General features: G+C 48.4%; 2 protein-coding genes across 2 annotated transcripts; both read right to left on the reverse strand.

Annotated features, from left to right (window-relative positions):
* Nucleotides 1-22,605: 22,605 nt before the first annotated feature.
* On the reverse strand, nucleotides 22,606-31,380 carry LOC136639204 (vomeronasal type-2 receptor 26-like). The gene is made up of 7 exons (XM_066613207.1): nucleotides 31,160-31,380; nucleotides 29,358-29,649; nucleotides 28,832-29,099; nucleotides 28,290-28,489; nucleotides 25,768-25,998; nucleotides 24,770-24,896; nucleotides 22,606-23,516 (listed from the first exon to the last, which is right to left on the reverse strand). Exons 1-7 carry the CDS (start codon nucleotides 31,378-31,380, stop codon nucleotides 22,606-22,608), a joined length of 2,250 nt encoding a protein of 749 aa, XP_066469304.1.
* A 6,663-nt stretch (nucleotides 31,381-38,043) lies between these two features.
* On the reverse strand, nucleotides 38,044-52,597 carry LOC136639205 (vomeronasal type-2 receptor 26-like). Its single transcript, XM_066613208.1, has 8 exons — nucleotides 52,374-52,597; nucleotides 50,896-51,187; nucleotides 50,443-50,638; nucleotides 49,832-50,031; nucleotides 47,290-47,520; nucleotides 46,259-46,385; nucleotides 45,090-45,785; nucleotides 38,044-38,234 (listed from the first exon to the last, which is right to left on the reverse strand). Exons 1-8 carry the CDS (start codon nucleotides 52,595-52,597, stop codon nucleotides 38,044-38,046), a joined length of 2,157 nt encoding a protein of 718 aa, XP_066469305.1.
* Between the last annotated feature and the right edge of the window lie 18,637 nt (nucleotides 52,598-71,234).

Here is a 71,234-nt window from a genome sequence, read left to right on the forward strand (position 1 = left end):
CGTTTTTTTCTTTCCATCAAATGTGGATACTTCACTACAGAGAGGTGTGCAATTGCACACCAGGCTCTCCCAGAACACAGACTCACTGGCATGCACTGCAAGCCCTAAATCCCATCAGTAACCAGGTTAGGTACAAAGATGCATCCAGCACAGGAAGAGAGGAAACCAGTGCCATCACCCACCTAGCAACATGGCTCACCAACACTGATACTTCCCACCTAAGATCACGGACAAGATCAGTCTGGAAAAACTACAGGAAGGGACTTTGACTTTGGAGGGAAAACCAGAAGAGATGCAGCCACTCGCAAGGCAGGCAGGGGCTACAACAGTCTGCATTCCAGGGTAAAGACAAGACAGATCTTACTGCAGCACTGCAAACAACTATGAGATTCATTCAGGTTCAGTCAGCAGAGGAGGGTGTCATGAATATGTACAGTTTAGACCTAGTAGCATTGCAAAGCCTGAACCAAGGTAACCTAGCAACACAGAGGCGCTTGCATTCCTAGCTGCAAGGAACCTACAACCCACGGAAGGTGACAAGGTGGCACTTCCGTAGACTGCCAGGAACCCACCAGAGTGGAATGCAACTGTAGACCTCCAATGGGAAGGGGAAACCAAGGGGATAGCTTTGCAAATTGCTTTTAGCCCCACTGAGGGAAGACTCTGTCCTCAAGGGTTTCTGATTGGACAGTTTAAAATGAGTACAGAGTCACCCCATCCTAGTAGCCTGTGAAGTATCTGCAAAAGAAGCTGACCCAGGTGAGAACCAGAACAAAAGAGTCAGCCAGTTAGCTTTGCCGTTCCACTAACACGTTTTTCAGAAGCTCCCACACCCCCATCATCTGCTGCCCTTGCAACTTCCTGCAACCCAGGTACTCAACAAAGTAAAAATCCCGTTACCATGTTGGTTCATTGTCTATTGGGAACAAAAGTTCAGAATTTTGCCATGCCGTTCAGCAAGCTACCAAAATCCTCTTTGTGGACTAGTAACTTGAGGACTGAGACTTTAAGTAAAAAAATGCTCAGTGTCTACAAGGGATATAGTTAAGCCTAGAGGGTCTCAGTTTCCTTGGACTGAGACACTGGTTCTTACAGGGTGGTGGCAATACTACCGAACAGGGATCTTTGAGGGCTCTAGGGTTCAGACCCAACAACTCTGAGCACCCCAAAACCCTGGGAGTGAGACCAAGTATAGACACTGGCGTACATTCAAGATTAAACTGAGTAAGTCATAGACACATGACAGCGCAGAAAGGAAAAATTCTTACCCGAACCGAGCAGATCATAGTTTAAAATAGCTGCAACAGAGAGCTTACGCAACCAGTCTGGGAGACTGCCGAACAATTGGTGAACGCCCAGACAGACAGTTTCAGCTTAACCTTTGCTTAGAACACATGCAAGAAAAACTTTTTCAACATTTAAACTGAAAAAAAAAACCCAGGACTTTCTAAAATCCTAAAAACATACATTTATAAACCAGGGAAATTAACTCAGATTTCCCCCGCCTGGCCAGGCTGAAAACCAGAGTGACTCCACTCACTGTTCAAAAAAAAACTCACTGCCGTTAACCTAGCTGACTTTACCATTCAACTAGAAACACTAATTGCAACAAGAGGAATCAGAGAAGTTTATATAACCTATTTAGAAGGCACATGAGATAGACAACTTAGAACAAAGACAAACAGGCAGCATAAAATAATAAGTTCATTGCTTACTAACGTTTGCATAGCAATTACCAATTCCTGTGAGGGAAGAACTTTGACAGAGAGCATCTCATAATACTGCAGCATGTATTATTTTAACTTTATCACTCTCATTCTCACACCTCACAGACATGTCCATGGACTTCAAACACTCAATCACTCACTTTATACACATCCACACCTATAAATAGCATATTTCACATTACACATGCTTATAATTTACAGCTCTAATGTACATGCAAAATAATTAAACATTTCATACTTTAGACTTCTTCCATTCTGAGGTTTCCAACACTGAAAGCACACTCACAATACAATCTTACCTCTCTTCTCTTCAGATGCCATGGTCCTTCAGGCACTAACTTCTGTTAGATCTCATTGTTGGATCAACAATGGGCACATTGTCCCTTTTAATTTCCTCTTAACTTTCCGCGTATTTGCTCCTCCTAAATTCTTACTTTGCCCCATATTCTTTTAAACCAGCCCACAAAGCACACAGTACTCCCAAAATCACACAGCTCTGTTATAACTATTAAATCACTCTGGCTTAAACAACACAGCCTTAGACAGGAAGCAGATTCACTGACTATTTTAGGAGAACTGCCCAGCTGCTATACTTTTCATTACAGAAACTACTTTAGTAACAAAGCATCACTTTGATATTTACAAATTTAGAAGCTTTTTTTATTCTTTCTCTGTCTCTAAAAACAGTGAGCACCATAAAGTTCACTTACTAACTTTCCCACAGGTATGTCTACCACACACAAGGGTCCAGACAATATCTTACCTGTTACACCGCAGTTCTGGCCACCCAGAACTGGAACCTGCCTTACCCAGACAGTAAAATCACCGGGGATACACACAATTGTCCCCAAGGGCCCTTATTTACCCAACAAGGTTTACCTAAGGCACCAAACTAGGAAACCTGCTCCTACTGTACCCTGTACTTACCTTGTTGTATGAGGTCCACACCCTGCAGCAACTCCACTGCAGTAACCTCTAACCTCTGGTTGACCAGACAGACAGACACTTAGACAAACACTTAAACAAATACTTGCCTGCTTGCACTGCTCACACCAGTAGACATCATGTGCAATCAGGGGAGAAATCATCAGAACCTGTATCCCACGTCTTTTCCAATTTAAGTTGCTTGATTTTTGTTTTGTTTTTTCTTTCTAACTGCTTAGCAGAGAACAACCAGAGTCCCATCTGGGTGAGCCAACTGATAGAGAGATTTCTGGGATTCGGTCTCTGAGTCAATGCTAAGCAGACACTTGGACTCCTTTAAAAGCATATAGAAAATTTATTTACATGCTATTTACAGATTAGAAATAGATTACGATGGATACAGGTTCAAAGTTACCCCATGGTGGATCATTGACTTCTCAGAGAACCACACCCAAAACTCCTTTACTTGTACTCTGTCACAAACAATTGACCCATGTGATATTGCATGTCATTTCCCTCTCCTTATTTGGCATACTGGTGCATGGTTCCAGCTCTAACTGGGAAGTCTGTTAGCCATAAGAACATAAGAACAGCCCCACTGGATCAGGCCATAGGCCCATCTAGTCCAGCTTCCTGTATCTCACAGCGGCCCACCAAATGCCCCAGGGAGCACACCAGATAACAAGAGACCTCATCCTGGTGCTCTCCCCTACATCTGGCATTCTGACTTAACCCATTCCTAAAATCAGGAGGTTGCGCATACACATCATGGCTTGTACCCCATAATGGATTTTTCCTCCAGAAACTTGTCCAATCCCCTTTGTTCGCCATGTATGGAGAAGTCTCTGGCCTGCAACTTTGATTACATAAGACCCTGGGATGTTCCTTTTGGGAAAGCTATGACTCACATGTTTTTTTCTCTGCAGGCCATCTTGACATAATGACTTTTCCTATCCTGGTTTTAACAGAAAACTAGTCAAAACTTTGGCTCCTAATTTCGGGTGTTTTTCTTATCTGAGAGAAGTTAGGTTAACCCTTAAAATATCTATCACGATGACAAGGGACAGCCAGCCAGCCAGGGAGACAGGCTGCAGCACCCAGGTACTGGCTTGGCAGAGGATGGGGGGGGGAAGGAAGCTGGCTGGTGCAGCCCCTGCATCTGAGACAGCCTAGGCATGTCTACTCAGAAGTAAGTCTCATTGTGCTCAATGGGGCTTGCTCCTGGGAAATGGTCCATAGCCTTGCAGCCTGAGAGCCCTAGCCTATGCATGTCTACTCAGAAGTAAGTCTCATTGTGCTCAATGGGGCTGGCTCCTGGGAAAGGGTGCATAAACTTGCAGCCTGAGAGCCCAATCCTAGGCATGTCTACTCAGAAGTAAGTTCATTTTTAGGGGGGAAGCACATAAAAATATTTTATTTCTCCTATAAAAAATGGTTTATAAAGAAATAAATAAATAAAAGATTAAAGTTGTGAATTCCTGCACCTTTTTCTCTTTCTTTCTTTCTTTCTTTCTTTCTTTCTTTCTTTCTTTCTTTCTTTCTTTCTTTCTTTCTTTCTTTTTTTTTTAACAAAAAAAGCACTGGTTGTAGCTGTGGTCACCCTGCACTGGCAGAGGGTTGGACTTGATGATCTGGAAGGTCCCAACTCTGATTTCCATGATTCTCCATGTGACATCCTGTGATGACTCTTCACATGATGTTGAACATTGCTTCTGGTATGACTTCACACAGAAAGCATTGAAAACCAGAATATGTTGAACAGGCATGTTCTCTATTGAAGCCAGTAGACTAAACCGGTCGAAGCTGAATCACGTTCAGTTCCAGAAATGGGTACATTTAGGCAGTGTGTACAATGCTGTAATTTAAAGGTGCAATTTTAATGACTTGGGGGGGGCAGTGATGTGGGGCGGGGCAGTGATACATCACCACACCCACTCCTCAGGATCACTGCCCCACCCACCGCATGGGAGAAGGTCCATTATGGGGGGAGACCAGCTGGCCTCCCACACCGGATGATGCAAACCCTAGTGACGCCACTGCCTCCTACCCGCTTCCGCCCTGTTACAGATGGACGGGGGCAGCAGGGGAGCGAGTAAAGAGAACTCCAACACACACGCACCCCTCAGCAGCAGCCCCGTTTTTTCCGCAGCAGGCGTTTTAAAGAGGGCAACTCGACTTAAGTCCATGAGAGTCACTAAAGGGTGACTCGGAGGCTTGGAACGTGCCCCTTTATGAGACTATTTTGCAGGGGCGGGGCGGTGACTCATCGACTCGACTTGAGTCAAGCCGCACTGGGTTTTCCCATCCCTGCAGTCCGTACCTTAGAAAATCCGTGTGACACTGAAAAGTGTCACTCTGGTGGAAGGGCAGAAAGTAGGCCTCTGCACGATGCCGTCTGGGGCCTGGCGGTTTCTATGCTGTGGGAAAGCAGCTCATTCGCGTGCTGAGAAAAGACTTTGTGATCTGGAGTTGGGAATGGCTGTGCAGTGGCCTCACTGGGGGGTGCAGGCTGAAGCAGGTGATGTGCATGGGGGGTAGCACCACTAGGCACCAAAACCTTTTAAATTTTGGTATTTTCTGATAATGCCATCATTATTATGATTACTATATTAATATATGGTAATTTCTATTACGATTAATTATTATACATATTGGTGTACATACATACATACATACAATATATATATTGTATTATTATGGAATAATACCATAACTGTAAAATCCTGGAAGAAAATCCTGGAAAATCCCCCAAAAAGAGCCATTGTTCATCCTCGACGATTTCAATGCTAGAGTTGGTGCTGATCACAGTTCGTGGCTCACTTGCTTAGGCCAGTTCGGCACTGGGAAGACGAACGAAAAGGGCCAACGCCTGCTGGAATTTTGCTGTCATCAAGGCCTCTGCGTCAGCAACAGCTTCTTCAACACGAAGCCCCAACATACAGACTCTTGAAGACACCCAAGATCAAAGCACTGGCACCAGCTCGACCTGATTCTCACCAGACGCTCCAGCCTTCTCAGCGTCAAGATCACACGCAGTTATCAGGGTTCCCTGCTCCCTGGTGTGTAGCAGAGTGAAACTGTATCACACAAAAAAGGAAGGAAGATCTCACATTGATATCAGCAAGACCCGGGATCAGAGAAAAGTGGAGGAATTTGCATGAGCGCTTGAGGAATCTCTTCCAGGCCCGGCCGATGCAGATGCACCCAACAGATGGGAACATTTCAAGAATGCCGTTTACAACACCGCCTTGTCCATATTCGGCAAGAAGACCAACAAGACGGCAGACTGGTTTGAAGCCCACTCTGAGGAGTTGACACCAGTCATTGAGGAAAAGAGAGTTCTAGCAGCATACAAGGCCTGTCCCAGTGAGCGCAACCTGCAGGTCTTCCAAGCTGCTTGCAGCAAAGTCCAGCAGACTGCCAGGAGGTGTGCTAATGACTACTGGCTCCAGCTCTGTTCCCACATGCAGATAGCAGCTGACATGGGCAACATCAAGGGGATGTATGATGGTATCAAGCAGGCCCTAGGTCCAACAGAGAAGAAAACTGCCCCTCTGAATTCTGCCGCAGGCGAGGTCATCCAGGGTAGGGCGCAGCAGGTGGGATGCTGGGTGCAGCACTACTCTGAGCTATATTCCAGAGAAAACGTAGTGACTGAGGAAGCACTGAACAACATTCAGTGCCTGCTTGTGTTGGAGGAGCTTGACAGTGAACCAACCATAGCAGAACTTCACATGGCACCTGGAGTCCCTCGCCTCTGGCAAGGCACCTGGGAAAGACAGCATCCCTGCTGAAGTCCTAAAGTGCTGCAAAGAGATCATCGCCACTGAGCTGCATGAAATCCTCTGTCTCTGCTGGAGAGAAGGTGGAGTACCTCAGGACATGAGGGATGCAAACATCGTCACGCTGTACAAGAACAAAGGCAACTCTTCTGCCCAGCTCTGAAGAGCTTCCAATTTCTGATAACGCCCCACAAGGTTTGTCCTTTGACCCCTTACAAACAATGAAGCCATCTGCAAAATCTGATTCTTTCAACTGTAATATAAGCTCCCAGCTTACGGACCAGTTGCCTCAACTGGATTTGGATGAGGTCAAGCTGACTAGGGAGGCCCTGGAGGCATTCAGAATCTTACCTCATCAGGAACAACGACAGACTGTGCAGAAAGTGGAAATGCTCTGGAAGGAGCTGTCGGATATAATGCAGACCACACATCGCCTTACTTCATGTGAGAGCACATCTTCTCCACGGGACTTGTTGCGTGAAAATCCCCTTTTTCCCTTCCAAGTTGTGTTTTTATATCTAGTTATGTATCTTGGACTATACAGACCAAGCAAGCAGGCCACTCCTCCCCCAGCACATGTTTCTAAGGGCCATGGCCAAGCTACAAGCACATGAATTACACAACCCCCAATTCCTTGCAGGTCAATGTAGAACCTAATCACTGTGTCTTCTGATTATGCAAAACAAGCATGCACCTATGGAGGAGGAAGTCTATTGTTCTTTTGTTGTAGCTTTAACACTCTTAAGCACCTTATGCAAATTGCCTCCCTCCCCCAGAGTCAAACTTTGCTGATAGCGGAGTTCTGGACCCTTCCACCTTTTCTTTACATACTCCAAGTGTTACTGAGCATGCCCACAGCTCTGGGATACTTCCGGTCAGTTTGGATTGACTTCCAGGTCAAAGACAACTCTTAAGAGAGAACTCAGTGCATATGCGGTCTCTCTCTGATTGCTCTCTTGCAAGAGTGGTCCTGCGGGACTCTTCCTCCAGCTCCCCCCCACAGGTAAATATATTGTGAGTCTAAACTTCCCCCCCTTCTTCCCTACCTATTCTTCCCTTCTCCCCCCATCTTTAGTCAGCAACTGGGTTTAGCAGATTAAGGAACCCCTAAAATACCTTCCTACACCCTAACCATTTCTGTTTCTTTTTTCGGATGCACTCAAATACATAGCACATGCATCCACCACGAGTTAGGTACACCAGACAAGTATATACTTATCGATTCTCCATGTGTATTATGTTACCTTTGTGTGTTTTTGCAATAAAAATATAATCCTTTGATTGAAAGTTACCTTCCTCCCAGTCTCCTCATTAAGCTAAACAAGGGATTTCTTTGCTCTACGCTGTCTTGTATCCAGCCTATGGTCCCAAAAGTTTCCAGAAGGCTAATATAAATAATTCCCCTAAACAAAACAGCCTTTTTGGTAACAGACCCTCCAATGGTTTCCTCAGACAAAGACCCTTTCTTAAGGGCAACCTATCAGACTGAGATGCATCAGGAGTCCCCAGTCAGGGGAAGCATGCCTTACTCCCTCTCTCTTGGGGGCTCTCCCTCTACAGTGCCTCCTCCAGTTGGCTCAGCCTGGGCTTCTGAGTGTGAGAAACAGCCCCTTAACCATCTACTCCCTCCACCAAAAGAGGCCATTGATAGTGAACACTGCTGTCTAGATGATAAAATGGAGGGTGTGGTGATGGAGATGCCTAATACATCTATTCAAATTAAACAGCAACCTGCCTCTACTGTTTTAGAGGAACCCATGGCACAACTCTCCCAGCTTTCAACAGTGGATATCCAACCAAGTCAACAACCATTGATCCATCTTGTTCCTGATGGAACCCCAGCCATAGCAGCAACAGGCAATGCTCTAGAAGAGACAAATCTGCCGGATGGATTGGAAACCAAGCTAAGATTGCCGGAGACCATTTTGCTTGAGCCAGAGCTACAACCACAAGCACGCAGAGGGGCTCAGAAATTCAAATTCCCTTAATTCCATCAGACTGACTGCTTCCACATCGACTCCCTGAAGCCCTCCAAGGTCAACTGAAAATCCTGTCTTGGAATATCGCTGGCTGGTCAGCAAAGTCATGGGAGAAAGTGCTAGATGAAATCCTAAGGGATAGAGATGTTATATTGCTACAGGAAACTTGGGCTACCTTACCCATTGAGTTTGAAGGGTGCTCCGTAACATCACTACCAGCGCGGAAGAGTGCAGCAAAAGGTCATCCTGCTGGCGGTCTCGCCATATTAGTGAAACCAGTTTTTAAGCATGAGTTGCTGTTTATGGCCGATAGCTATTGTAAAATCTAGGCAATTAAGCTGAGGCTGCCACATCAAAGCCTTATGGTCATAAATGTGTACATGCCACCTGTCAATGACAAAGCGGCAACCGAAAAGCAGTGGGTATATTTTAGTGGCATGTTTAATGAATTGACTGGCAAATTTCCTTCTCTAAAACCAATAATTTCTGCGGATTTTAACGCCAGGGTGGGACAAAATAACGACATCTTCCATCAAATCTTAGATCTGCCTACTGATATGACCTTATCAGAGATTTGTTTCTCTGAAAGGCAGTCAAAAGACAGAACAATTAATGCGGCTGGGCTTCTTTTGGCTAAATTCTGCATTACCAATGGCCTCACTTGGTTAAATGGCCTAGATTATCTGGAGGATAAAGGAGAGTATACCCATATTTCAACTAGAGGTATGAGTGTTATTGATTACATTCTGGTTCCCTTTTATTTTCTCCCAAAGATAGTGAATTTTAGAGTTGGATACCCACAGTCTAGTGACCATTTACCCTTAATATGTGATCTGGCCTACTTCTCAGATTGCCTCCACAATTCCCACTCTCAGGTGGAGGACGGTCACCCTGACACAATTAAAAGAATTAAATGGGATGCAGCCACTAAAGAGTCCTTTTGCACACTACTACAAACTGAGGACATGTTCCAGTTGTCTGCTCTGGATCCAGATAACCAACTAGGGATTGTGACCTTATTCGAGGTTTTAATATCAACTCTCCAGAACAAACTGGGCTGGATAGCTCTACCTCAAAGAACAGAAGGTGGGAGAAAGAACTCTGCCAAGCTTGAGCAGACTTGCTTGACACTGAAGTTCGCTGTACGCAGTGCTTACAATAAATTTCGAGTAACTAATAGTAGATTAAAATTACTACAAAATTTTAAGCTGTCTGCCCAACTCAAGGAAGCTATTAAAACTTGAGCGAGATGGTCACGTTTAATTAAATCTGTGAGATCTAAAAACGCCAAGATTTTTTGGCAAATTATATCAGGCTGTTTCTATAAAAACTCATTTGGTTTCACAGCAATTCCAGCTAAAATGTGGGAAGCACATTTTAAATCAATCTTCTTCGATGAATCCAAACCTGTCTCCATTGTTAATATGCCACTCCCGTTAGAGCTCCCTGATTGGCCTGCAGTCTCAGTGGATGAAGTTCTTTCACTCATTAAGCAGTTAAAGCTGCGTAAAGCAGCGGGACCAGACTCAATTCCTCCTGATATTTATAAAGAAGCACCAGAGTGGTGGGCCCCAATAATTGCAGAACTTTTCACTAGAATTGATAAATTTGGGGTACTTCCGGACACTTGGACTAGATCTATCTTGGTTCCCATCTTTAAAAAAGGGGATAAAAAACTTCCCCCCAGCTACAGGCCAATCAGCCTTTTAGACCTGGCAGGGAAAATGTATGCTTCCCATCTACTTAAGAAACTTTCTGCCTGGATCTCGGACCAGAACATCATAGGCCCAGAGCAAGCGGGTTTTAGGCCAAATAAGTCTTCAATTGATCAGTGTGTGGTATTATCAAACCTAATCTTCAAACAAAGGACTCAAAATAAAGCCCGACTATATGTGGCCTTTTTAGATTTAAAGTCGGCCTTTGATTCCATAGATAGAGATAGACTCTGGGATAAACTTGAGAAGATGGGAGTGGACAAAAGGCTATTAATATTAAGTCGTGCACTTCATTTAAACACCTCATGCCAAGTGAAATTATCTCCGAGGGGCGGCCTCTCGGCCCCAATTCCAATCAACAAGGGGGTCAAGCAGGGGTGTGTTCTTGCTCCCATCCTGTTCAATCTCTTCATTAATGATCTGGCTCCCTATCTAGCAAACTTTGTTACGCATTCCCCCAAATTAGGTTCAGTGGATATCCCTCTCCTGTTCTGTTCTGAAACCTTTATTGGCATGTCAACACGGTTTGCAATTAAAATATACAATTGACACAGCAATTTGCATTAAAAAAACTGGACAATTAAAAGCAGGATATCAAGTTATTTAAATTCTGACAATGTTACTTTAAGAATCTCAGATAAATAACCAGCCACAGCTGCAGTCAGAGAAACACAAACATCACTCATGAACTTGGAAAGAGTAATATCAGAAGGGGTAAGATCAGAGGAAATCCAAGAAGTAAGGTAATGATTACGAATATCAAGGTGTACTGGACAAAAAAAGAGAATGTGAGACAAAAAATCAGGAGACTCGTGACAGAAGGGACAGAGCCTTTTCTCCTGTGGAATATTAAAAAAGCGGCCAGAATGGACTGCCAAAGGAAAAATGTTAAAACGAGCTAACATAAAGGCTCGACTATGTAACGGGTTGGTTAATGTATAGAAATAATTAGGGGCATGATCGAAAGATGGGGCCAAACCAAAAGAAAGAGGAGAACAAGTAGGATTAAGGTTATTACTTAGATAATTGAATTCGGATGATAAAAGCTTGCCTTTTATCAATGAATATGCTTTAGAAAGACTCATATCTGCCAGGGATTCTAATGGAAGATCAAGAGAAGCAAGTTTGTTGTCTATCAAATGAAACCAAGAAAAAAAATAAGAGTCTCTTAACAAATCGTATAAAAGGGACCCAGAATGAGAATTTAAACACAGTTTAAGCCAAAATTTAAAAGTAACCAGGCTGTGGTTGTTGGAAGATGTATACCTAATTCTAAAATAATTGTGGAAACACGAATTGAATTTGGGATCCCTAGAATTCTATGAAAAAAAATGCTGCAATCTGATCGATATCCTTGTTGATTACTTTAATCCATATTGGGGCACCGTAAAACAAATGGGAGAGAATTTTAGACTAAAAAACCTGAATAGCAGCAGGGACATACTGGTTACCTTCATTATAAAAAAATTTTGAAATTGCTTTGAGTTGGGGAGAGAGAGACAAAGTGATAGCTTTCTTATGAAAAGACCAGGAGAGTTTATAATGAACTATAAGACCCAAATATTTATAAGACTGGACTTGTTTGTATATATTAGGGCCTATCGTCCATGTTATAGGAGACCAAGTGCGAGAAAATACCATAATTTGGGTCTTGTTTGAATTAATTGTTAGATCATTTAGTTTACAATACTTCTGAAATGTAGCTAAGATGCAGCGAAGTCCAGATTTAGTTAGAGATAATAATACTGCATCATCTGCATATAAAAGAGTAGAAACAGGGACCCCATTTAAAACTGGAGTAGAATGAATAGAAGAAGAAAGAAAAGAAGGTAAATCAGATAAAAATAAATTAAATAATAAAGGAGCAAGGATACATCCTTGACGGACACCATTGTGAATAGGGAATCTGTCAGTGAGAGTATTGGAATTTGGTATCCTAACCTGCCAAAAATTCTGGGAGTGTAATTGACGGAGCAGAAATAACAAACGCAGGTCTATTCCCCATTTAAGTAATTTGGACCATAGAAGGGCTCTATTTACAGAATCAAAGGCCCCTTGGAGATCAACAAATGCAGCATATAGATTAGCTTTATTGTAAATAAAATACTTCTTTCTGAAACCTTTATTGGCATATCAAACGATTAACAATTGTACTTTACAATTGACATGACAATTTGCATAACACTCAACAATTTAAACAAGATACTAGAATTATTTAAATTCTAACAGCGTTACTTTAAGGATCTCGGATAAATAACCAGCAACAGCTGCAGTTAGGGAATCACAAACATCACTCATAAACTTGGAGAGAATAATATCAGAGGGGATAAGGTCAGAAGGGATCCAAGAATCAAGGTAATGATTCCGAATATCAAAGTGTGCTGGGCAAAGAAAGAGTATATGAAACAAAAAATCAGGAGTCTCATGACAAAAGAGACAGAGCCTTTTCTCCCGTGGAATGTTAAAAAAACGGCCAGAATGAACTGCCGACGGGAAAATATTGAGGCGAGCTAACATAAAGGCTCGTCTATGTAACGGATTGGTTAATGTATAAAAATAAATAGATGCATGATTAAAGGATGGGGCCAAACCAAGGGAAAGAGGGGAACGAACAGAATTGAGACTATTACTTAGATAATTGAATTCAAGTGCTAAGAGCTTGTCTTTTATCAATGAATATGCTCTTGGAAGACTCATATCTGCCAGGGATTCTAATGAGAGGTCGAGAGAAGCAAGTTTATTTTCTATCAACTGAAACCAAGAAGAAAAATAAGAATCTCTTAACAAATCATATAATAAAGAACCGGAATGAGAATTTAAAAACAGCTTAAGCCAATATTTAAAAGTAAGTAACCAGGCTGTAGTTGTTGGAAGATGGATACCTAATTCTAGGATAATTGTGGAAACACGAATTAAATTTGGAATCCCTAGAATTCTACGAAAAAAAAGATGCTGCGATCTGATCAATATTCTTATTAATTGCTTTAATCCAAATTGGGGCACCATAAAACAAATGAGAAAGAATTTTGGACTGAAAGATCTGGATAGCAGCAGGAACATACTGGTTACCTTCATTATAAAAAAATTTTAAAATGGCTTTAAGTTGGGGAGAAAGAGATGAAGTGATAGCTTTCTTATGAAGAGACCAAGAAAGTTTATAATGAAATATAAGACCCAAATATTTATAAGACTGGACTTGCTTATATATATTTGGACCTATCGTCCATGTTATAGGGGACCAAGAGCGGGAAAACACCATAATTTGAGTTTTGTTTGAATTAATTGTTAGGTCATTTAGTGTACAGTACTCCTGAAATTTAGCCAAGATGCAACGAAGTCCAGATTTAGTTAGAGATAATAGTACTGCATCATCTGCATACAAGAGGGTAAAGACAGGGACCCCGTTTAGAACCGGAGTAGAATGAGTAGAAGAAGAAAGAAAAGAAGGTAAATCAGATAGAAATAAATTGAATAATAAGGGAGCAAGGATACAACCCTGGCGGACACCATTGTGAATAGGAAATCTGTCAGTGAGAATATTAGAATTTGGGATCCGAACCTGACAAAAATTTTGAGAGTGTAATTGACGTAGCAGGAATAATAAACGCAAGTCTATTCCCCATTTAAGTAGTTTAGACCATAAAAGGTCTCTATTCACAGAATCAAAAGCACCTTGGAGATCAACAAATGCAGCAAAAAGGTTAGCTTTATTATAAATAAAATACTTCTCTGCTAAATAAGTCAATGTAAAAATATGATCAAGGGTAGAAGCTCCTGCCCGAAAACCAATCTGTTCCTTTCCGGGGAGGTTTTTAGAAATTGCCCAGGAACAGAGTTTTGTTAAAAGATACTTTGAATACAATTTTCCAATGTTTGATAATAAACTTATTGGGCAATAATTTGAAGGTGATGAAGGGTCACCTTTTTTGTAGACTGGAATGAGAGTAGATGTCAACCAGGCATCAGGAAAATGACCTGTGGAATTAACCAAGGTAAAAAAGGATGCAAGTGGTTCTGCCCACCAATTGGGATTATTAGACAAAGTCTCATTCAAAATGTCTCATTCAAAATGTTATCGGGCCCAGGAACTTTACCGGGTTTTAAAGAAACCTGTGCCATGTATTTCATTAGGGGAAACTGGAGGCCATTCCAAGAGATCCTGTGGAGTACTGCTGGGAAACTGAATTGGGGACAAAGATGAGAATTTTTTTGAAAAAAAGTCATCCCAGGTAACTGCAGAGATAGATGGAAGCAAATTTGAAATTGAACAGGTTGATCTGGAAACTAAAGTCCAAAAGGCCTTTTGATTATGGGAAAATTGCAGAATGTAATTGGTCCCACTTACGCAGAGCATACTGATGTCTTTTCTCATCAAATAATTCATAGCATGTTCTGCGTAAATAAAAATAGTCTCTTAAAAAAGATGGGATTGGATGAGAACGAATGAAAAAAAAAGAGAGCGTATTTGTTTCTTTAATTGCCAACAATCAGCATCAAACCAAGAATTATGGTTAAAAGGAACCCTGAATGGTTGTGAGGAACTAGAGAAGCTAAGAAAATTAACTAGAGAATCAATTAAAGAATCGTAATCTCTTATAGCTGAGGATGGGGAAGAAAAAGAAAGAAGGTTACGAATGAGAACAATAGTCTCCGGGTGACTAGTCCACTGGGAAAAGGCTTGTTGTGAAGTAAAGGACCATTTATAAGATCGACTGGAGTTAGAAGGAAATGAAGAAGAGTGGGGCACATCATGGGGAAAAGAAAATGTTAATAAAAGTGGAAGGTGATCTCCCTCAGAACGATGGCCCACTGAGAAATCAGAGAGGAAAGGTAAGAGATCAGGGGAAACAAGGGCATAATCAATAACACTTGGGTCTCTCACTGAAAAATGAGTAAACTCTCCTGGGGAATCATTACCTCTAGAGCCATTTAATATAACTACATTAGCAGAGGCACATAAATCGACAAAGGAAGCAGCATAACTATTAAAGGATAAATCTTTGGAGACCCTTGGAAGATGAAGCCAAGGAGGGATTTGGTCATCCATAAACCAGTTCATATGTTGGACTAGCGCAGAATTACTGGGGCCAATTCTAGTATTAAGGTCCCCTATTATTATCAGCAAAGCAGAAGGAAAAGCTTTTAAATTTTCTTCTATAAGTTTTTCAAGAGATTCCCATAGATTGGAGGGAGTAATAGCAACAGGGGGGATATACACATTAAACAGCAAAATCTTAAAAAAATTTATCTGTAAAAGAAAAATTTGACAATACAAAGATTGAATTGGTATATGAGAAAAGGAAAAAGGTGATGATAACTTTACAAGACAACAAAGTCCAACACGTGGACGTCCCAAAATATTATTTTTGAAAGCGGATAAATGGTAGGGAGTATAACCAGGAATGGACGGGGAAGACAAAGACCATGTCTCCTGAAATAAAATTACATCAAAAGTTTTCAGAAAATTGATGAAGTCTTTATCTGAAGCTTTTCTGGACCACCCCGAAATGTTCCATGAAATTATAGTAATAGTCATAACGTTATGCAAGGAAGGAGAACAACAATCAGTTAGTCAACGGGGAGAGGGGAAAGCAGCATGACTTTTAAGGGAAGCTTGAGGATCGTGTGAAACCTCTAGCTGAGTTATAATTGAGTTAGGAGGGGTGATCAGAGTATCTAAAGGAGGGCCAGATGTAAATTTATTAATCTCATTGTTTTTTAACGTACTAGAACCAATAAAATCAAAATTTAAAGGTGGGGATATTGAGAGGAAGCATCAATTAAACGAAAAGAGTCAGATAAAGAACTTTTCTTAATAATACAAGTAGGAAAAAGGGATGTATGTGAAAGGGGCATGGATTCAGGTTAGAGGGAACAACTGGAAGAGATAGAACATCATTTGGAATCAAAGCATCAGTAGAGATTTCTAAATTCGACATAATAGGCATTGGAGAAGGCTGACTAAAACAAGGATCATCTGGTCCTACAGAAGAATTAGGCAACAGGTTTGTTTTGGAAAATGCAATTTCTGGTTTATCAGCCTCCAAAGGGCAAGAAAGGGGAAATAATTTGGAAGCAGACAAAGAGCAATCCAAAAGGGGTATAGTAGAGGAACCATTCTTTGCCGAACAGGGAGACTGTGCTGACGCAGGAACATCCATATTTCCTCCTTGGAGAGAAATTTTAGATGGGACCAGTTTGGTTATGGAGGTATCACGAAAATAACGATGGACAGATATACCTACTTCCTGGAGAAATCTGGAGGTGGCAAATAAGAGTCTCGGAATATATGAGGAACGAAATTCCAGGAGGAGACGAAGAGGGCGACGAACAGAAGGTAGATGGACTGTCTTGAGCCTAAATGTGGACAGGTCGATGAAAGTGTCGACCCAATGTGCGGCAGCAGTGAAGAAGGCCAATTCTATGCTTGGGATCATTAGGAAGGGTATTGAGAACAAAACGGCTAGTATTATAATGCCGTTGTACAAATCTATGGTAAGGCCACACTTGGAGTATTGTGTCCAGTTCTGGTTGCCGCATCTCAAAAAAGACATAGTGGAAATGGAAAAGGTGCAAAAGAGAGCGACTAAGATGATTACGGGGCTGGGGCACCTTCCTTATGAGGAAAGGCTACGGCGTTTGGGCCTCTTCAGCCTAGAAAAGAGACGCCTGAGGGGGGACATGATTGAGACATACAAAATTATGCAGGGGATGGACAGAGTGGATAGGGAGATGCTCTTTACACTCTCACATAATACCAGAACCAGGGGACATCCACTAAAATTGAGTGTTGGGTGGGTTAGGACAGACAAAAGAAAATATTTCTTTACTCAGCGTGTGGTCGGTCTGTGGAACTCCTTGCCACAGGATGTGGTGCTGGCGTCTAGCCTAGATGCCTTTAAAAGGGGATTGGACGAGTTTCTGGAGGAAAAATCCATTATGGGGTACAAGCCATGATGTGTATGCGCAACCTCCTGATTTTAGGAATGGGTTAAGTCAGAATGCCAGATGTAGGGGAGAGCACCAGGATGAGGTCTCTTGTTATCTGGTGTGCTCCCTGGGGCATTTGGTGGGCCGCTGTGAGATACAGGAAGCTGGACTAGATGGGCCTATGGCCTGATCCAGTGGGGCTGTTCTTATGTTCTTATGAGAAAAGTTTTAGATGGAACAAGTTTAGTTATGATAGTATCACGAAAATAGCGATGGGCAAATATGCCTACTTTCTGGAGAGATCTGGTGGTGGCAAATAAAAGTCTCGGAATATATGAAGAACGAAATTCCAGGAGGAGACGAGAAGGGCGACGAACAGAGGATAGATGGACTAAATTCCGTAAATCCACCTTAAAAACAGGAATGTTAAGTAAGGTGGCTAGATGTCTTCTGGCCAAATGAATTTTAGACCAGTCTGGGTGTCTCCTGGGAGCCAGATGATCGAAGAATAGCACAGCTGCAGAGGCTTGATAAACAAGCTGGCTTGGATGTTCCATCGAGATTGCAGAGTCGAGCTTGGTATGAGATGTGGAGGTTAAAGTAGGATGTCTCATCTCTGTTGCAGATTGAGAAAAAATATTAACAAAAAAGTTTGATAGCTTAGAAATTATTTGGTGTTGCTCCTTTAAGAGGCTCAATATATGGGAAATCTGAGAAAATATAGATGATACCGTCTGGGCCGTCAGTTGAGAGTATTCCTTAAGCATCATAAGTAATTCACAAGGCTTTCCATCAACCATTTGTACACTCCCCTCAATCTGAGATGACTGCTGAGTTTCCAGCAGAGGTTGTTGTTTCGAAGGGGCAGACAGAGCCTGGAAACACTCTTGCAGAGACGACTGGCTCAGAGAAAGCTCTTTTGGAGGAGGACAGAAACTTCTCTAATTTAGTTTGTTTCAGAGAAGGTAATAATGACTCAAGGTCAGGACTTGGCGGAGAAAGAGCTCTTTTACGCCTCATTTGGGAAGATAGATTAGCCGTAGTTATAAACACAATTGAGCTCTGCACAAGGAAATGGCGGCCAAAAAAACTGCAACTGACGATAAGCAATCTCAAGGTCGAGGCATTTTAAACTTAGGCACTTGAAGTCTGAAAAAGCAGAAAAATGCTGGGGAAAAGTTCCTTAGTTCATGAGCAATCAAAAAGGAGATAGAAAACTCTCTAATTTGACAGGAAAAATTAAAACAAAGTACAGTTACCAGAGCTCCAAATTCCAACATCCTGTGGCTTGGACTCTCCCACGTGACCCCTATCCCTCTCCTTTTGTATGCTGATGGCCCTGATATCTCGAACTAAAATAGGATTAAGGAGACTGGTTAATGCCTGCATAGAATATTTTACCAACAATGCCCTTCAGCTAAACTATGAAAAGTCCAAGATTGTGGTGTTTGGGCACTCTTGGAAATCACAGTCTTGGCTTTTCAATAGTAAAACAATACAACAAGTAAAGGAATTTCAGTATCTTGGTCTCCGTTTTCACTACCGGCATTTCTGGTCTTCCCGTCGTCTTACAGTAATTAATTCATCCAAACTAGCTGTTCAGGCTATTACTCGCTTTTTCTTCTCTTGGGGTAATTCATTCATTCCAGCTGCTCTCCAGGCTTTTAATGCCAAAGTTACACCTCAAATTTTGTATGGCATTCCTGTTTGGATGCCAGCATTAAATGATTCAATTGAAAAGATACATTCTAATTTTCTATACAAGATCTTAGGTGTACCGCATTGCGTTCCCTTCGCGGCACTTTGCCTGGAGACAGGCCAATATAGGCTGGAATTTCTAGCTTGGTCCAGTTTCTTAAAATACTGGGCCAAAGTGTGCTTCAGGGCTGACCAAAATCCATTGTTAAAGTGGTTACTGACTGACTCGCTGTTGTCTCCTTGCTTAGCTCTATTCAATAAGAAAATTAGACAAATGGGTCTCGAGGAAACAAGCAGCTGCTACACTTGAGACTTCTATCAGGCTCTTGATAACAAGACTAATAGAAATAGAAAGGCAAGAGATTTTGGCTGCAGCACAAAAAAAATGTTCACCCCTAAATTTCCATCTTAACATTACCTTTGGTCTACAACCAAAATACCTGTCCTTCTTAGAGTGCCCCTTTGAAAGAAGGGCTTTTACATTAGCCTGATGCAACGCATTGCCTTCAAATGACCTACCTGGTAGGTTTAGAAATGCCCCGAAGGAAGATCAATTTTGCAATTGTGGCCTCTTACACACATTGTTCTGCATTGTGCTTTTAATCAGGTGCTCAGAGACCAGTATCTCCCCTCATTATCTGGAAACAAAAAAGGTCTCTCTGAGATCACCTCTTTACAACGTTTGCTGACAGGTGAATTTGAATCTGTGACCCTTCCAGTTGCTAAAATTCTACATGTGAGCAACTTGAAGCGGGCTAAGTTGCTGGTTCTAAGCAACTTGGAGTAACTGTGTAAGCAAACTGGTGTGTTTTAATTCTTATTTCCTATCTCTCTTTTAATATATACCTTCATACATGACTGTTTGGAGATATTAGTTGTAAAATTATATGCCTAATAAAGGTTTGTTGTATGTAACAAAGGCGACAGGGGTGACTGCAACAACTACCGCAGCACCTCTCTCCTTAGCGTTGTCGGAAAGCTGTTTGCCCGAGTTGCACTGAAGAGGCTCCAGGTACTTGCAGAGAGCATCTATCCAGAATCTATCTATCTATCCATCTATCCAGAATCGCAGTGCGGATTCCAAGCCAACAGGTCCACCACCGGTATGGTGTTCTCCCATAGTCAGCTGCAGGACAAATGCAAGGAACAACGACAGCCACTCTTTATAACCTTCACAGATCTCACAAAGGCTTTCGACCTGGGCAGCAGGAATGGCCTCTTCGAGATTCGCCCCAAGGTCGGATGTCCACCCAGGCTCCTTGGCATCATCAGTTCTTTCCACAAGGACATGAAGGGCTCTGAAGGCTTTGATGGCTCCACATCAGAACCCTTTGAAATCCGAAGTGGCGTGAAGCAGGGTTGTGTTCTTGCGCCGACCCTGTTTGGGATTTTCTTCGCTGTCCTGCTGAAGGAGGCCTTTGGAACTGCAAGAGAAGGCATCTATCTCCAGACCAGATCAGACAGAAAGCACTTCAACCTCTCCAGACTGAGTGCAAAGTCCAACTGAAATGTCTGTGTGACTTCCTCTTTGCCCACGATGCAGCTGTCACTACCCACTCTGCCAAAGATCTCCAGCAGCCCATGAACTGTTTTAGCAAGGCCTGCCAAGACTTTGGACTGACAATCAGCCTGAAGAAAACACAGGTCATGGTTCAGGATGTGGACTCACCTCCCTGCATTGCAATCTCTGCGCATGAGCTGGAGGTTGTCCATGACTTTGAGTACCTTGGCTCAATGATCTCCGACACTCTTTCTCTGGATACCAAGCTAAACAAACACATTGGTAAAGCAGTTACTACGTTTTCCAGACTCACAAAGAGAGTCTGGTCCAACAAGAAGCTGACGGAACATACCAAGATCCAGGTCTACAGAGCTTGTGTCTTGCGTACACTTCTGTACAGCAGCGAGTCATGGACTCTTCGCTCACAACAGGAGAGGAAACTGAACGCTTCCCACATGCGCTGCCTCGGACGCATCCTCAGCATCATCTGGCAGGACAAAGTTCCAAACAACACAGTCCTGGAACGAGCTGGAATCCCTAGCATGTATGCACTGCTGAAACAGAGACGCCTGCATTGGCTCAGTCATGTTGTGAGAATGAGCGATGGTCGGATCCCAAAGGACCTCCTCTATGGAGAACTTGTGCAGGGAAAGCGCCCTACGGGTAGACCACAGCTGCGATACAAGGACATCTGCAAGAGGGATCTGACGGCCTTAGGAATGGACTTCAACAGGTTGGAAACCCTGGCCTCTGAGTGGCCCGCTTGGAGGCAGGCTGTACAGCATGGCGTTTCCCAGCTTGAAGAGACACTTTGCCAACAGACTGGGGCAAAGAGGCAAAGAAGGAAGGCCCACAACCAGGGAGACAGACCAGGGACAGACTGCACTTGCTCCCTGTGTGGAAGGGATTGTCACTCCTGAATCAGCCTTTTCAGCCACACTAGGCCCTGTGCCAGAACCACCATTCAGAGCGCGATACAAGAGTCTTTCAAGGCTGAAGTTTGCCAACAAACAACATAAAGAATACATGGTATTCTTTACCATTCAATGCACAATTCCATGCAGAATGCAATGAAACAAACTGCATTGAAATGTCTCTATTCTATCAAAAGTTATAGCCAAAAAGCCAGTGGGGGCAGGATGATGGGAGATCACCATGCCCACTGCCAAGGGTTACAATTCATAGTAGGTATGTGGAAGCTCTTGGTTTTAGAGGCTGTCTCCGATTGCCAGATGCAGGGGAGGGCACCATGATGCAGGTTGTGTCTGTTGTCTAGTGTGCTCCCTGGGGCATTTGGTGGGCCACTGTGAGGTACAGGAAGCAGGACTAGATGGGCCTTTGGCCTGATCCAGCACATCTCTTAAGTTCTTAGCCACATCACAGGAGCCAGCACTGGGTCCTGGGCACCAGGCTGGTCTTTCTGGGCCAGTCTGGTCTTCATCCTTTCTCATACCATGACCCCAAAAAATAAAGTATTGGACCCATTGAGTATTAGACCCATTGACAGTCAGTAGTTGTGTACAGTAGACCACTGGGAGGTGACTAAGAGACCAGTCCTATCCAATATTCTGGTTCTGGTGCATCCATGCCAATGGGGTATGTGTTGCATTCTGTGGTGGGGAGGCAGTCACAGAGGCCTCCTCAAGATAAGGGAATGTCTGTTCCCTTCCCTCGGGGCTGCATTGCGACTGCACCAATGCTGGAAAGTTGGACAGGATTGGGCCCTCAAATGGGAATAACCACAGCTGGAGGTGGGTAAAAAGGCTTGTATGTTTTCACAGATTTTGGTGTTTTACAAAGGCAGAAGTGAAGAAAGCAAAGTTACCTGTTTTTATTCCAAACTATAAATTGGTATTGGCAACCTTCAGTCTCGAAAGACTATGGTATCGCGCTCTGAACTATAAATTAAAATATAAATTTTTAATATAAAATAAATTATAAAATATAAACTATAAATTAGAATCACTTTAAAAGCGTACTAGGTAGCTGATATAGGTAGTATAGTGTCAGCAGATGGAGCCACAGTTTTTACCCATCCACCTCCCCCTTAAATAATCAAAACCAAATAAAACTCTTTTTATGGCAGATTATTTGTGGTTAGCTCAGAAATCTCCACAAAAGGCTGAAGCTAACAGGTGAGCTAAACTGAGGCTACTGGAGGCCACCATGAGGCCAGCTGGACCTCCAAGAGAAGCTGTGGGTCAAGGTGTATCCTCAACCTGCAAACCGATCGTGTTGAATTTGACTCTGGTCCCTGTAAAATGCAGAGTCCAGCTCAACACGCACGGCCCCCTCCCTCCCACACGGTCCCCTCCCTCTGCCTGTCCTGGCGGTTGGCCCAACAGTGAGTCAGACACTATCTTTCCTTTTCATCATCAGCTGTTCCTTTCTATTCAGATCTGGCCTCAGAAAAATAATGTAGCATTTGGGGAAAAAGAGGCAGCCCAGCAGCCCAGCGCTGGAGGCCAGGATGGAGAAGACCTGCACGGCCACCGTGTGCTTCCCTTTCGTGCTCAGGTAGGCGGGCACAAAGGCCACCCAGACGCTGCAGAAGACCAGCATGCTGAAGGTGAGCAGCTTGGCCTCGTTGAAGGCCCCGGGCAGCCGCCTGGCCAGGAAGGCCCCTGTGAAGCAGATGGCAGCCAGGAAGCCCAGGTAGCTGAGGGTGCCGTAGAACAGGGTGACGGACCCCGCGTTGCACTGCAGGACGATTTGGCCGGGCTGGGAGTGCCTGTCGGAGTCTGGGAAGGGTGGAGATATTCCCAACCAGGCGGTGCAGAGGCCGAGCTGGACAGCGGAGCACGAGAGGATGATGGCGTTGGCCAACCCCTTCCCCAGCCACCTCCGCATCCTGCTTCCTGGTTTGGTGGCCATGAAGGCCACCACCACGGTGACGGTTTTGGCCAAGACAGAGGAGAGAGCCAGGGAGAAGATGATGCTGAAGGCCGTTTGGCGGAGGAGGCAGGTCACCCTCCTTGGCCGGCCGATGAACAGAAAGGAGGACAAAAAGGAGAGCAGGAGGGAGGCAAGAAGGACGTAGGAGAGGTCCCGGTTGTTGGCCTTGACTACTGGAGTCTCCCGGTGTTTAATGAAAGCTCCTAACACTAAACTCGTGGTTAGAGAGAAGAGCAGGGCGAAAGACGCCAGAAGGGCCCCCAGATAGTCTTCGTAGGACAGGAAAGTTATGACTTTGGGGACACACTGAGTCTGGGCCTTGTTTGGATGCTGGTCTTCTGGACACTTGTCGCAATGATCTGCATCTGAAATGAAAAAAAAACAAAACAGTGTCTCCAATATCATTTAATCTGCCTTACATCCCATAATAGTCTGTCAGCCCAATCAACTTCCCCCCCACTGGTCCAGCCATGCCAGAAACACCCACAATGTATCTTGCTTGAGTGGGGGGGGGGTGTCCGATAATTCTGCCCTCTCTTCGCTCTGTCCTCTGGCCCCATTCCTCCCTGCCCTTACACCCTCCCCCCTCCCACTGGCTGACCTGCTCCAGCAGGTGTCAGCGACACACACAGGAAGGCTCCAGCCTTCCCACAGGTGCTCTGGCCATGCGCTACTCGGCACACCAGCAGTCACCAGTGGAACACACATTCTGCTGGGCCCAGGACTGAGCCTTGTGTCTGACTTCATTCCACGAACACTGTTGCAGGTGAGCACTTTTGCAAGAGACCTCAACTGATCCAGGCTGGGGGAGTCCTTGGCTTCCGACAACGTGCAGTGGAGAGAAGGGAGGGTGACATTCCGTGGAAGGAGACGGGACTGAAGTGCAGACAGGCAGGTTCAATTGTCACAGTGCCTGAAAGCGACCCTCAGGACTGGGATCAGGGCTGGTCTGTGCATGTCAACCGAGGCAGTCACTCTAGGCACAGCTGGGCAGGGGTCACCAGCTCTGCCTCCCCCTCCTTCCACTCCCGGGATTGAGAAGCAGGAAGGAAATGGAAGAGGAATGCGGAGGAGCGAACAACAAGGAAGACACTGAAGCTCCCCACTCTCCTGTCCTCCTGCTGCAGGGCCTGGAAAAGGCAGGGGCAAGTGGGGCTGCAGAGGACCACACAGAGGGTGGGGCATCAGGTGGGAGGGCAGCACTCGGCAGGCTGCCTCAGAGGCTGGGGGCCCGGGCTGGCCCTGGTCTGGAGCACAAAGCACTGGGGATGGACGGACAGGCCGAGGCAGGTTGACCTACTGGCCAAAGAGAACCCAACCAACCTCCTACTGCCGTCTCACTTATTTAGGAAGGTTTCGCAAACGGACAGTAATGCAGTTTGAACCACAGGGAGAGCCTGCAGCTGGCTGTGTCCAGTCCTGCCCCCCCTTCCCCCCACCTGCAGACACAGTTTACTGTCTGGAGTAATTTCTTGCTAAGCATTTTGTGAGATAAATGATGGCTGTTAAAGCAAGAAAGGCTCTGACTTAAGGAATGTCTGGACACCTCCACAGAATGGGTCTGAGACAACCTTTGCCCCACTCCCCATGAACAGCCCATCGCTCTGGAGCCCCCCACCTTCATGGGAGGAGACGGTCCCTTCTGCGCACCGAGCACACGCGTAGCAGCACAGCGGCCTTCCTTCCTGAATCAGCTTGCTGTATCCCGGGTGGCAGCTGGCGGTGCACCTCGACTGAGGCAGGGTCTAAGCAGGAAGACAAGGCGCATCAAGGAGAATCTGTGTGGTGGGGGAGCAGTTTGTCTGTAGCAGTGAATCACACAGTTGGGAGGACCCAACAGGACCTCGAGTCTGAGGTTAGCAGCCACCCCATATGGTTCTTGAGGCCAGAGCTTGGGGGCAGAATTGGGAAGAGACCCCTCACTGATCCTCATGGTGATGCTGCACTCCAAATCCCGGCTCTCCCAGAAGTTCCACAAAGACATTCAGCAGCATGGGCTCCTGACAAGGTAGGATCCTGTGGGACTCAGGAGGTCAAAGGACAGAGCCCCAGTGCTGCCACATGCAGACCACTCTCCAGCAAGTCTGGAACCAGCACCACACACTGCCCCCAACCCAAGAGTGGCCAGGTGGTCCCGAAAAACCTCATCGCTGATGGTGCCGAATTCCACTGCAGAACACACTTGCCCACCCAGATTCTGCTGTGGTTTGTCCTCCAAGGCCACCCAGGCAGTTCCACTCCCCAACCCAAACTGCAGCAGGACTGATATGGGTCTAAGTCTTTCCTAAATACCTTCTGCCTGTCAACTGAGGAGGCTGCAGATCAGCTTCTCCAGTTGCCAGTTTAAGTCACTGACTGCAAACTCAGGGACCCCCCCCCATGTTTTGCATTGGGGTTTAGCTGTGGCTGCCCCAGCCATGTTTAGCCCTGTTTGGTGCCACCAGAACCCACATTTGTTGCCTGCCCATCACACACTGCTCCTGCCTTTGCTCTACTCCTGCTGTCAGGAGTTTTGTCTTGCAAAATATGTGGGCAGGAAAAGGACTCTCAGCTTTTGAATCTTGAGATGAGGCATCTAATATATTATTAGATGTTAGAAATCATGGATTTCCCCACCTGGTTGAACCGTTCAAGCCACTCAATGGCACCCTGGTCTATGGTGACGTGGAGGCCTGGTGGGCTGTGTCGTCTTGCCAGACTCCCAATTGTCACTCTGACAACAGACTTGTTGGGAAAAACCACCCAGTTCAATATGTCAAAGTCGGCTGCCAGATCCCCGTCCCCATCCAGATACAGGCCGTCCAGGGAAGTGTTGTAGACCCCAAAGTTCCTCAGGAAAGGATGGAGCTGGCACAAAAGAGAAAAATCAGAGCTCAGGGAACCGTGTTGGGTATTTCACAGAGTTTGAATCTCCTATGAGTCAGGGACGATGCCAATGAAAATGGCTGATTGATTGGTTTGTCTAAATCCTGTTTTCTATTCTGCTGCCCAGAGGCAGATCTACCCCACTTGCCCCCTCCAGGTACGCCTCTGCCTTGAATCCTGAGTCCGTCCGTGAAAGACACAGGCAATTTGATCATCGCAACTCCCCATGTGGTAACAGAGCAGCCCCAACGTGGCATTTGCTGAATCCCATGAGGGGAGGGAGTTTGGGCATGCTGAGGCCTCCTTGGAGGAAAGGAACATTTGTTCCCCTCCTTCAGGGTAAGCCCCCACTGTTGCCATGGGTCAACTCGGACCTGTGTAAGCAACATCACTGGTGCATGAATGCCTTGACAGGTGAAGGGAAATTGGGTCTAGAAAGTGCTTCCTGTTCTGCCATCTACTTGTTCCACCCTCTTCTCACCTCCCTCCCAACACCTGTGTGGCCTTACCTGCACCAGCAGGCATCCAGGGTTGAGTGTTGGGAGAGTTAGGACAGACAAAGAAAATATTTATTTAGCCTGCATGTAATTAGTTTGTGGAACTCTTTGCCACAAGAAGTAGTGATGGCATCTTGTCTGGATGCCTTTAAGAGGGGCCTGGACCAATTTCCGGAGGAGAAGTTCATTACAGGTTACATGTCATAGTAGGTATTTGCAAGTTCTTGGTTTTAGAGGCAGGCTGCCTGCCAGATGCAGGGGAGGGCAATCGGACGCAGGTTGTGCCTGTTGTCTTGTGTGCTCCCTGGGGCATTTGGTGGGCCACTGTGAGATACAGGAAGCTGGACTAGGTGGGCCTTCGGCCTGATCCAGCAGGGCTCTTCTGATGTTCTTATGAAAAAGAAAAAGGTTTTTTCAAGGTCTTCTCTTTCTGTGTGGCTTTGATCATGGCTTGGACTCAACCACCAGTTTCCCTAGTAAACAGAGGGTAGCGGAAAACAGGGACAGTGAACTGTTAGCTCTCCACAAGGCACAGCTATGCCCTGGACACCCCCCCCCCCCATTTTTCCTTCACAGAGGCATGTGAATGTTTTGCTTCAGGTGTGAAATCTGCATGAAGCCGGCCTGACCTGTATTGCATCTGAGCTATGCTAAGCTAGATGTGTAGATCTGCAGCACAGTCTGCCCAGAAAAAGGGAAGGGTTGTGTTGCTATCATTGCAAAGGCATCCTGGAGCAAGTGTGATCTCTAGTCCTCCCCCACAGACACACTCCCATGCAGGTACAGGCTTTGACTGAGAGAGAGAGATGCCAGTGGGGCTGATGGTGGCCAGTGTGGCCGTCCAGGCTGGTGGGCGGGGCAGCAGGAAGGGGCAGGCAGAGCTAGCCAAGGGTCCCCCAAGTGATAGTGGCACCTCGTGGCAGGATCTCTGAAAGGAATCATCTCAAGGGTACAAAATTTCTTTTTTGCCCCTTCCCAAAGAGAGAGAGAGAGTGAAACTGAGTGGCAGGTGGCAATGGGGGCCAAACAGTCAGGGGGAAAGTGGCAACAGCCAGAACAGTCTTTGGAGCCCAGGTCTAACTGTCTTCCCAACGCAGAACTCAGGTCTACCTGCCTGCCCGGCTTTGGCCGCTAGATACAGAAAATTATACGGAAAACCAAACCCACTCCTGAGTCTCTCTCAGATCTTTCCAATACAGAAAACCATTGCAGGAGATGAGTGTTCATTCTCACCCCAGAATGAAAAGCGTCCTGTTTGCACCAGAACAGACTTCTGCAGGAGCTGCAGCCCCACAGCCATGTCCCTGAGCTCCTCTACACTCCTTCATGATAAGAGGATCCAGTGTAGCAGGCCAGCTTCCTCGCTGATGTGACACTGTTCATGAATGTTCCTGGGCCTGGTGTGCATGGCTTGTGGCAACAGTTGCTGCCATGTGCCCACGGTAATGCCCCCAGCATCCTATGTGGGCAGTGAGTCTGGGTGAGATTGGAGAATGTCAGATCGCAGGAAATTTCTGGGCCCCCTCCTTTGGCTCCCTTTTGACTGTGGGCCTGCGTACAAATTACCCCCTTTACCCTACTCTCTTAGGAAGTGCTCGGGGGCTGCTGCTGGATGGTCTGTGTCCCCTGGAGTCACTTTGAGGGCGCAGAGAGAAGGATGTGTGCAGGGAGAGTCACTACTGGATTTCCCTGAAAGATACGTGCCATTTCACTTCCTTCTGACCTTGTTCCAAGGCCCATCAGTAGCCCTGACTGTCTGGGTGGGGAGAGGAGTACCTGCCATGGCTGCACCCTCAGAACCTCCAGGCTGCCTCCGGCCTCCACCACCCTCCGCCGGAGTCGAGATGAAGATGCGGCGTGTAAGGCTTGCGCTACGGCCTGGACAGCGCTGTGGATGGCATAGCTGTCCAGGGCCAGGGTTCTTTCCATCAGGTCCCAAGTCAGGGGCTGCAGTCTTTCTCTGCACCTTGTCCAGCCTTTCACGGACAGAACAGGCTTCAGAAACGCACAGTGAAATCCTCTCTCCACTAACCACTGCCAGGTGTAGAAAAGCCTTTCGAAATCATTGTAATTTATCATTTTCATTGACTGGATGGAGAAGGAAAAAAGACCCCGAATGTGCTGGAAAGACATATGACTGAGCTTCAGGTCCAAGATGATGTCCCAAAAGGCTGTCGTGATCCAGATTTTCCCCACTATGGGTTTTATTAACATTTCAACTACCTGTTGTATAATTAATATTACATCTAAGAAGGAATCGGTCTCTGCATAGTAAAGGAACACATTGACTTGTCTCTCCTTGAGGAATGATTCCGTACGGATCACCACATTCGTATTCGTAGTTATCCCCGAAATGCTCTGGGAGTAAGCGACGCAAATGCCGCTCTGAGTTAACAGGGGCGTCAAGGTCCTGATGAACCGCTCTCCATTGTCAGTGTCTGGAGCAACCAGAGCAACCCAGGACCACTGGAAGTGCAGGAGCAGCCCGACCACCCCAACAAACTGGGGCTCTTTGGGGACTGTCCGATAGAAAAAGGGGGCCCGAGTTCTGTCATTGAGACCACGAGCTGTGAAAGCATAACTGACCTGGGAAGGGAAAGGAGAGATGGATGTTTGGATTTCTCTTCAGGTCACATATTTGGTGGCCTGAGCTTGTTAACAGTGAGCAAAACCCTGTTTCATTTTGATGCAAGGAAGCCCCCACCCACTGCAAGGACACGTCCAAGGAACTAGGCAGTGCTTCTCTGTTCAGCCTACTCACACACTGCATGCCCCCACCTCATTTTTGGATGGGAGGCAGCCACGTGGGACGAGACGCAGACTGTGCCCTCCACCCACTCTCACCTGGGGAATTTTGTAGGCAGACGACATGGCTGAAATATGGCTGGAGAGGTCAGCTTCAGCCCCTTCAAGAACTGCCAGCAGCCGTCTCTGCTTTCCACAGCTGTAGTTTGGAACACGTGTCTCTCCAGTGGAAAGCAGGTCTACAAGGGCATCGGAAGTCACTCGGACATCAGAATAGGTGTTGTAGATGTTGTAGCCCAGAGTGACATTGGGCAAGAGCCTGGGGTCCCGGTTGATCTTCTCAGTGGCAAACAGGAAGGACAGGATGAGCCAGTTCCGTGTACCTGCTTTCCTGAAACAAAAGGACTGTGCCGGGTTCTTGATGCAAAGGTCTGCATTTTGCTGTGGGTCAGAACTGTGGCTACCCCAGTTCTATTTCCGAAACATGAGGGGATTCCCATATGTGGGTTTAGGTGTGTCAGGCTAGACATCCATGCTGTGAGGTGACCAACCCTTTTCGCTCTAAAAGGAAGACAGGGCAGGGCCCCTGCCCAACCCCATCCTCTGCACAGGTGAGCATCTAAGGCTGCCTGGACTGAGTCAGTCCCTTGGCCCCTGAACTCAGCATTGCCCGCTGACTGGAAGCAGCTCCTCAGGGTGTCAGGTGGGGATCTTTCAAAGGCTGGACTGCCAGGGATTGAACCTGGCATGCAAAGCAGGTGCTCTCTCTGTTAGGGGGGATTTTTGCCATCACCTTTGGGGGGAAGATTTCATTGGTCGGGATGGTTGGCAGGGGAGCCCAGCTCAGGCATCACAATGGCCTTGTGTGCAAAGGACACATTGCCTGTAGATGCAGGTTGCTTCTCAGAGCCCAGCACTTCTCCCTCCCAGCAGCAATGGCCAGAGGACTTGCACCCACCCTAGAAGCCCTTTAGGGCTGGCTGATTCCTCAGGGGCTGAATTGGCACCTTGAGGACTGCAGGGGCCTTGCCTCTTTTGCAAGGGAGGGGGAACTAATTAAGTCATCTTTGATCATTCTGCCTGGCCTGGCTCGTGGCTTGTGAGGTTGGGGGGAAGGGGGAGAATTTGGGAGTCAGTTGGTGATGTGGTTTCCCTAAGCAGCCTCTGAGGGGAGGGCAGAGGAGGGTTCAGGCCTGCAGAGAACTGCGACTGCCTGACTCACTACTCAGGCTGCAGGGTGTGGGTGGTGGGGATGTGGACCTGCTACAAGGAGCCCAGATCTAGGCAGTTTCAAATCACCACCAGTGAGTGGGTGGGACGGGGACGACTCCCCCCAAGTGTGGAGCTACAGATGTGGAGTGGCAGACTGCAGTCGAAATGGTGCCTTAGTGTATGGAAGCATTCCAAGATTTCCCCCCATATGACTTGTGAGGTTGGGGGAAGGGGGGAGAAGGACATACAAGTGTAAGGAAACTGGGAGTCAGTTGGTGATGTGGTTTCCCTAAGCAGCCTCTGAGGGGAAGGCAGAGGGGGGTTGAGGACTGCAGAGAACTGCAACTGCCTGACCCACTGCCCAGGGCTGCAGGGTGTGGGTGGTGGGGATGTGGACCTGCTAAGAGGAGCAGGGATCTACACAGGTTCAAATCACCACCAGTGAGCCGGGGAGGGGGCACTCTCCCCAAGTGTGGGGGCTGCAGCTGACTACAGCTGTGAAATGGCACTACAAATGGTGCCTCAGTGTGTGGATGCATTCCCAGATTTTTCCCCGTAGGCAGTAGGATTGCTGATTTAGCCAAGACAAGGATACAATAGGAAGAGACCCCCCCCCCCCGAATTCAGGATGACTGGAAGCCATGACATCAGAAGGGGCTGTAGCAGCCACCAAGACCCTCTTGACTTACCAGGAAATGGTGGTTGAGGGAGGCTCGGTCAAGGGCCGTGGCTGAAAGAAGACGCTGGTTGTGGAAACGGCCCCACTGAGGATGTAGTCTCCTGGCCTGTAATAATTGAGCAGCTCCTTCTGCTCCCTGATCACAGACTGGGGGCATTTTGCCTTTAGGCCCCCCCAGGCCACAGGGACCAGGAGCAGCAGCAGCAGTCTGGGCACCCCTGCTGCAGTCATCTCCCAGCATCTGCTCTCCAACACCAGCCACGGATTGGAAGCCAAGACCGTCTTGCCAGGCGGAGGCTGCAGGTCCTTTCAGTGGCTGCATCTGAAGGGGGTGATATGAAGTTTCACAGCAGAGGCCCTGCCTGGCTGAATTCCCATTTCGAGCTCTCCATGGACCAGAAGCTATTTCTGCAGCTGTTTTTTCAGACACAGTCTCTGTTTACGAAGTTAAAGGTGATCTTTAAGAAAAAAGAGTTCCTTGACCTTTGGAGAATAGAACACCGTGATTTGGGTAATAACAGTGAGGGCAGTCACCAGTGCAATACCTGGACTCCCTGTGTGTCTCCATGCGCAGGTGTGAGCTGGAGAAAACATGTTTGCGAGAATGCAGTTCCAGACTCTGCCAGGGGTCAGCAGTGGGATCACTTGAGCTTAGCAAAGCTGACTGAAGAGGCATCTATTCAGGGTATTGTTGTGCAATTGCACAACTGCTGGGGGTGGACAAGGTGGGCCTATGGCCTGATCCAGTGGGGCTGTTCTTATGTTCTTCTGCATGCCTGGAGAGTTCCCCAGAGTGGAAAAATACTGACCTTGTGTGGGGCAGCCTGATCCTCTGTCCTTCTGGTCAACACCTCCCGCCAGAAGGAATGATGATGGACACTCACGTAACCAGACCTGGGACCCTTCCAGACCAGGACTGTCCAGCAGTGTGGCTGGAAGATGTGCCACCCCAGGGGACACCTTACAGGGCTATCCCTCCAAATGGGACTGGGACTGCACTCCAGTCACAACTGGAGGGGTTTTAAGGGCCGGGGATGCTGCATGAGGGCCAGGGAGACTCACAGAATGCCTCCAGGAGATGGAAAATTGTTCCTTCTGGTTTCCAACCAAAGTCTCGAAGTGATGTCAGCCTTCCAGCGGCCAGAGGCATGCAGCCTCCTCAGCCCTCAGAACCCCCTCCGTACATGATCGGAGAATAGCTCTGGTCACATTTGGAGGGGGAGCAGTTGCAAGCGACGGGGCGGGACCATGGCGGCTGCAACAGGGTTGCATTGCCACCCCCATGGCATGGTGTGCCACCCAGGTCCTGTGACTCCTATGACCCTCCCCAGCTTGCAACTGGGACTGTCCAACTCTACCCTTACTGATGGGGACTCCCCAGAACCTCCAGCTGAGAACTTTCCCCTCCCTTCTGCCATCTCTCTCTCTCTCTTTCTCTCTCGCCTTTTGTTTCCTAGGTTCACAGCCAAGGTCTGCAGAATCTTTGAGGTATAAATAAAACTTATTTTACATTTTATGTCCTTCTATAATTAATTAACATATTATGTAATTCAAGTAGAGTAAACAAAAATTCCAGATATAAACAGTATAAATAAATGGATTTATTTTAAAGAATTCATAAGAACAGCCCTGCTGGATCAGGCCAATGGCCCATCTAGTCCTGCTTCCTGTATCTCACAGTGGCCCATCAAATGCCCAGGGAGCACACAAGACAACAGGCACAACCTGCATCCTGGTGCCCTCCCCTGCATCTGGCAAACAGAGGCAGCCTGCCTCCAAAACCAAGAGCTTGCACATATCTACGATGACTTGTAACCCGTAATGAACTTCTCCTCCAGAAATTGGTCCAATCCCCTCTTAAAGACATGCAGGCAAGATGCCATCACTACTTCCTGTGGCAAGGAGTTCCACAGACTAATTACACGCTGGGTAAAGAAATATTTTCTTCTGTCTGTCCTAAGTCTCCCAACACTCGTGGATGTCCCCTAGTTCTGGTGTTATGTGAGAGGGAAAAGGGAATGACAATGAAAAGACTATTCAGAAGACAATGAAAATCACTGCTGTTCTCTATACAACCTGCAATGTGGAGTTTGGTGTCTTTCGCAACGTGTTGTGTGTATTTGTCAAGAGAAGAGTAGATGACCCGTGCATGGCGACCCTTAAGCAAAGGGCCCAGTTGGGAGCAATTGGTCCAACTGGTTTAAAGCCGGCCCTGGTCACAGGCCCTAGTTGTTCTCACTCACAATCCACTTTGACACCCCTTTGCAGTGGCAGTCCCCTGTGGTCAGCCCTTTTCCCTGTGGAATCCGTCAGGGTTGGGACCTTGAGTCAGTGACTTAGAAGCGAGTTGTAAGAATGTGTGATGTGCAGCTACTGATGTGACCCTCCTCCTTTTCACCGCTTCTGTCCCAGCTCTCACTCAGTCCCTCCTACCAGTGGCGTCAATAGGGGTGTGCGGGGAGTGCAGGCCACACCAGGTGATGCGCTGGGGGGGTGACGTACCAACTAACCTGCCCCCAACCCTGCCTTTCCATGGAAACCCCTGCCTTAAAGTGCTGCCGGAGGCTTCTGAGGCGATCCTCGCACCTGCGTGATGCTGCAGGAGCCTTCAGCCTGAGTCTAGAGGCTTTTGAGGCGCTGCATGCATGTGCGAGCCTCACACGTGCGCGCAGTGCAATTCATGACGACCTCTAGCTCGATCTCGGAGGTGCTTGCCCCTGCAATCGAAGGGCTGGAGGTTGCTGGGACTTCGTGCTCTTGTGCCCTCACCTGAGCAGCCTGGGAGCACCGAAGCCTGCCCTCCTCCCTCTCTGTGCGCAGCTAAGGGGAGTTGCTGCTGCTCCTCTGTCTGCCTGTTTCCCACCTGTCTGGCATTTGCTTTGCAAACAGGCAACTAGCAGAAGCAACTAGCAAAAAAACAGGCTTTGTTTCTAAAGAGACAGCAGCCCTTCCAGCCCAATCCTCTGCTTTTCTACTCAGAAGTAAATCCCATCACAGTCAATGGGCTTACTCCCAAGAGAGCATGGATAGGATTGCAGCCTTAGAGCCCAGTCCTCTGCATGTCTGCTCAGGTGTAAGTCACATTAGAGTCAATGGGGCTTACTCCCTGGAAAGCGTGGAAGGGCTGCTCTCCCTTTGAAACCAAAGCCTGGTCCAGTGAGTTGCCTGTTTGGAAGGGAGGGTTCAGTTCTGCATTTGCCCCCTGTTTTTTTTTTTTGGGGGGGGGGGGGTTAAAACGACCCTTTTCTGGGTGGCTGGATGCACCCCACTGCAGGCTGCACTCAGAAGCCCAGAGAGAGGTTAAGGAGTCATAAGAACATAACATAAGAACATAAGAACAGCCCCACTGGATCAGGCCATAGGCCCATCTAGTCCAGCTTCCTGTAACTCACAGCAGCCCACCAAATGCCCCAGGGAGCACACCAGATAACAAGAGACCTCATCCTGGTGCCCTCCCTTGCATCTGGCATTCTGACTTAACCCATTTCTAAAATCAGGAGGTTGCGCATACGCATCATGGCTTGTACCCCATAATGGATTTTTCCTCCAGAAACTTGTCCAATCCCCTTTTAAAGGCATCCAGACTAGACGCTAGGCAAGGAGTTCCACAGACCAACCACACGCTGAGTAAAGAAATATTTTCTTTTGTCTGTTCTAACTCTCCCAACACTCAATTTTAGTGGATGTCCCCCTGGTTCTGGTGTTATGTGAGAGTGTAAAGAGCATCTCCCTATCCACTCTGTCCATCCCCTGCATAATTTTGTATGTCTCAATCATGTCCCCCCTCAAGCGCCTCTTTTCTAGGCTGAAGAGGCCCAAACACCGTAGCCTTTCCTCATAAGGAAGGTGCCCCAGCCCCGTAATCATCTTACTTGCTCTCTTTTGCACCTTTTCCATTTCCACTATGTCTTTTTTGAGATGCGGCGACCAGAACTGGACACAATACTCCAGGTGTGGCCTTACCATAGATTTGTACAACGGCATTATAATATTAGCCGTTTTGTTCTCAATACCCTTCCTAATGTTCCCAAGCATAGAATTGGCCTTCTTCACTGCCGCTGCACATTGGGTCGACACTTTCATAGACCTGTCCACCACCACCCCAAGATCTCTCTCCTGATCCATCACAGACAGCTCAGAACCCATCAGCCTATATCTAAAGTTTTGATTTTTTGCCCCAATGTGCATGACTTTACACTTACTGACATTGAAGCACATCTGCCATTTTGTTGCCCATTCTGCCAGTCTGGAGAGATCCTTCTGGAGCTCCTCACAATCACTTCTAGTCTTCACCACTCGGAAAGGTTTGGTGTCGTCCGCAAACTTTGCAACCTCACTGCTCAACCCTGTCTCCAGGTCATTTATGAAGAGGTTGAAAAGCACTAGTCCCAGGACAGATCCTTGGGGCACACCGCTTTTCACCTCTCTCCATTGTGAAAATTGCCCATTGACACCCACTCTCTGCTTCCTGGCCTCCAACCAGTTCTCAATCCATGAGAGGACCTGTCCTCTAATTCCCTGACTTTGAAGTTTTTCAGTAGCCTTTGGTGAGGGACCATGTCAAACGCCTTCTGAAAGTCCAGATATATAATGTCCATGGGTTCTCCCACTTCCACATGCCTGTTAACCTTTTCAAAGAATTCTATAAGGTTCGTGAGGCAAGACTTACCCTTACAGAAGCCATGCTGATTCTCCCTCAGCAAGGCCTGTTCGTCTATGTGTTTTGAGATCCTATCTTTGATGAGGCATTCCACCATCTTACCCAGTATAGATGTTAGGCTGACCGGCCTATAGTTTCCCGGGTCCCCCCTCTTTCCCTTTTTAAAGATAGGTGTGACATTTTCTATCCTCCAATCCTCTGGCACCGTGGCCGTTTTGAGGGACAAGTTGCATATCTTAGTCAAGAGATCTGCAACTTCATTCTTCAATTCCTTAATAACTTTTGGGTGGATGCCATCAGGGCCCGGTGACTTATTGATCTTTAATTTATCAATGAGGTCTCAAACATCTTCTCTTTTAACCTCTATCTGACTTAACTCCTCGGTTAGGAGGGGCCGTTCGGGCAGCGGTCATGATGGGCAGGTGAGAATTTCCTTTGAACCCCCCCCCCAAAGGATCACGGAGAGGGACAAAAAAGTCTGTTGACCCAAAAAAGCAGCCACTGGAAATCTGAAATAATGCTCTGCAAAAGTGGTAGGGGAGGTGGAGATCCCCATTGCTCACCAACTGCACGAAGGTGGGATTAAAGAGCAAGGTGGTAACCCCAATGCTGTGTCTGGGAGGGGAGACATTTGCAAAACCCGCAGCAAATTTGCCTCATCTTTGGGCTTCTCCTCTTCCCTTCCTCCCTCACTCCCTCAGCCTGTACGTTTTCTGAATTATTGCCTTCTCCAACATTTTCTACAATTTAATACTTCCTTTCCCTCCCCCCCCCCATTTTTTCCCAACCCAGATAGATAAAACAGAACAAAAGGGGGGGGTGGATATCAGTAGATAGAGTTGCAAGAGAGTGAGAAGCTGGAGAAGGGGGAAGCCTGGAAATGCTGCCTCTCTGTAATATTGCATCCCAGCAGGATCAGTGTCAGGGCAGTCCTACAAGGGTTACAGTGCAATTCAATCCATGCTTACTCAGGAGTTAGCCTCAATGCATTCAACTGAATGTTGCAGCTGTGGTCACTCTGCACTGGCAGAGGGTTGGACTTGATGATCTTGAAGGTCCAACTCTGATTTCTGTGATTCTCCATGCGACATCCTGTGATGACTCTTCACATGATGTTGAATTTAGCTTCTGGTATGATTTCACACAGAAAGCACTGAAAACCAGAGTATGTGTGTGTTGAACAAGCATGTTCTCTGGTGAAGCCAGTAGACTAAACCTCTTGAAGCTGAATCAAGTTTACTTCCAGAAATGTGTACATTTAGGCAGTGTGTACGATATTGTAATTTAAAGGTGCAATTTTAATGATGTGGAGGGCACTGATGTGGGATGGAGCAGTGATACATCACCACACCCACTCCTTAGGATCACTGCCCCACCCAACGCTTGGAAGGAGGTCCATTATGGGGGGTGACGTGCTGGCCTTCTGCACCGGGTGACGCAAACCCTAGTGACACCACTGCCTCCTACCCCTCCCAACCTGTTACAGATGGACAGGGGCAGGAGGGGAGTGTGTAAAGAGAACTCCGAAACATGCACACCACTCAGCAGCAGCCCCATTTTTTCCGCAGCGAGCTTTTTAAAGGGGACAACTCGCCTTGAGTCCATGAGAGTCGCTAAAGGGTGACTCAGAGGCTTGGAACGTGCCCCTTTATGAGACTTTTTTGCAGGGGTGGGGCGGTGACTCATCGACTCAACTTGGGTTGGGACTTGCACTGGGTTTTCCCATCCCTGCAATCCGTATCTTAGAAAATCCGTGTGACACAGAAAAGTGTCACTCTTGTCCCCAAAATGCCCAGCTCACAATATAGAAATATCCCAAGATGCTCACCATATGAAATACTCACAAGGCCCAAATCCTTTGTGTGCCCCTCTCTGACCCTTGTCCACCAGCCAGCATCTAACATGCTTCTCAGAAAACAAGATGGCTGCAAGAAATCTAGTATAGGCCCCAAAGGTGAACAGAAAGCCATAAATAATGGCAGTAAACTAATAAGGATGAAAGTTGTTAGGGTAAAGGGATGAGATAGAGTACCAGATCCTCTGTAATGGATATGTCTGTAAACAAATGGTTGATGTGCATAGAATTGCCCTTCTCAAATCAACATCCTAAACTACTAACAAATGCCAAATGTTGTTTTTTGCCTGTTGGTCTGTTATTTTTCCCATGGATGTTTTCCTCTCTTTGTGTGCTCTTGTACCAGCTCCCCTGTCTAAAATACCCTATAAAACCTGCATCATGGTAATTCTTCGGGGTCCTCCACTTGTGTGTGGGGGTCCCGTTTGCAAATGAGTAAACGTTTACTTTTGTCAGAAGTCCTCTGAATTCTCCTGTCATCAGTTGTTTGCCGCTCCAAAACCAAACTAACAGTGTGCCCATTCAGGATCGGTTTCTGGTGCCTCTTGTCTTGGATTGGAAGGCAAGGTTCTGCGAGAATCAAGACAGGTTTGGCAGGGGACAGCACACCACTAGAAGGTAACGTGATTCGGCTCCCACACCCCTTGTTGTGTGTCCTGGCGCTGGGTTGGCTCTGGATCTGACCATCTCCTTCTGCGCAAGAAGAGCCTAGGAGGACAGGACTTCACCCGCGGGAAAGTACAGCATGCCTAGGTGAGAATTCTCTGTGGGAACCTAGTGTGGGAACCCTGGATTGAAGGGAGGTTCTAGTGTGGGGACTCAGTGGGGCGGGTGATTGTGTTTGTATTACTGTACATATTGCTGTGTGTGTGTGCCCATCTCCGTGGTTTCAGAGCAAGGCCACATGGGTCTCTGCCAGACTGAGTGTTGTGTGACTGAGATATGAATGAGAACACGAGTGTGTGTGTGTGTGTGTGTGTGGCAAGGCAGCAAACCCCAGGGTTTTGAAGGACTGGCCAGCTGGCCGTGAGTGAGTCACTGTTTTGGGCAGCCGGTCAGGAGGCGAGACCTTGTGACAATTAAGATGGGGCAATCAGAGCCTGAGCCTGAAGAAAGAAACCCTTTGAAATGTATTGTGGATAACTTTGAGTCCCTGGGAAGGGGAAACCCCACCCTTCTGAATGGGCGCATTACCAGCCAGCTCAGAATTTCAATGGCCAGCAGAAGGTACTCTTAATTTCCATATGTTGTTAACCCTGTCTCAGTAGTCTCAGGAAGTGGGGAAGGCATTGGACATTGAATCTTTGCAATTGTTTATTCCCCTAAGAAACAGAAATGAGCTCTTAAAAAAAAAATGTAGGACTGAATGTTTCAGATGTAGAACCTGTATGCCCTGTGCAGACTTTAGTGGATGAGGCTCCAACCGCACCCCCTCCTACCTATCCTGCACCCCCCTTTCTTCCAACAAGACCCCTTCCCTTCCCTCCTCCAAAGTACTCAGTGTTCCGCTTGCCCACCCCTTCCCCTCAGTGATCCTGCCATCCCTCTCTTCTATCTGCTTGGCAATTTCATATGATGTATTATGTCTTCCCTTGTCTGAGAGACAAGATACAATTTGCTCTCTTATTCATGGGTGCTCAGGATCAGGCTCATTTGAACTTAGTGTTTGTTTTTTTAATGCACTTACAAAAGAGCAAACTACACTATGTGTTTGCTTAGAAACACAGCCTACAAGACAATATATGTGCCCATTACTTTATATTGGCAACCTTCAGTCTCGAAAGACTATGGTATCGCGCTCTGAAAGGTGGTTCTGGCACAGCGTCTAGTGTGGCTGAAAAGGCCAATCCGAGAGTGACAATCCCTTCCACACCGGGAGCAAGTGCAGTCTGTCCCTGGTCTGTCTCCCTGGCTATGGGCCTTCCTTCTTTGCCTCTTAGCCTCAGACTGTTGGCAAAGTGTCTCTTCAAACTGGGAAAGGCCATGCTGCACAGCCTGCCTCCAAGCGGGCCGCTCAGAGGCCAGGGTTTCCCACTTGTTGAGGTCCATCCCTAAGGCCTTCAGATCCCTCTTGCAGATGTCCTTGTATCGCAGCTGTGGTCTACCTGTAGGGCGCTTTCCTTGCACGAGTTCTCCATAGAGGAGATCCTTTGGGATCCAGCCATCATCCATTCTCACGACATGACCGAGCCAATGCAGGCGTCTCTGTTTCAGTAGTGCATACATGCTAGGGATTCCAGCACGTTCCAGGACTGTGTTGTTTGGAACTTTGTCCTGCCAGGTGATGCCGAGAATACGTCGTAGGCAGCGCATGTGGAAAACATTCAGTTTTCTCTCCTGTTGTGAGTGAAGAGTCCATGAATCGCTGCAGTACAGAAGTGTACTCAGGATGCAAGCTCTGTAGACCTGGATCTTGGTATGTTCCGTCAGCTTCTTGTTGGACCAGACTCTCTTTGTGAGTCTGGAAAACGTGGTAGCTGCTTTACCTATGCGTTTGTTTAGCTCGGTATCGAGAGAAAGAGTGTCGGAGATCGTTGAGCCAAGGTACACAAAGTCATGGACAACCTCCAGTTCATGTGCAGAGATTGTAATGCAGGGAGGTGAGTCCACATCCTGAACCATGACCTGTGTTTTCTTCAGGCTGATTGTCAGTCCAACATCTTGGCAGACCTTGCTAAAACGATCCATGAGCTGCTGGAGATCTTTGGCAGAGTGGGTAGTGATAGCTGCATCGTCGGCAAAGAGGAAGTCACGCAGACATTTCATCTGGACTTTGGACTTTGCTCTCAGTCTGAAGAGGTTGAAGAGCTTTCCATCTGATCTGGTCCGGAGATAGATGCCTTCTGTTGTAGTTCCAAAGGCCTGCTTCAGCAGGACAGCGAAGAAGATCCCAAACAAGGTTGGTGCAAGAACACAGCCCTGCTTCACGCCGCTTCGGATGTCAAAGACCTCGCATTGATACGAGCAAGACCCGGGATCAGAGAAAAGTGGAGGAATTTGCATGAGCGCTTGAGGAATCTCTTCCAGGCCCGGTCGATGCAAACGCATGAAACAGATGGGAACATTTCAAGAATGCCGTTTACAACAACGCCTTGTCCATATTTGGCAAGAAGACCAACAAGACGGCAGACTGGTTTGAAGCCCACTCTGCGGAGTTGACACTAGTCATTGAGGAAAAGAGGAGAGCTCAAGCAGCATACAAGGCCTGTCCCAGTGAGCGCAACCTGCAGGTCCTCCGAGGTGCTCGCAGCAAAGTCCAGCAGACTGCCAGGAGATGTGCTAACGACTACTGGCTCCAGCTCTGTTTCGAGATACAGATAGCAGCTGACACGGGCAACATCAAGGGGATGTATGATGGTATCAAGCAGGCCCTAGGTCCAACACAGAAGAAAATTGCCCCTCTGAAGTCTGCCGCAGGCGAGGTCATCCAGGATCGGGCGCAGCAGATGGAACGCTGGGTGCAGCACTACTCTGAGCTATATTCCAGAGAAAATGTAGTCACCGAAGAAGCACTGAACAACATTGAGTGCCTGCCTGTGCTGGAAGAGCTTGACAGTGAACCAACCCTAGAAGAACTTCACGTGGCCCTGGACTCCCTTGCCTTTGGCAAGGCACCTGAAAAAGACAGCATCCCTGCTGAAGTCCTAAAATGGTGCCCATTACATAGATCAGCAAAACTGAGTCAATGAGACCCTAGGAATACAAACTAAAAATGCTCAGGGTGATTTAGGGAGACCCTAAAGTATAGAGTCTCCAGCTACAATAATAACCATGATTTGCTTCCTACCTATTTAGGTAACTAAAAAAGACTAATTGCAGCTGCAACCAACCTAGACAGTTGTCAAAAGTGTGTTTCTCTTTAAATACAACCTTTAATCATTCTTAATAACTTTTGGATTTCACAGGTATGCAATGCAGGAAGTCTGTGTGTTCTGTTCCCCCCCCCAAGAGAAAGGAAAGCCAGAGAAACCCTCCTAACCTTTGTGCCTCAAGGCATGCACAGAGTGTGGTCGGTCTGTGGAACTCCTTGCCACAGGATGTGGTGCTGGCGTCTAGCCTAGACGCCTTTAAAAGGGGATTGGTCGAGTTTCTGGAGGAAAAATCCATTATGGGGTACAAGCCATGATGAGTATGCGCAACCTCCTGATTTTAGGAATGGGTTAAGTCAGAATGCCAGATGTAGGGGAGGGCACCAGGATGAGGTCTCTTGTTATCTGGTGTGCTCCCTGGGCATTTGGTGGGCCGCTGTGAGATACAGGAAGCTGGACTAGATGGGCCTATGGCCTGATCCAGTGGGGCTGTTCTTATGTTCTTATGTTCTTATGTTCTTAAGTGCAAAATAGTAGCCAACCAAGAAAAGCCTCTAATGCCTAACTTTGCAATGACTATCTTTTGTTTTAACCCTTTTGGTTTCAGCAACAAGTAAAGACAAAGAAAAAAGCATTTGACCTCCAGAGGACAAATTTACTTAATCTCATTTCCTTTACAGGATCTAAGCCCTGACCCCTATATATCTGTATGTATTTTAGTTTGGTTTAATACTAATGAAGTATTTCTTTTTCTAATGGAAGGATTGTCATGACAAATTCTCTTAATTCTACTTATGTCCTCTGCTTGTATACATATAAATACTAAAATGCTCTATATGTTTGTTGTATGCGTGTGTAGTATGAAAGAAGCACTTTGTCTGTCTTTGTTCTTGTTTGTTTTGGACTTATAGTGAAGTCTATCTGAAGCCCACATGGCTGTAGACTTCCTTTCTGTGATAGGCCTGATATTTGTTGCAATGCTTTTTATTATTTTTGTATATTGAGTTCATTATCATTTTTGGTACCATGGTTCTTTTTTTCCTGTTTTTAAACATGTAAGAGTACTCTTATCAAATGTGTTTTCTTTTCACACACCCCCCCCCCAACCAAGAGGGAGGGAACATGAAGAATAACCCTAAGGTATTGGACAAAATGTTTTGTTCCATCAATGATGAATATTTTCAAGGGTTACAGTCCCTCAGCAAATAATCTCTTAATGTTAAGATTTCACCCCATTGTAAAAACTATTGTAGTGCAATTAATATTTTGCATTCTCTTAATTCTACTTATATGTTAAGGAAAAAAGAGAGAGAGAGAGAGAAGAGGAACGAGCTGTGCAAGTATTTGCCAGATCAACTTGTGTCCTTCTTGAAGGAAAAACCCAGGTTCTCTCCAGCTCCCAAGTAATCAAAAGAGTTGTGAATAAGAAAAAAAACAAAAGCAAAAGTTGAAGAAAAAATCAGATTTGGCTGACTGTAGTGTGTAAAGTTCATGATGTGTTCGAGTTTTCCTCTGCCTTTATGGTAAGAAATTGCACTCAATCAGAGGTAGCTCTGGACAACCTGTTTACTTTCTCTGTGGAGAATGTTTTAAAACACCTAATCTTTGGTGCTCAACAAGAATGTAAGCAAAGTCAGCACAGTGCCTTTCTGCTACTGTATTTGTACTGTATTTGTATTTCTGTACTGTTATTACCTCTTCTCTAATTCGTACAACAAACCAACCAACAAGCAAGCCATGTACAGAGTTCTGTAACAACACCAGCCCTTTAAGGTTGAACAGTCCAAGAAAAAGAGAGAGAGGGAGAGCCCCTCCCTCGGGGCTGCATTGTGACTGCACCGGTTCTGGAAAGTTGGACAGGATTGGGCCCTAAAATGGGAATAACCACAGCTGGAGGTGGGTAAAAAGGCTTGTATGTTTTCACAGATTTTGGGGTTTTACAAAGGCAGAAGTGCAGAAAGCAGAGTTACCTGTTTTTATTCCAAACTATAAATTAGAATCACTTTAAAAGTGTACCAGGTAGCTCATACAGGTAGTATAGTGTCAGCAGATGGAGCCATAGTTATCACCCATCCACCTTCCCTTTAAATAAGAAAAACCAAATAAAACTCTTTCTTTGGCAGATTATTTGTGGTTAGCTCAGAAATCTCCATGAAAGGCTGAAGCTAACAGGTGAGCTAAACTGAGGCTACCTGTGTTACCAAAAAGGCTGTTTTGTTTAGGGGGAATTATTTATATTAGCCTTCTGGAAACTTTTGGGACCATAGGCTGGATACAAGACAGCGTAGAGCAAAGAAATCCCTTGTTTAGCTTAATGAGGAGACTGGGAGGAAGGTAACTTTCAATCAAAGGATTATATTTTTATTGCAAAAACACACAAAGGTCACGTAATACACATGGAGAATCGATAAGTATATACTTGTCTGGTGTACCTAACTCTTGGTGGATGCATGTGCTATGTATTTGTGTGCATCCGAAAAGGAAACAGAAATGGTTAGGGTGTAGGAAGGTATTTTAGGGGTTCCTTAATCTGCTAAACCCAGTTGCTGACTAAAGATGGGGGGAGAAGGGAGGAATAGGTAGGGAAGAAGGGGGGAAGTTTAGACGCACGATATATTTACCTGTGGGGGGGAGCAGTTGGATGAAGAGAGTCCTGTGTATGGCCCCTCTAGCAGGTGGTCAGTCAGAGAGAGAGAGAGAGACCTGAGCTCTGCGTTCTCTCTTATAAGAGTTGTCTGACCTGGAAGTCAATCTAAACTGACCGGAAGTATCCCAGAGCTGTGGGCATGCTCAGTAACACACAATGGTACACGTGGAGTATGTGATGAACCAGAAGGAAGGCAGCTTACCAGCCAGGCTGACCTTCTGGAGGGAGGGATGCAATCTGCATAAGGTGCTTAAGAGTACAACAACAGAACAATAGACCTTTTCCTCTGGTGCAGGCTTGTTTTGCATAATCCTCAGGTGCAGGCTTGTTTTGCATAATCAGGAGACACAGTGATTAGGTTATACATTGACCTGCAAGGAATTGGGGGTTTGTGTAATTCATGTGTTTGTAGCTTGGCCATGGCCCTTAGAAACATGTGCTGGGGAAGGAGTGGCCTGCTTGCTTGGTCTGTATAGTCCAAAATACATAACTAGATATAAAAACACAACTAGGAAGGGAAAAGGGGATTTTCACGTAACACCTGAGGCCGCCATGAGGCCACCTGGACCTCCAAGAGAAGCTGTGGGTCAAGGTGTATCCCCAACCTGCAAACCGATCCTGTTGAATTTGACTCTGGTCCATGCAAAACGCAGAGTCCAGCTCAACAGGCATGGCCCCCTCAATCCCACACAGCCCCCTCCCTCCCACACGGCCCCCTCCCGCTGACTGGCCTGGCGGTTGGCCCAACAGTGAGTCAGACACTATCTTTCCTTTTCATCATTAGCTGTTCCTTTCTATTCAGATCTGGCCTCAGAAAAATAATGTAGCATTTGGGGAAAAAGAGGCAGCCCAGCAGCCCAGCGCTGGAGGCCAGGATGGAGAAGACCTGCACAGCCACCGTGTGCTTCCCCTTCGTGCTCAGGTAGGCGGGCACAAAGGCCACCCAGACGCTGCAGAAGACCAGCATGCTGAAGGTGAGCAGCTGGGCCTCGTTGAAGGCCCCGGGCAGCCGCCTGGCCAGGAAGGCCCCTGTGAAGCAGACGGCAGCCAGGAAACCCAGGTAGCCCAAAGCGCCGTAGAACAGGGTGACGGACCCCGCGTTGCACTGCAGGATGATTTGGCCGGGCTGGGAGTGCCTGTCGGAGTCTGGGAAGGGTGGAGAGATTCCCAACCAGGCGCTGCATAGGCCGAGCTGGACAGCGGAGCACGAGAGGACGATGGCGTTGGCCAAGCCCTTCCCCAGCCACCTCCGCATCCTGCTTCCTGGTTTGGTGGCCATGAAGGCCACCACCACGGTGACGGTTTTGGCCAAGACAGAGGAGAGGGCCAGGGAGAAGATGATGCTGAAGGCCGTTTGGCAGAGGAGGCAGGTCACCTTCCTTGGCCGGCCGATGAACAGAAAGGAGGACAAAAAGGAGAGCAGGAGGGAGGCGAGGAGGACGTAGGAGAGATCCCGGTTGTTGGCCTTGACTACTGGAGTCTCACGGTGTTTGATGAAGGCTCCTAACACAAAACTCGTCGTTAGGGAGAACAGCAGGGCAAAAGACGCCAGAGAGGCCCCCAGGAGGTCTTCGTAGGACAGGAAAGTTATGACTTTGGGGACACACTGAGTCTGGGCCTTGTTTGGATGCTGGTCTTCCGGACACTTGTTGCAATGATCTGCATCTGATATGAAAAACAACAACAGTGTTTCCAATATCATTTAATGTGCCTTACATCCCATAATACTCTGCCAGCCCAATCCACTCCCACCCACCGGTACATCCATGCCAGAAACACCCACAATGTATCTAGCTTGAACGGGGGGGGTGGGAATCTGATAACTCTGGCCTCTCTTCCCTCTGACCTCCGGCCCCATTCCTCCCTGCCCTTAGCCCGCTCCCCCCTCCCACTGGCTGTCCTGCTCCAGCAGGTGTCAGCGACACACGCAGGAAGGCTCCAGCCTTCCCACAGGGACACAGTTTACTGTCCGGAGTAATTTCTCGCTACCCATTTTGAGAAATGAATGATGGCTGTTAAAGGAAGACAAAGCAAGAAAGGCTCTGACTTAAGGAATGTGTGGACACCTCCACAGAATGGGTCTGAGTCAACCTTTGCCCCACTCCCCATGAACAGCCCATCACTCTGGAGCCCCCCACCTTCCTGGGAGGAGACGGTCCCTTCTGCGCACCGAGCACACGCGTAGCAGCACAACGGCCTTCCTTCCTGAATCAGCTTGCTGTGTCCCGGGTGGCAGCTGGCGGTGCACCTCGACTGAGGCAGGCTCTACGCAGGACGACAAGGCGCATCAAGGAGAATCTGTTTGGTGGGGGAGCAGTTTGTCTGTAGCAGTGAGTCACACAATTGGGGGGACCCAACAGGACCTTGAGTCTGATGTTAGCAGGCACCCCAAGATGGTTCTTGAGGGCAGAGCTTGGGGGCAGAACTGGGAAAAGACCTCTCCCTGGCCCTCATGGTGATGCTGCACTCCAAAGCCTGGCTCTCCCAGAAGTTCCACAAAGACATTCAGCAGCATGGGCTCTTGACAAGGTAGGATCCTGTGGGACTCAGGAGGTCAAAGGACAGAGCCCCAGTGCTACCACATGCAGACCACTCTCCAGCAAGTCTGGAACCAGCACCACACACTGCCCCCAACCCCAGAGTGGCCAGGTGGTCCCGTAAAGCGTCATAGCTGATGGTGCCGAATTCAGAACACACTGCAGAACACACTTGCCCACCCAGATTCCACTTGCTGCAGGTCAGCTTCTCCATCTGCCAGTTTAAGTCACTGACTGCAACCTCAGGGAATAATATATTAGATGCATCATATCAAGATTCCAAAGCTGTGAGTCCTTTTCCTGCCCACCTTGAGGAGGCCTCTGTGACATACCCCTTGGGCATAGCAGCACCAGGATTGGAAAAGTGGATAGGATTGACCCCTGGTCTCTTTGCCAGCTGGCTTTTGGCATGGCCGCAGTGGCACCATTAGGGTTTGCATTGCCCACTACGGGAGGTCAGCACGTCACCCCTATGATGGACCTCCTCTCATGCAGTGGGCGGGGCAACTCCCTTGGCAGTGGGCATGTACCGTCATCCCGCCCAACTGGTCTTTTGGCTATAACTTTGATAGAATAGAGGCATTTCAATGTGGTTGGTTTCATTGCATGTTAGAAATCATGGATTTCCCCACCTGGTTGAACCATCCAGGCCACACAATGGCGCCCTGGTCTATGGAGACTTGGAGGCCTGGTGGGCTGTGTCGTCTTGCCAGGCTCCCAAATGTCACTCTGACAACAGACTCGTTGGGAAAAGCCACCCAGTTCACTATGTCAAAGTCGGCTACCAGATCCCCGTCCCCATCCAGATACATGCCCTCCAGGGAAGTGTTGTAGACCCCAAAGTTCCTCAGGAAAGGATGGAGCTGGAACAAAGGAGAAACATCAGAGGTCAGGGAACCGTGTTGGGTATTTCACAGAGATTGAATCTTCTACGAGTCAGGGACGATGCCAATTGTCTGATTGGTTGGTTTGTCTAACCCCATTTTCTATTCTGCTGCCCAGAGGCAGATCTACCCCACTTGTCCCCTCCAGGTACGCCTCTGCCTTTAATCCTGACTCAGTCCAAGAGAGACACAGGCAACTCGATCACCGCAACTGCTCCATAACAGAGCAGCCCCAACATGGCATTTGCTGAAACCCGTGAGGGGAGGGAGTTTGGGCATGCTGAGGCCTCCTTGGCGGAAGGGAACATTTGTTCCCCTCCTTCAGGGTAAGCCCCCACTGCTGCCATGGATCAACTCGGACCTGTGTCAGCAATATCACTGGTGCATTACTGCCTTGAAGGGTGAAGGCAAATTGGGTCCAGAAAGGTGTTGAGTTGTGCTGCTGCCAAAGCCATCTCCTTCTGCCCTCCTTCCTGCTCCGTTACCTCCCTCTTCTGCCCATCTACTTGTTCCACCCTCTTCTCACCTCCCTCACAACACCTGTGCGACCTTACCTGCACCAGCAGGCATCCAGGGTTGAGTGTTGGGAGAGTTAGGACAAAGAAAATATTTCTTTACCCAGCGTGTAATTAGTCTGTGGAACTCCTTGCCACAGGAAGTAGTGATGGTACTTTGCATGGGTGCCTTTAAGAGGGGATTGGACCAATTTCTGGAGGAGAAGCTCATTATGGGTTACAAGTCATAGTAGGTCTGTGCAAGCTCTTGGTTTTACAGGCAGGCTGCCTCTGATTGCCAGATGCAGGGGAGGGTACCGGGACACAGGTTGTGTCTGTTGTCTTGTGTGCTCCCTGGGCATTTGATGGACCACTGTGAGATACAGGAAGCTGGACTAGGTGGGCCTCTGGCCTGATCCAGCAGGGCTCTTCTTATATTCTTATGAATGGGGCTTTTTCAAGGTGTTCTCTTTCTGTCTGGCTTTGATCGTGGCGTGGACTCATCCACCAGTTTCCCTTGTAAACAGATGGTAGCGGAAAACAGGGGCAGTGAAATGTTAGCTCTCCACAAGGCACAGCTATGCCCCAGCCAGCCTGCCCCCCCCCCCATTTTTCCTTCACAGGGGCATGTGAATGTTTTGCTCCAGTGTGAAATCTGTATGAAGCCGGCCTGACCTGTACTGCATCTGAGCTAAGCTAGACGTGTAGATCTGCAGCACAGTCTGCCCAGAAAAAGGGAAGGGTTTTGATGCTATAATTGCAAAAGGAATCCTGGCTGCAAGAGTGATCTCTAGTCCTGCCCCCCACACACACACTCCCATGCAGGCACAGGCTTTGACTGAGAGAGAGAGAGATGCCAGTGGGGCTGATGGTGGCCAGTGTGGCAGTCCAGGTTGGGGGGCAGCAGGAAGGAGCAGGCAGAGCTAGCCAAGTGTCCCCCAAGTGATAGTGGCACCTCGGGGCAGGACCACTGAGAGGAATCTTCTCAGGGGGTACAAAGATTCTTTTGGGCCCCTTCCGAGAGACAGAGGGGATGAAACTCTGTGGCAGGTGGCAATGGGGGCCAAACAGTCAGGGGGAAAGTGGCAACAGCCAGAACTGTCTTTGGAGCCCAGGTCTACCAGTCTTCCCAATGCAGAACTCAGGTCTACCTGCCTGCCCAGTATTGGCCGCTAGATACAGTAATATGGAAAACCAAACCCCCTCCTAAGTCTCTCTCAGATCTTTCCAATAGAGAAAACCATTGCAGGAAATGAGTGTTCAGACTCACACCAGAATGAAAAGCGTCCTGTTTGCAGCAGAACAGACTTCTGCAGTCCCACAGCCGTGTCCCTGAGCTCCTCTACACTCCTTCATGAGAAGTGGATCCACTGTAGCAGGCCAGCTTCCTCGCAGATGTGACACTGTTCAGGAATGTTCCTGGGTGTCGTGCGCATGGCTTGTGGCAACAGTTGCTGCCACGTACCCACAGCAATGCCCCCAACATCCTATGTGGGCAGTGAATCAGGGTGAAACTGGAAAACGTCAGATTCCAGTAAATTTCTGGTCTCCCTTCTTTGGCTCACTTTTTAACCTGGGCCCGGGTACAAACTACCCCCTTTACCCCCCTCTCCTAGGCCCTGCCTCGGGGGCTGCTGCTGGATGGTCTGTGTCCCCTGGAGCCACTTGGAGGGGCAGAGAGAAAAACATGTGCAGGGAGAATCACAACTGGATTTCCCTGAAAGATACCATTTCACTTCCTTCTGAACTTGTTCCAAGGCCCATCAGTAGCCCTGACTGGGTGGGGAGAGGAGTACCTGCCACGCCTGCACCCTCGGAACCTCCAGGCTGCGTCCGGCCTCCACCACCCTCCGCCGGAGTCGAGATGAAGACGCGGCGTGTAAGGCTTGCGACACGGCCTGGACAGCGCTGTGGATGGCATAGCTGTCCTGGGCCAGGGCTCTTTCCATCACCTCCCAAGGCAGGGGCTGCGGTCTTTCTCTGCACCTCGTCCAGCCTTTCACGGACAGAACAGGCTTCGGAAACACACAGTGAAATCCCCCCTCCACTAACCGCTGCCAGGTGAAGAAAAGCTTTTTGAAATCATTGTAATTTATACTTTTCATTGACTGGATGGAGAAGGAAAAAAGACCCTGAATGTGCTGGAAAGATAAACGACTGGACCTCAGCTCCAAGCTGATGTCCCAAAAGGCTGTCGTGATCCAGATTTTCCCCACTATGGGTTTACTTAACATTGCAACTGCCTTTTGTATAACTAATATTACATCTGTGAAGGAATCGGTCTCTGCATAGTAAAGAAACACGTTGACTTGTCTCTCCTTGAAGAATGATTTGTTAAGGGCCACCACATGATTTGTAGCTATCCCTGGAAAGCTCACGGAGTAAGCAACACATATGCCGCTCTGACTTAAGTCAAACGTCAAGATCCTGATGAACCACTCTCCGTTGTTAGTGTCTGGAGCAACCAGAGCGACCCAGGACCACTGGAAGTGCTGGAGCAGCCCGACCACCCCCACGTACTGGGGCTCTTTGGGGACCATCTGATAGAAAAAGGGGGACCGAGTTCTGTCATTCAGACCGCGAGTCGTGAAAGCATAACTGACCTGGGAAGGGAAAGGAGAGATGGATGTTTGGATTTATCTTCAGGTCACATATTTGGTGGCCTGAGCTTGTTAACAGTGAGCAAAACCCTTTTTCATTCTGATGCAAGGAAGCCCCCACCCACTGCAAGGACACGTCCACGGAACTAGGCAGTGCTTCTCTGTTCGGCCTACACACACACTGCATGCCCCACCTCATTTTTGGATGGGAGGCAGCCACGTGGGACGAGACGCAGACTGTGCCCTCCACCCACTCTCACCTGGGGAATTTTGTAGGCAGTCAACATGGCTGAAATATGGCTGGAGAGGTCAGCTTCAGCCCCCTCAAGAACTGCCAGCAGCCGTCTTTGCCTTCCACAGCTATAGTTTGGAACACGGGTCTGTCCAGTGGAGAGCATGTCTACAAGGGCATCGGAAGTCACTTGGGCATCAGAATAGGTGTTGTAGATGTTGTAGCCCAGAGTGACATTGGGCAAGAGCCTGGGGTCCCGGTTGATCTTCTCAGTGGCAAATAAAAAGGACAGGATGAGCCAGTACCGTGTGGCTGCTTTCCTGAAACAAAAGGATTGTGCTGGGTTGTTGATGCAAAGGTCTGGATTTTGCTGGGGGTCAGAACTGTGGCTACCCCAGGTCTAGTTCCGAAACATGAGGGGATTCCCATTTGAGGGTTTAGGCGTGTCAGGCTGGACATCCATGCTGTGAGGTGAGCAACCCTTTTCACTCTAAAATGAAGCCAGGGCAGGGCCCCTCCCCAACCCCATCCTCTGCACAGGTGAGCACATAAGGCTGCCTGGACTGAGTCAGTCCCTTGGCCCCTGAGCTCAGCATTGCCCGCTGACTGGCAGCAGCTTCTCAGGGTGTCAGGTGGGGATCTTTCAAAGGCTGGACTGCCAGAGATTGAACCTGGCATGCAAAGCAGGTGCTCTCTCTGTTAGGGGCTGGGTGGGGGGATTTTTGTCATCACCTTTGGGGGAAGATTTCATTGGTCAGGATAGTGGTCAGGGGAGCCCAACTCAGGAATCACAGTGGCCTTTTGTGCAAAGGACACATTGCCTGGAGATGCAGGTGCTTCTCAGAGCCCAGCACTTCTCCCTCCCAGCAGCAATGGCCAGAGGATTTGCACCCACCCTAGAAGCCCTGCAGGGCTGGCTGATTGCTCAGGGGCTGAATTGGCACCTTGAGGACTGTAGGGGGCTTGCCTGTTCTGCAAGGGAGGGAGAATTAATTACGTCATCATTGATCATTCTGCCTGCCCAGGCTCATGGCTTGTGAGGTTGGGGGAAGGGGGAGAAATTGGGAGTCAGTTGGTGATGTGGTTTCCCTAAGAAGCCTCTTAGGGGAGGGCAGAGGAGGGTTGAGGACTGCAGAGAACTGCAACTGCCTGACCCACTGCCCAGGGCTGCAGTGTGTGGGTGGTGGGGATGTGGGCCTCCTAAGAGGAGCTGGGATCTACACAGCTTCAAATCACCAGCAGTGAGCGGGGGGGGGGAACGGGGACGACTCCCCCCAAGTATGGGGACTACAGATGTGAAGTGGCAGACTGCACGCCAAATAGTGCCTTAGTGTGTGGATGCATTCCCAGATTTTCCCCCAAATGCAGAAGGATTGCTGATTTAGCCGAGACAAGGACACAATAGGAAAAGCCCCCCCTCCCCCAATTCAGGATGGCTGGAAGCCATGACATCAGAAGGGGCTGTAGCAGCCACCAAGCCATCATCACCAGCCCCTCTAGACTTACCATGAAAAGCTGGTTGAGGGAGGCTCAGTCAAGGGCCGTGGCTGAAATACGACTCTGGTTGTGGAAACGGCCCCACCGAGGAGGTAGTCTCCTGGCCTGTAATAATTGAGCAGGTCCTTCTTCTCCCTGTTCACAAACTGGGGGCATTTTGCCTTTAGTCCCCCGCAGGCCACAGGGACCAGGAGCAGCAGCAGCAGCAGTCTGGGCACCCCTGCTGCAGTCATCTCCCAGCATCTGCTCTCCAACACCAGCCGCGGATTGGAAGCCAAGACTGTCTTGCCAGGCGGAGGCTGCAGTCCAGGCGGAGGCTGCAAGTCCTTTCAGTGGCTTGCATCTGAAGGGGGTGATATGAAGCTTGACAGCAGAGGCCCTGCCTGTCTGAATTCCCATTCCGAGCTCTCCATGAAGCAGAAGCTATTTCTGCAGCTATTTCTTCAGACACAGTCTCTGTTTACGAAGTTAAAGGTGATCTTTCAGAAAAAAAGAGTTCCTTGACCTTTGGAGAATAGAACACTGTGATTTGGGTAATAACAGTGAGGGCTGTCATCAGTGCAACACCTGGACTCCCTGTGTGTCTCCATGCGCAGGTGTGAGCTGAAGAAAACATGTTTGCGAGAATGCAGTTCCAGACTCTGCCAGGGGTCAGCAGTGGGATCGCTTGAGCTTAGCAAAGCTGCCTGAAGAGGCACTGGATCTGTTTAGGGTATTGCTGTGGGGCTGTTCTTAAGTTCTTCTGCGTGCCTGGAGCGTTCCCCAGAGTGGAAAAATACTTACCTTGTGTGGAGCAGCCCGATCTTCTGTCCTTCTGGTCAACCACACCTCCCGCCAGACGGAATGATGATGGACAGTCACGTAACCAGACCTGGGACACATCCAGACCAGGACTGTCCAGCAGTGTGGCTGGAAGATGTGCCACCCCAGGGGACACCTGACAGGGCTGACCCTCCAAACGGTACCAGAGCTGCACTCCAGGCACAACTGGAGGGGTTTTAAGGGCCAGGGAGGCTGCGTGAGGGCCAGGGAGGCTCACAGAATGCCTCCAGGAGATGGAAAATTGTTGTTTCCAGTTTCTAACCAAAAACTGGAAGTGATGTCAGCCTTCCAGAGACCAGAGGCGTGCAGCCTCCTCAGCCCTCAGAACCCCCTCCATACGTGATCGGAGAATAGCTCTGGTCCCATTTGGAGGGGGAGCAGTTGCAAGCGACGGGGGCGGGACCATGGCAGCTGCAACAGGGTTGCATTGCCACCCCCATGGCATGGTGTGCCACCCAGGTCCTGTGACTCCTATGACCCTCCCCAGCTTGCAACTGGGACTGTCCAACTCTACCCTTACTGATGGGGACTCCCCAGAACCTCCAGCTGAGAACTTTCCCCTCCCTGCTGCCATCTCTCTCTCTCTCTCTCTCGCCTTTTGTTTCCCAGGTTCACAGCCAAGGTCTGCAGAATCTTTGAGGTATAAATACAATTTATTTTACATTTTATATCCTTTTATAATTAATTAGCATATTATGTAATTCAAGCACAGTAAACAAAAATTCAAGATATAAACAGTATAAACAAATGGATTTATTTTAAAGAATTCATAAGAACAGCCCTGCTGGATCAGTCCAAAGGCCCATCTAGTCCAGCTTCCTGTATCTCACAGTGGCTCCACCAAATGCCCCAGGGAGCACACCTAATAACAAGAGACCTGCATCCTGGTGCCCTCCCTTGCATCTGGCCTTCTGACATAGCCCATTTCTAAAATCAGGAGGTTTCACATATACATCATGGCTTGTTACCTGCTTGTTACCTGTTTCCTCTAGAAACTTGTCCAATCTCCTTATAAAGGCATCCAGGCCAGATGCCGCCATCATGTCCTGTGGCAAGGAGTTCCACAGACCAACCACACACTGACTAAAGAAATATTTTCTTTTGTCTGTCCTAACTCTTCCAACATTCAATTTTAGTAGATGTCCCCTGGTTCTGGTCAGGTGTCTCTTTTCTGGTCCGAGGGGGCCCAGGTGCTGTGGCCTTTCCTCATGGGGGAGGTGCCCCAGCCCAGCAAACATCTTAGTTGCTCTCTTTTGTACCTTTTCCATTTCCAATATATCCCTTTGATATGTCTCAAATGTGTTCCAACACACAGGTGTACCCTGAAATGCACCGCTCAAGAACAAAATAATTTGCATGAAGATAATGTAAGTAGAGTTAAAAGTACTATTTACCACTTTGACTCCTTGAGTATGTGTTTTGCTTTGCTAAGTTTTCTTTTCTGCTTTATACTCAGAAATCATGAATGCTTCAGCATTATCATCTGCAGTGAGCTCGAAAGCGGGGTCAGTGTGGCTAATTCCAACCAACACCTCCACTGGACAAGCTCACGCAAGTCCATTGCTACATGGACCTAACTTCCAACCAATGCTGGTTCAGACCTGAAGATGGCTCCTGCCTGTGCTCCTCTGAACTGAGACAAATGGTGGAGGCAACTTGGCTGTGAAGGAGACCAGACCTCTTTTCCTCAACCTGTGTACACCCACTGAAGGAAGAGATGACAAGATAGAGGATACACCGGTTCCTCGCCACACGCCCCCAGATGGACAGATGGAGATTCAACACAGGAGGTACAAGCTTGTCAGGTCCCTGACTATACACCACGTCGCCTAGAAGACAGCTGCTGGAAGATGAAGAACACCTTGCTCACCTGATGCTGAAGGATATGTTGGAGTTGGACCTGCTGAGGGGACTCACAGCAGATGAATAATGAGCTGTTATGAGCATGTATGATTTCTTCGGATGAAGTTGTTTTAATGCAGTATTTTTATTTTCTATTTTTATTCTATTATTATTATTCTATTATTCTATTTTATTTTCTATTATTTTCCATTGTAACTTCAGTTTGTGTTTGCTTTCCTGAATGCAATTTTAGTAACTTCTGTATTTTGTACCAAAACATTGGATTATGCCTGTATTTTGCATTAACTTAGGTAATCCTCACTTAAAAGTTGCTAGACAGGCTCTGGCACGAAAGAGCTAATATGCATTTTAGCTGACACTACTGGGCCAGGTTACCTGCATCCAGGGTGATTAAGGGAATTCCCTCTATTCATACCCTGAGTTACACATTTATCTCCAAACATCCTGCCTACACGTAAGAAACTTTTCAATATCCTTAAAGACTAAGAGGGTTTGGCTAGCAAATAGTTACTCTCCTGAGTACCCAAACAGAAAGTCACCCCCAAGTGCCCTAACACAGAGTCATTCTCCAGGGTGTCCACGCTGCTCACAGACCAGACACCCAGACAGGTAGCTATGTATGCACTTTGAACTCACTCTTTGCCCTTGTGTATTCAGAATGTTCTGTAGAAAGTGAACTAAAACTCCACCACCCTGGTATACCTCAAAAGTGGTCTGGATTTATGATTCCTATCACAGTAAGATGTGTGTTGATGAATTTTTTTTGTTCAGCCCAATAGAAAATCAAACTAACCTTACATATGATCTCTGAATCAAACTAACCTTACATATGATCTCAAGGACCTTGCTCACTCATGTCACCCATGGTGTTTCTCCCAACTGGTTAAACTGGCTTGTGGATTTTGGTTAACTTAGATCTCTTTTCGTGTCAATTGGAGTTATTGCTGTTCTCGTATTTCTGTCTTGTTGCTGCATTTACTCAGTTCCCTTGTGTTTTCAATATGTTAGGACTCAGCGTCCTACAGTCCCTCCTGTCTCTCATGCCCAAGTTTACCAAGCAAATTTGCTAAAATTCTATCCTCTTTCTGTCCACCTTGGTGCCCATCAGGGGGGAAACTGATATCAAAATGCCCAGCTCACAATATAGAAATATCCCAAAATGCCCAGTTCACAATATAGAAATACCCACAAAGCCCCTCTCTGACCCTTGTCCACCAGTCAGCACCTAATATCCCTCTCAGAGAACAAGCTGGCTGTAGTATGGGCCCCCAAGGGTGAACAGAAAGCCATAAATAAGGGCAATCAACAAATAAGGATGAAAGAGTTAGGGTAAAAGGAATGAGTTAGATCAGGGGTAAGCAACCTGCGGCTCTGGAGCCTCATGCAGCTCTTTCAGCTGTCTGCTGCGGCTCCTCCCAGTGAAGTGGCAAAGGGGGTAACAGGAGGCACCTGTGTTGGGAGGGCAGGCTGCTTCCCTCCGCCCCCTGAGCTCACTGCCCTCCTCTCCCTTCACCCCCACCTGCCCAGCATTGGTTTCCCTTTTCAATTTTGCTGGCTCTGCAGGCTGAAGCCTCCTCTGCAGGCTGAGGCTCCTGGCTTTTTCTGTAGGAATGGCTCAGGGCCGTTCACTGGCTGACCACCAGCCAATCCTGAGCTGCCGTCCTCCTCAGCCATTTCGAGCCCGCCTTTCACTGAGCAGCCAGGAGAGGCTGCTTCCCTCCTCTCCCTTCACCCCACCTGCCCCACATTGGTTTCCCTTTTCAATTTTGCCTGCTCTGTAGGCTTAAGCTCCCTGTTTTTCCCTTCCCCAACAGGACATCCTCCTCCTCAGCCCTTGCAGCCTGCCTTTCCCTGAGCAGGTCCCCACTCAGTGCAAGGAGAGACTTTTCCTCCACAGCAGAGGAGACATCCTGTGTGTCTACTCAGTAGTAAGCCCCATTACAACGGATGAAGCTTACTCCCAGGAAAGGGTGCCTGGGACTGCAGCCTTGGAGCTTGGACTGCAAGTGTGGGAGCCTGCACCCAGCAGGTCTGTTCGAGAGCAAGCTCCACTGTAGTCCCTGGGCTACTCCCAGGAAGGTGTGGAGGACTGTAGCCTCAGCCCCCTCCTGTGCAGGTCTACTCACAAGTAAGCCTTGCTGTAGTCAGTGGGGCTTCCTCCCAGGAAGGTGTGTAGGGCTATAGTCTCAGCCCCCTCCTATGCAGGTCTACTCATAAGTAGTCAGTGAGGCTTCCTCCCAGGAAAGTGTGGAGAGGGTTGCAGCCTGAGTGAGGGAGGGCAGGCAGGCAGGCAGGCAGGGCAGAAGCTGGCCTGTGGCTTCCCCCAACTTCCCCCCCAGCTCTGGCTTCTTCTCCTCCCCACCTCTGGAGTCTGTGTTCTTTTTTCCTTCCAGCAGGCAACCTCTGGAAGGTGGGGGGAGTTCTTTAGTATCCATGTAAGATAAGCAGATGTCATAACCACCATATGTATTGGAATTCTGGCAGATCTGGTGAGGAGGTAGATGTGGTGTCAGAAGTGGCCCATTTAAGGGTAAGGCCTGGGCATCCAGCAGAGTGTGCTGCACAGCTGCAGCCACTTGAAGGCAATAGGGCCCTCAGGGATATAAGAGCACCTGAGGCAGGAAGGGTTCCACTTATTTATGTGAGTCAGCCTTTTCCTACTTGAAGATCATTAAGTCCAAGTACCCTTCCACCATGACTGATGAACATTTGGAAGTGTGCTTGAGGCTGGGTGTCAGCAGCTACTGTCCGGACTATGCATCCTTGGCTGATTCACTTCAGTGCAAGTCATCAAAGTAAACTCAAGTAATTACAAAAAATGTTTATAGTTAATTATGTTGTGTTGTGCAATATTGGCTCATGCGGTTATGCAAGATACACCAACATACATTGTACACATAAATGTTATATGTTATGATGGTGCGAACATTGTAAAAAAACTCTGGTAGATCTCCGGGCCTTGCTGGGTTTCAAAGTAGCTCTCGAGCCAAAAAAGTGTGAGCACCCCTGACCTAAAGGAACTTTTCTGCTAGAGAAGGAGCAATGCTAACTGTACCATCCTCAGCACACTTACATGGGAATAGCAGCCCAATCCTATGCAAGCCTACACAGGAGTAAATCACATTATATAGTCAGTTGGGCTTGCTTCCCAGGTGTGAGTAGGATTGCAGCCTAAGGGCTATCCAACTTTCCAGAGCCAATGCAGCCACATTGCAGTCTCTAGGTAAGGGAACAAATTTTCCTTTGTCATAAGGAGACCTCCAAGACTTGGTGCTGGAAAGTTACAGTTAAGAGGTCTTAGGACTGAATCCTATCCAATTTTCCAGTGCCAGTGCAGCTGTACCAATAGCGCATGCACTGCATCCTGTGGTGGGGGGCAGGGAACATTTGTTCCCTTACCTCAGGGCTCCATTGTGACTGCACAGGTGGTAGAAGAAAGCCTCACTGAGCACAATAGGACTTACTTCTGAGTAGACGTGCATAGGATTGTGCCCTAAGGCTGCAATCCTACTTCCACTTTCCTGGGAATAAGCCCCATTGGCCAAGAAGACCAACAAGATGGCAGACTGGTTTGAAGCCCACTCTGAGGAGTTGACACCAGTCATTGAGGAAAAGAGGAGAGCTCAAGCAGCACACAAGGCCTGTCCCAGTGAACGCAACCTGCAGGTCCTCCGAGCTGCTCGCAGCAAAGTCCAGCAGACTGCCAGGAGGTGTGCTAATGACTACTGGCTCCAGCTCTGTTCCCACATGCAGATAGCAGCTGACACGGGCAATGTCAAGGGGATGTATGATGGTATCAAGCAGGCCCTAGGTACAACACAGAAGAAAACTGCCCCTCTGAATTCTGCCGCAGGCGAGGTCATCCAGGATAGGGCGCAGCAGATGGAACGCTGGGTGCAGCACTACTCTGAGCTATATTCCAGAGAAAATGCAGTGACCGAGGAAGCACTGAACAATATCAAGTGCCTGCCTGTGTTGGAGGAGATTGACAGTGAACCAACCCTGGCAGAACTTCACGTGGCACCTGGAGTCCCTCGCCTCTGGCAAGGCACCAGGGAAAGACAGCATCCCTGCTGAAGTCCTGAAGTGCTGCAAAGAGATCATCGCCACTGAGCTGCAAGAAATCCTCTGTCTCTGCTGGAGAGAAGGTGGAGTACCTCAGGACATGAGGGATGCAAACATCGTCAGGCTGTACAAGAACAAAGGCGACAGGGGTGACTGCAACAACTACCGCGTCATCTCTCTCCTTAGTGTTGTAGGAAAGCTGTTTGCCCGAGTTGCACTGAAGAGGCTCCAGGTACTTGCAGAGAGCGTCTATCCAGAATCGCAGTGCGGATTCCGAGCCAACAGGTCCACCACTGATATGGTATTCTTCCTTAGGTGTCAACAGGACACTGATATCAGTATCTCATGAATGCTTTCGACCTGGTCAGCAGCGATGGCCTCTTTGAGATTCGCCCCAAGATCGGATGTCCACCCAGGCTCCTCAGCATCATCACCTCTTTCCACAAGGACATGAAGGGCACTGTTGTCTTCGATGGCTCCACATCAGACCCTTTTGACATCCGAAGCGGAGTGAAGCAGGGCTGTGTTCTTGCGCCAACCTTGTTTGGGATTTTCTTCGCTGTCCTGCTGAAGCAGGCCTTTGGAACTGCAACAGAAGGCATCTATCTCCGGACCAGATCAGATGGAAAGCTCTTCAAACTCTCCAGACTGAGAGCAAAGTCCAAAGTCCAGCTGAAATGTCTGCGTGACTTCCTCTTTGCCGACGATGCAGCTGTCACTACCCACTCTGCCAAAGATCTCCAGCAGCTCATGGATCGTTTTAGCAAGGCCTGCCAAGACTTTGGACTGACGATCAGCCTAAAGAAAACACAGGTCATGGTTCAGGATGTGGACTCACCTCCCTGCATTACAATCTCTGCCCATGAGGTGGAGGTTGTCCATGACTTTGTGTACCTTGGCTCAACGATCTCCGACACTCTTTCTCTTGATACCGAGCTAAACAAACACATCAGTAAAGCAGTTACCACGTTGCTCCTTGGCATCATCACATTTTTCCACAAGGACATGAAGGGCTCTGTAGGCTTTGATGGCTCCATACGAACATAAGAGCAACCTCACTGAATCAGGCCATAGGCCCATCTAGTTCAGCTTCCTGTATCTCACAGCAGCCCACCAAATGCCCCAGGGAGCACACCTCATAACAAGAGACCTCATCCTGGTGCCCTCCCTTGCATCTGGCATTCTGACATAACCCATTTCTAAAATCAGGAGGTTGTGCATACACATCATGGCTTGTACCCCGTAATGGATTTTTCCTCCAGAAACTTGTCCAATCCCCTTTTAAAGGCGTCCAGGCTAGACTCCTCCACCATATCCTGTGGCAAGGAGTTCCACAGACCAACCACACGCTGAATGAAGAAATATTTTCTTTTGTCCATTCTAACTCTCCCAACACTCATTTTTAGTGAATGTCCCATGGTTCTGTTGTGATGTGAGAGTGTAAAGAGCATCTCCCTATCCACTCTGTCCATCCCCTGCATAATTTTGTATGTCTCAATCATGTCCCCCCTCAGGCGCCTCTTTTCTAGGCTGAAGAGGCCCAAATGCCGTAGCCTTTCCTCATAAGGAAGGTGCCCCAGCCCAGGAATCATCTCAGTCACTCTCTTTTGCACCTTTTCCATTTCCACTACGTGTTTTTTGAGATGCGGCAACCAGAACTGGACACAATACTCCAGGTGTGGCCTTACCATCGATTTGTACAACGGCATTATAATACTAGCCGTTTTGTTCTCAATACCCTTCCTAATGATCCCAAGCATAGAATTGGCCTTCTTCACTGCCGCCGCACATTGGGTCAACACTTTCATCGACCTGTCCACCACCACCCCAAGATCTCTCTCCTGATCTGTCACAGACTGGTGCATGACCGCCTTGACAGGTGAATGGAAATTGGGTCCAGAAAGATGTTGAGTTGTGCTGCTGCCAAAGCCACATTATGGCTTGCATTAAGCCAGTCTAGAAGAGCAGAAATGCAGCCGGCCTGCCCTTCTTCCCCAAAATAAAACTGTTTGAGTGAAAGCCAGCAAAGTCCCACAGACACAGACGCACCACACAGCCCAGCTTTGCACATGTTGCTTTGAGCACTTAGTTGCTGCGGAAGATCATGCAATGCAATAAAATACAAATAAAAACATTCTTCATACAGATTGTGCATCTCATCCACTTGTGTGAATGCCATCGCTCTCCACATGAGCTCTTGGGCAAATTCAGAATGCCTGGATGGCACCCTAACTCGTTTTTAATGGGAGGGGAGGGAAGTGTGTTCTCTCAGAGACTAGAGCAGCAATTTTCAACCAATGTGCCATGTGCTTTGGTACACTGGTGTGCTGTGAAAGCTCCACAGATGTGCTGCAGGGGTTTGAAGCACAGCAGCTGATTCTGGGTTCTGTGGCTCTGTTTCTAGGGCACCTGTCTGTAGTCATGACTGGCCTATCTCTGAGCCAGCAGGGGAAGAGGCTCAGGCAGTTCATCACTACAGACAGTTGGCCTAGAGACAGAGCTGCAGAACCTGGAAGAGTCTCTTGGAAGCCAGAAGTGACATCACAAGAGGCAAAGACCGCAGAGCAGACCATAGAGGTCAGTGTGCTGTGGGAAGAAAAGTGGTGAAAATCTCCGGGTTCAAGAGTGACAGGGAATTGGTCTCCATTTTCCGGCACCGTTGAGAGAGCAAGTCCAGGTTGAGACACTCCCTCATTCCTTACCCAGTGAAGGGGCTCGTCTGTCCTCATCCTGCACAATCCATCTGAACAGCGGCCTCTGCGTGGTGCTCAAAGAAGCCTTCTCTCTTGCAGTGAAATCTGCATCCTGTTCTGCTTCTGCCAGTCCCTGCAACTGGAAGAGCAGCAAGGAGCCCAGGGAGGCAATGGAGGGGGAAGAGATGGAATGGAAGTAGGAAGGGGGCTGGTTATGTCACCAACACAAAAACAACACCAGGATTCACCATCCCCGCCACCAGCCAAGGGAGCCTTGATGCAGCGGCATGGAGACTATGGAACTGCCAATTCGGGGGGGGGGGGTCAGGTCTCCTCTTTTGGCCTTCACTGCCTCCCAGGTATACAAGAATGGCAGATGCAAGGGAGGGCACCAGGATGAGGTCTCTTGCTATCTGGTGTGCTCCCTGGGGCATGCAGGAAGCTGGACTAGATGGGCCTATGGCCTGATCCAGTGGGGCTGTTCTTATGTTCTTAAGAAAAGAACAGTTTTGTTTCAAGGAGGGAGGGAGGGGGAGAGGAGATCAATACCCCTGCTAATAGGGAAAGAGGCACTTTTTCAAGTGGGTGCTCCTTTTTTTAGCAGGGGGAGAGCAACTGGCCCTCCTCACCCCAGCAGTGTCTTTTCGAGTGGCTGTCTGCTGGTGTTGTTTTGCATCTTTTTCGACTGTGAGCCCTTTTGGGACAGGGAGCCATTTAGTTATTTGATTTTTCTGTCTGTGACAGATCAGAAGAGATCTTGGGGTCCTTGTGGACAGCTCGATGAAAGTGTCAACCCAAAAGTATTCGGGGAGGGAGTCCCGGGGAACCTCGTACGTGTTCTCAGCTCCTGGGGAAACCAGCAAGGAAACAAGTGACCAGTTCCCACCTGCTGCCCTTCCTGCTGCTGGTCCTCGGCCCCGCTCAGGAGGAAGTCTTCTGCCAGAGCCGCTGCCTGGGAGCTGGTCACCGGCTTGCGCCCTCTGACCCAGCCTGCCCCTTCCGGAGACAGGACGGCCAGGAACTGCTCCAGGACCACCAGGTCCACCACCTGCTCCTTGCTGTGCTGCTCTGGCTTCAGCCACTGACGGCAAAGGGCCTGGAGGCGGCTGCAGACTTCGCGGGGCCCCTTCCATCCTTGGCTCCCTCTTCCGGACCAGGATCCTGCACAGGTTCCTTCACCTGCGGAGCAGAAAACGAGACGATTCAGCACCCCCCCCGCCAGGCAGTGACAACCAGTGGCGTAGCTAGAGGGGGGCAAAGCACTCAGTCTTGCAGGGAGCCTCCCCGCGGCGTGCAAGCAGCGCCTCCCCTTCGGAGCCATTGGGGGGAGCAAAAGGGAGGCTCCGCTTGCACGCCGCGGTGTGGCTCCCTGCAAGACTGAGTGCTTTGCCCCCCTCTAGCTACGCCACTGGTGACGAGTCCCCCCCCCTCGCGCCCCTACCTGCTGCCACTCCCGCTTCTCTGCCCTCCGCAGCGAGGCTGCCCCCACCGCCCCGGAGACGCGGAGCCCGCACGTGGGAAGGGGCTGGCCAGGAAGTGCGCGGGCGCAGCGCCAGGCGGAGGCTTCTCTAGGGCTCGGCGTCCCTCGCCTTGACCCCTGGGCTGCTCGTCGGGTTCGCTCGCACGCCCCCTGCCCGGACCCTGGCAGCCCCTCCCGTGCACGCCCTCCTCCTGCGGGGGTCGGGGGAGTGCAGGAGGGGGGCAAAGGCAGGGAGAAGGGGGCGGGGCTTCGGAAGGGGAGAGGAGGATGCGCGGGCAGCAGTGGCGTAGCTGGAGGGGGCGCAGAGCGCTGAGTTTGGCAGGGAGTCTCACCGCAGCGTGCAAAGCACTAAGTTTCGCTGGGGCCTCACCTGCAGAACTTAGCGCTTTGCCCCCCTCTAGCTACGCCACTGAGAGTGCGTGTCAGTTCACAGTGACCCCTGCAAGCAGCAGCAATTTAAAAGTGGTGGCAATAAAAATCAGGAGGAGAGCAAAAAAATCAGGCTAACTCTGCAGAGTTGCTGCTACACGCAGCAAAAATCCTGGTGTGGCTTCTCTCCCTGCGAGTTCTCCTCTGGAAGGCATAGCTTGTACTGCACATCACCTGAAGTCCTTTCCGTGCTTCTCTTTTATCTTGCTCCCCCCACAGCCCCGATTCCTTGGGGCATAAGCAGGTTTTCCATTCCAGTTCGTGCTGCACTCGGAGTAATTCCAGAGTTTTTCTCCTGCCTGAATTCAGGCTGGAGCTTCTGGTGATACCCCAAGCATTTCTAAGCTTCTCTGCTGGGTAAAGACTTCAAGGCCACAATCCTAACCAATTTTCCAGCACTGACAGAAGGGCATTGCAACTCTAAGGTAAGGGAACAAACATTGCCCTACCTTGAGGAGGCCTCCCTGAGTGCCACCCAACTGCAGGATGCAGCACATGCTCCACTGGCACAGCTATGCCAGTGCTGGAAGGTTGGCTAGGACTGCACCCTAACAGACACTCAGGACCAAACTGCATCTGACCCCAAGCCTGTCATCTGCAGTCCGAGCTGTGGCCATCTTCAGACAGGACATGGCCAGGAAACGTCTCTGCTGAAATGAAGCTGCAAAGGGAACCAGGTTGGCTGGGGCTGTGGGACCCCAAGAGTGGGAGGTTCAACAGGCTTCCTCCTTGTCATAGTCCCACTCCCAAATTGTTTCTTGAAACAGCTGTTTGCTCCCCAGAGTGCTCAGGCCAGCCAGCCAGCCCACCCACCCCCACAGCTCCAAGATTCCCTTCTCAGCTGTCTTTGGGCAAACAAGAGACACCTCCACCCCCTTCTTCGGGCCCACTGATTGCCTTAAAGTCATGTGCAATTTGACTTTACCCACTCTGCCAAAGATCTCCAGCAGCTCATGGATCGTTTTAGCAAGGCCTGCCAAGATTTTGGACTGACGATCAGCCTTTTTGGGGGGCACAATATGACTGCAACCATGACCCTAACCTGGGGTGGGGACATGAGGGGTTTCCACAGCATCCCAGCAGGGGAACTTCAGAGAAAGATGGTTGGCTGTTTTTCATGCTCAAGCCAGAAGAGAGAAGGCACATGGGAAAGGGAGTCTTACTACTTTATTGGCATGTAGTTGGTGGCAGGGAAAACCACCAAATGAAACAGGGAACATGGCGTTGGCTTTGCGGTCAGAAATACCCTGCTGAAATCCATCATCCCACCTACTGCGGGAAGTGAAAGAATTTTGTCCCTGCAGCTCCAGTCATCAGCAGGACGTGTCACACTCATCAGTGCTTATGCACCGACTCTGTCATCTCCAGCAGAAGCCAAAGACAAATTTTATGATGACCTGGCCACCACTATCAAGAAGATCCCTGTAAAAGAGCTATTGTTCATCCTTGTCGATTTCAATGCTAGAGATGGTGCTGATCACAGTTCGTGGCCCACTTGCTTAGGTCAGTTCGGCACTGGGAAGATGAATGAAAATAACCGCCTGCTAGAGTTTTGCTGTCATCATGGTCTCTGTGTCAGCAAAACGTTCTTCAACACGAAGCCCCAACATAGAGTCTCTTGGAGACACCCAGGATCAAAGCACTGGCACCAGCTCGACCTGATTCTCTCCAGATGCTACAGTCTTCCCAGCATCATGATCACACGCAGTTATCACGGTGCTGCCTGCGACACTGACCACTCCCTGGTGTGCAGCAGAGTGAAACTGCAAGCAAAGCGACTGTATCACACGAAAAAGGAAGAAAGACCTCGCATTGATACCAGCAAGATCTGGGATCAGAGGAAAGTGGAGGAATTTGCACAAGCGCTTGAGGAATCTCTTCCAGGCCCGGCTGATGCAAACGCATCCAACAGATGGGAACATTTCAAGAATACGGTTTACAACACCGCCTTGTCCATATTCGGCAAGAAGACCAACAAGACAGCAGACTGGTTTGAAGCCCACTCTGAGGAGTTGACACCAGTCATTGAGGAAAAGAGGAGAGCTCAAGCAGCATACAAGGCCTGTCCCAGTGAGCGCAAAGTCCAGCAGGCTGCCAGGAGATGTGCTAATGACTACTGGCTCCAGCTCTGTTCCGAGATACAGATAGCAGCTGATACACGGGCAACTTCAAGGGGATGTATGATGGTATCAAGCAGCCCTAGGTCCAACACAGAAGAAAATTGCCCCTCTGAAGTCTGCCACAGGCGAGGTCATCCAGGATCGGGCGCAGCAGATGGAACACTGAGTGCAGCACTACTCTGAGCTATATTCCAGAGAAAATGTAGTCACCGAAGAAGCGCTGAACAACATTGAGTGCCTGTCTGTGCTGGAGGAGCTTGACAGTGAACCAACCCTAGAAGAACTTCACGTGGCCCTGGACTCCCTTGCCTTTGGCAAGGCACCTAGAAAAGACAGCATCCCTGCTGAAGTCCTAAAATGCTGCAAAGAGATCATCGTCACTGAGCTGCATGAAATCCTCTGTCTCTGCTGGAGAGAAGGTGGAGTACCTCAAGACATGAGGGATGCAAACATCATCACGCTGTACAAGAACAAAGGTGACAGGGGTGACTGCAACAACTACCGTGGCATCTCTCTCCTTAGCGTTGTAGGAAAGTTGTTTGCCTGAGTTGCACTAAAGAGGCTCCAGGTACTTGCAGAGAGCGTTTATCCAGAATCACAGTGCGGATTCCGAGCCAGCAGGTCCACCACTTATATGGTATTCTCCCTTAGACAACTGCAGGAGAAATGCAGGGAACAACGACAGCCACTCTTTATAGCCTTCAAAGATCTCATGAAGGCTTTCGACCTGGTCAGCAGGGACGGCCTCTTCAAGATTCTCCCCAAGATTGAATGTCCACCCAGGCTCCTCAGCATCATCAGATCCTTCCACAAGGACATGAAGGGCACTGTTGTCTTCGATGGCTCCACATCAGACCCCTTTGACATCCGAAGCGGCGTGAAGCAGGGCTGTGTTCTTGCACCAAACTTGTTTGGGATTTTCTTTGCTGTCCTGCTGAAGCAGGCCTTTGGAACTGCAACAGAAGGCATCTATCTCCGAACCAGATCAGATGGAATGTTCTTCAACCTCTCCAGACTGAGAGCAAAGTCCAAAGTCCAGCTGAAATGTCTGCGTGACTTCCTCTTTACCAACGATGCAGCTGTCACTACCCACTCTGCCAAAGATCTCCAGCAGCTCATGAACTATTTTAGCAAGGCCTGCCAAGACTTTGGACTGACGATCAGCCTAAAGAACACAGGTCATGGTTCAGGATGTGGACTCACCTCCCTGCATTACAATCTCTGCACATGAACTGGAGGTTGTCCATGACCTTGTGTACCTTGGCTCAACTATCTCCGACACTCTTTCAATCGATACTGAGCTAAACAAACGCATCGGTAAAGCAGCTACCACATTTTCCAGACTCACAAAGAGAGTCTGGTCAAACAAGAAGCTAACAGAACATACCAAGATCCAGGTCTACAGAGCTTGCGTCCTGAGTACACTTCTGTACTGCAGCGAGTCATGGACTCTTCGCTCACAACAGGAGAGGAAACTGAACGCTTTCCACATGCACTGCCTCCGACGCATCCTCTGCATCACCTGGCAGGACAAAGTTCCTAACAACACAGTCCTGGAACGTGCTGGAATCCCTAGCATGTATGCACTGCTGAAACAGAGACGCCTGCATTGGCTCGGTCATGTCGTGAGAATGGATGATGGCCGGATCCCAAAGGATCTCCTCTATGGAGAACTCGTGCAAGGAAAGCGCCCTACAGGTAGACCACAGCTGCGATACAAGGACATCTGCAAGAGGGATCTGAAGGCCTTAGGGATGGACCTCAACAAGTGGGAAACCCTGGCCTCTGAGCGGCCCGCTTGGAGGCAGGCTGTGCAGCATGGCCTTTCCCAGTTTGAAGAGACACTTTGCCAACAGTCTGAGGCAAAGAGGCAAAGAAGGAAGGCCCATAGCCAGGGAGACAGACCAGGGACAGACTGCACTTGCTCCCGGTATGGAAGGGATTGTCACTCCCAGATTGGCCTTTTCAACCACACTAGACACTGTGCCAGAAACACCTTTCAGAGCGTGATACCATAGTCTTTCGAGACTGAAGGTTGCCAATACAATATTATTATTATTATTATTATTATTATTATTAAAATCATAAATTATTAAGTTTCCTTTTATTTCATAAGATGTGTTTTAACGCCACACCAAACCTTATTTTATTGTCTATAGTTATTCATATCCTCCATGTTTTCAAAGTTTTTGTTTTAATAGAAGTCTTTCCTGATCCCATAGTTTAAATTCATCAGGAAAAGCAAAAATATCATTTATTTTTTATTTTCAGTTTAGTGGCCCTAAAACCTTTTTAAATATTTATTTTCTATGTTAAAGAAACATAACATTTTTTATTATTAAAGAGAATAGCACTCTGTATATCCCCTGGGGATATGACCTGTATGACCCCTGGGGGCTGGGGGCCAAGAATAGGCCCTCAGTTTGGCTGTACTTGTCGTAAGAGGCGACTAAACAGCCACCGGGTAGATGGGACTCGTCAGCCTAGGAAGGCAGCTCATCTAAGAGAAGGAAACTCTGATCCCAAACCTCCACTGCCTTGTGGCTACATCCTGTTCTGGAAAAGGCTTCAGGAGTCAACCTCGAGGCAAAATCAGGAGCCGGAGTCCCTTAGGCAGTTCATGGCTGAACACAGTCACGTTCTGGCAACTCCTGCGACGCCGCTGGAACCAACCGTATTGGCTTCTGCCTTTCCATTGGACCATTCCAGCGACGTGGAGAGGGGGGATTTGCTGCATGGGTAACAGCCTATCCTCCATACCTTCTTTACCCAGGCTTCGCGCACTGGAGAGGACACTCCAACTTCGCCATACGGCGTCGGCACAACACGGGAAGCAGCAGTTTACCGGTTATAAGTCTTTGCTCGATTGGCGTAGAGCATGACGCCAGGGGCTGCTTCCGACGGTGGGAGAGATCATTGCATCTCATTGGGCAGCTACCGCCCGCCTTAAGCTGGGCAGTCCCCAGCCAGTAAGGTGTTGCCTCGCCACGGTCCGTTAACCTCATGGGGTGCGTGGGGTTTAGGGTGAAAACCGACAAGCGGATCGACAACTCTGCACCATGCAACAGAAAACAGAAAACTACTGCCCTAAAGCTGGGCACCTGGAACGTTAGGACAATGACACCTGGCTTCTCTGATGACCTGCAAGAAATAGACGACGCACGCAAAACAGCTGTCATCGACATGGAGCTGAGCAGACTGCAGATGGACATTGTCGCCCTTCAAGAGACTAGGTTGCCAGATTCCGGATCTGTCAAGGAGAGAAATTTCTCATTTTTCTGGCAGGGAAAACCACCAAACGAAACCAGGGAACATGGCATTGGCTTTGCGGTCAGAAATACCCTGCTGAAATCCATCATCCCACCTACTGTGGGAAGTGAAAGAATTTTGTCCCTGCAGCTCCAGTCATCAGCAGGACCTATCACTCTCATCAGTGCTTATGCACCGACTCTGTCGTCTCCAGCAGAAGCCAAAGACAAATTCTATGATGACCTGGCCACCACTGTCAAGAAAATCCCTGTAAAAGAGCCATTGTTCATCCTCGGCGATTTCAATGCTAGAGTTGGTGCTGATAACAGTTCATGGCCCACTTGCTTAGGTCAGTTTGGCACTGGGAGGATGAACGAAAATGGCCAACGCCTGCTAGAGTTTTGCTGTCATCACGGTCTCTGTGTCAGCAACACATTCTTCAACACAAAGCCCCAACATAGAGTCTCTTGGAGACATCCAAGATCAAAGCACTGGCACCAGCTCGACCTGATCCTCACCAGACGCTCCAGCCTTCCCAGCATCAAGATCACACGCAGTTATCATGGTGCTGCCTGCGACACTGACCACTCCCTGGTGTGCAGCAGAGTGAAACTGCAAACAAAGCGACTGTATCACACGAAAAAGGAAGGAAGACCTCGCATTGATACCAGCAAGACCCGGGATCAGAGAAAAGTGGAGGAATTTGCACAAGCGCTTGAGGAATCTCTTCCAGGCCCGGCCGACGCAAACGCATCCAGCAGATGGGAACATTTCAAGAATACCGTTTACAACACCGCCTTGTCCATATTCGGCAAGAAGACCAACAAGGCGGCAGACTGGTTTGAAGCCCACTCTGAGGAGTTGACACCAGTCATTGAGGAAAAGAGGAGAGCTCAAGCAGCATACAAGGTCTGTCCCAGTGAGCGCAACCTGCAGGTCCTCCGAACTGCTCGCAGCAAAGTCCAACAGACTGCCAGGAGATGTGCTAACGACTACTGGCTCCAGCTCTGTTCCGAGATACAGATAGCAGCTGACACGGGCAACATCAAGGGGATGTATGATGGTATCAAGCAGGCCCTAGGTCCAACACAGAAGAAAATTGCCCCTCTGAAGTCTGCCACAGGCGAGGTCATCCAGGATCGGGCGCAGCAGATGGAACGCTGGGTGCAGCACTACTCTGAGCTATATTCCAGAGAAAATGTAGTCACCGAAGAAGCACTGAACAACATTGAGTGCCTGCCTGTGCTGGAAGAGCTTGACAGTGAACCAACCCTAGAAGAACTTCACGTGGCCCTGGACTCCCTTGCCTTTGGCAAGGCACCTGGAAAAGACAGCATCCCTGCTGAAGTCCTAAAATGCTGCAAAGAGATCATCGCCACTGAGCTGCATGAAATCCTCTGTCTCTGCTGGAGAGAAGGTGGAGTACCTCAAGACATGAGGGATGCAAACATCATCACGCTGTACAAGAACAAAGGTGACAGGGGTGACTGCAACAACTACCGCGGCATCTCTCTCCTTAGCGTTGTAGGAAAGCTGTTTGCCCGAGTTGTACTAAAGAGGCTCCAGGTACTTGCAGAGAGCGTCTATCCAGAATCGCAGTGTGGATTCCGAGCCAACAGGTCCACCACTGATATGGTATTCTCCCTTAGACAACTGCAGGAGAAATGCAGGGAACAACGACAGCCACTCTTTATAGCCTTCATAGATCTCACAAAGGCTTTCGACCTGGTCAGCAGAGACGGCCTCTTCAAGATTCTCCCCAAGATTGGATGTCCACCCAGGCTCCTCAGCATCATCAGATCCTTCCACAAGGACATGAAGGGCACTGTTGTCTTCGATGGCTCCACATCAGACCCTTTTGACATCCGAAGCGGAGTGAAGCAGGGCTGTGTTCTTGCACCAACCTTGTTTGGGATTTTCTTCGCTGTCCTGCTGAAGCAGGCCTTTGGAACTGCAACAGAAGGCATCTATCTCCGGACCAGATCAGACGGAAAGCTCTTCAACCTCTCCAGACTGAGAGCAAAATCCAAAGTCCAGCTGAAATGTCTGCGTGACTTCCTCTTTGCCGACGATGCAGCTGTCACTACCCACTCTGCCAAAGATCTCCAGCAGCTCATGGATCGTTTTAGCAAGGCCTGCCAAGATTTTG

Source organism: Tiliqua scincoides, chromosome 2 (genome assembly GCF_035046505.1).
Source record: "Tiliqua scincoides isolate rTilSci1 chromosome 2, rTilSci1.hap2, whole genome shotgun sequence".
Lineage (NCBI taxonomy): Eukaryota > Metazoa > Chordata > Lepidosauria > Squamata > Scincidae > Tiliqua > Tiliqua scincoides.

Coding starts and splice junctions, on each gene's coding strand:
- LOC136639204 (XM_066613207.1), bottom strand. CDS start 31,380: ATGACTGCAGCAGGGGTGCCCAGACTGCTGCTGCTGCTCCTGGTCCCT. Junction 24,897..25,767: donor GGCTTGAACGGTTCAACCAG/GTGGGGAAATCC, acceptor CTTCCTGCTTAG/ACCCTGCCTCAGTCGAGGTG. Junction 23,517..24,769: donor GACCGTCTCCTCCCATGAAG/GTGGGGGGCTCC, acceptor TTTTCATTTCAG/ATGCAGATCATTGCGACAAG.
- LOC136639205 (XM_066613208.1), bottom strand. CDS start 52,597: ATGACTGCAGCAGGGGTGCCCAGACTGCTGCTGCTGCTGCTCCTGGTC. Junction 51,188..52,373: donor CCCTCAACCAGCTTTTCATG/GTAAGTCTAGAG, acceptor CTTTTGTTTCAG/GAAAGCAGCCACACGGTACT. Junction 38,235..45,089: donor GGCCCAGCTGCTCACCTTCA/GCATGCTGGTCT, acceptor TGATTCTCGCAG/AACCTTGCCTTCCAATCCAA.